We start from the raw sequence: 71,943 nt of genomic DNA on the forward strand, positions 1-71,943 counted from the left end.
AAGATACTGATGATGACATGAGAAAGAAAATTACTATAGCGAAGAGAGCGAGTTGACTAATTAAAGATGAGTGTCGTCAACTTCGCAACTAGGATAATAGTGGTAGGTGAATAGAACATTGTCATATATGTTCATGCTAGTTTGTAAGTTGAAACACGAATGCATACATAAGTATGTAGGTACGTATGTGTACGCACGTGTGCATGTGTGTGCATGCGCGCATGATGCATTGCATTGATGCAGTATCATGTGTCACAGTTCTGCGAAATGTCCGCCTTGACATGATGCAGTGCAGTGTCTACAAAATTGAAATCGGCGACGTAGACATCTACCATAGGGTTTCACCATTACAGCTTACACTATGAACTTGCACACAGTAGTATACTTGCATCAGTGAAAAAAAATCTACATCTAAGATTTTGGAGTCCAGACCTCCAAACCACATCCCCACTACCAGGCAGAGATGGCAACATGGGCATTCAACAGTGGTAGCTCCAGGCATTAGGCAGCAACCACTAGGCACTAGCACAGTCCATAGATCAAATGATTAATGCTCCAGTTATGCTTTGTCCTTAGCCCCACCTTTTGGTACTTTGTGAACATTCTATGATTCGTTTTATTATTATTGTTTACATTAGAATACGAGATCATAAACATGAACATTTGCCCCTACTTTGCTGTCACAAGATTAATAAAAAATGATGATTTTATAAGTATATATTTTAGAATAAATATGTGTCTTAAAATGTCTAAATTTCTGACAATGCATGATGGCCAACATAAAACTTGTACTGATGGTCCTTGCTTTAGTTTTTACCATATTTACACGACATCAAGCTTCATGTGGGCAGGATTGTTATGTGAACAAAGATATTCTTAAGAGGGTGCACATGAATACCGTCAAAATTAAAGAAAAATACATTGCTCCACGTGATTTATGCCATCAAATTGTGGGCGCACTCCACATGGCTTGTATATGTCGCGTGTCTAGGATCTATTTGGATCCACCAGCTAATTGGTAGCTAGCTAATTTTAGCTATGCTGGATCCAACGAGACTAGCTAATAATGCATATCTAAATCCGTTTTGACAAGTTAAATGGCAACTATCAAATTAGCTAGTTCAACCCATCTAATTCCATCTTATCAGCTACTAATGAATTAGCTGGGTGGATCTAATAAACGGGATCCTAGCCCATTCGATGAATTTAAGATAAGTGCAGTTAAACTTGTTTATCTTGCACGTGATTGCAGCAAAGGAGTTGCCGGTTGTTCTATTATGTACGAGTACAACAGTAAAACTATATACAATTCAAGCTTTTTCCTTATAGGTTAGTTGTGTATTGTGAACAATACATTATGTCATGAATTATGTTTCTCAGGTTGGACCACGCTACCACACAGATTGCCATAAGGGTGTATCACCAACAATTCACACAGACAGGCGATCGACCTAAGAATAATAGAAGAACAGAGGTTTGTTTTTTCTGAAAAAAGAAGAGAAGAATTGTGCGCTTGCATATTAGGGCTGCACTAGGCAGAGTCATGTGAAAGATATATCGGCCCTTTTCTTGTTAGCGATGGATTCTAAGTAGAGGTTCCTTGAATTGATCTCGAGCGCGCTCTTTTTCAATCAGTGCCATTTGGCTTGGAGAAACCAATCCATATAGGCAACCAGGCCCGGACGAAGGGGCATGCCACCCGTGCGGCCGCACAGCCCCTCTCCCCCTCCCCCCCCCCCCCCCCCCCCCCCCCCCCCACAAAAAAAATATCCACAGTCTATTACGGTCAAGCTTATAGTGATGTCGTGCGTAATAATTACTAACTAGTTCCTACTCCCTCCATCCTATGAATAGTACAATTCTAATTTTTCAGACAAATTAGTGATGTCGTGAAAGTATTTCTATATATACCCTCATCTATCTGCCACACATGGGTGGAGCTGGAGTGGCGCTTCATAGTATGTGTATGATCGTGAAGCTAACATGGTGAAAATTTAGAATTTATAAGTGGTTATAAATTTTTTATGGGTGTGGCACCCGTTGCACTTTACCTAGCTCCGCCCCTGCTGCCACATGTGGTTAGTTTTAGCGTGCAAATCAAATCTGACCAATTACCTTCAAGCAGTCTTGCCAGTTGCCGGCCCAAATATTGAAGATTTTATTTCGAGGAACATGATAGGAATAAAACTATTTAAGTAAAGATTATGCAACTAAAATTAAATAGATACTATTCGACATGTTTTGTTCCTATATAATATATTATATTGTATTTAATATTGAATTATTCTATTTCGCTAGTCTATTAGATCTCACTTTATAGTTTCGCAGAGAGTCCCTATTTATTCCGGCACGGCCCTGCAGGGCAACACACACGAACGGCCTGATAGTTCGAGATGGAATCAAACTATGGCTGGCCCTAGCTAGTAGCTACCATCCTGAGCCTCCATATATTTTTTCCAGCGAACGTGCCTGCGCTTCCAATAATTACATTGCATCTCGTCGAGGAGGAGGCTTCATCAACGAGGACGCGCGTACAATCCAAGAGGGATCGATCTCGGATGAGGGAGCACTATTACAAAAACGTTGATTTGTCACGGTTGGGAAACCGCTGTTGTCCCGGTTTCCCAATCGGGAACGCCAGTCCGGGACAAAAGGGGGTGCCCTTTTGTCCCGGGTGTGGCAACCGGGACAAAAGAGGACCTTTTGTCCCGGTTGGTAACACCAACCGGGACAAAAGGTGCAGCCAGCGCCCACGTGGCTGGCGCACCCTTTTGTCTCGGTTGGTGTTACCAACCGGGACAAAAGGTCCATTTTTTTTCATGTTTTTCTTTTCTCAATTCTTTTTCTATTTCAATTATACTTTTGCATTTCAATTAAACTTATGTATTGGAATTCAGTGTGTATGATCTCCACTAATATATACATATATATATAGTTACTTATATAATATTTGTCCTAAATAGTTTTCATATATAAATTAATTCACTTATATATATATATATATGTATATACATATCTATACATGTGAATTCCTTTACATATGAAAATGTCTAGGACCAATATTATATAAATATATATATATACACATATATATATATTATTGGAGTGCTTATATATATAATACATACATACTACATCATATTTGCATAGGTATATTCGTTCTTAATTACATAGTAGAATTCGCCTTTTGGAAATTTAATACATACATACATACTCATAAATAGAAATTTAATACATAGACACACATATATATTTACATAGATATATTCGTTCTTAATTACATATATACGCATATATTGTCATATTTGCTGTGATTGTCAATATTAGATATTCCATCATAGTAGAATTCGCCTTTTGGATCGAGGACTTGCTCAACAATAAATCCGGAGAATTGTTCTTGAATCGCCATAATCTTTTCCTCCGGTATGAGTTTATCGCGCATCTCCCCGACCTATGGAAAAAGGGGATAATTAATTTCGACTAATTAAAATATGAGTTCAAATATTAACAAGTTTTTTTACTTACTTCCTCCTCCCAATCTGTCCAGCCCTTTGGAGGACCTACCAGACCATAGATGTTCTCGCATACATAGTATGCGCACAATACAGTGCCTGGTTTCTGCCCCATACACTTTAAGAGAGAAGAAATTATCAGGTATTTACATGAATATATAATAAAACTAATGAATCGTGCAACGAATCATCCAAGCGCGTACCGGAAAATCTGTCTTGATCTTCAATTCCTTGTCAAATTTGCATGGATGATTTTTAGCGAATTCTTTCCAAACCCTGTGCATGATTAGAACAATTATAGTCAAGTAACAAAGTGATTCAAATTATCGGTCATGGACGGAGTAGTGGTAGAATTACTTTTTCATCATGTTAAGAAGATTTTCGTATTGTTCTGGAGGTCTCCTCAATGAGTCCATAACCACGAGTAGGCTCTTCTCGGGAATTATGACAATTAGGACCCAGTGTTCACTGCAAGATTATACGGAGGCAGTTCTTGGTAGTTATGGTTTAAACAATTCGATTACAGAATAGAAAGAGTTAGACGGAAGGAATCACTCACACAAAGTTGTAAGGAAACAATATCATTTGCTTGTTGTGATGAACGCTTATGTACTTGAACAAGTTTTGGAATATCTCATCGGAATTGTCACGTAGAAGCCTCCAATTACAAGTAATTGGGTCGATGAAGCCGAGGTGAGAGTACCCCTTTCTTCTGCAAGTATGTATCTCCATTCTACATGATACCGAATAAATCAAGAGATCAGTATGTTGAGATCATGCAAAACAATACGTAAGGAGAGTAAAATACTTACAGAACCCACAAGCCGACCATAGAGATGTCGAGGGCCTCCTGATGGAATAGTTGGTAAATTTCTTCCCAGTTTATCCATATAATGGCCTCCCCCCGTAAGAAATCATCATCTTTAATCTTTGCGCCCTGCATGAAGATGCAATCGGCCATCGCACGCATGTAGTGCTGGTGCAGCTTATACATTTGCGTTGGAAGCACAGACACTACTTCGGGGGGTACAAGAGTTTTGCCGATCTCAAAAGTCCATTTGACGACCACATCGGCCTTTGGAATATCTTCTCCCCCTGCAATCTGAGCGGCCGTCAGGTTTGATTCTTTCAGAAATGTAACAAAGTCTTGTTCTTGCGTCGTCTGTCCCACTACGAGAGGCTCTATTGATTGTTTCTTTTGGGCTCCGAGCTGTGGAACGTCGGACGACGATGAATTTGATTGTCTCTTCTTTTTCTCAATAGTTTTGATAATTGTGCGTTCGTAGTCTGAAAGGGGGGTCTCTCGGAATGAATTTTCTCTTATTTGCTTCGCACATTCCCTTAAAAAATTTCAAATCTATCGGATTTATCACTTTCTCGGGCTCCGGCTTCGGCTTCGGCTTGAAGTGCTCTTTAACTCTTTCTTGAGTTATCCGATCGCATTCTTCAAGGCTCATGTCCCAGGGTTTAATAGGAGCCTCCTTGGTTTTCTTCTCCTTTTCCTTCTTCTTCTTTGGAGGCTCCTTAGCCGGTGCAGCTACCTTCTTTGCCGGCGGCCGTTTCTGCTTCTTTGCCGGCGGCGGAGGGGGTGACCATGGAGGCGACGGTGACGCTTGAGTGTTCATCGGCGCATGAGATGATGGTTATGGAGAATGTGCCGGTGAACCTTGCCGAGACAGTGCTGCCCTTGGGGAGTTTTGCGGAGATGCCGGTCTTGGAGAGGCATGCTGAGATGCCGGTCTTGGTGTTTGATCATCCGACTTTAGGACAATGTAGCGCTTATCCCATAGGATGTAGCCATGAATGGCTTCTGCTAGTGTCCTCTCCCCATCGCCTCCAGGAATATCAAGCTCGAGCGTCTCCCAACCCTGGCACACCTGCTCCACGCCAACTCTTGTGTATCTAGGCGGAATTTGTTGGCCGTGGTACACGTCGCCTGGTTCGGTTGGCATGGTGGTACCGTACGCAACAGTGAACATTAAGTTCTTAACGGCAGTCTGCAGGTCACAAGGTGTCCGGTGGGTGATCTCATCCACTGGAAATCGCTGCGGGGCCGACGCTTCAACTGCGGCCTGGATCCCCGTGGGCTCGGCGATGGCGACGTCTGTGGAAGCGCAGATGCTTTTCCGCTGAGACAGGTGATCGGCTGCGACACTAGGCTCTGGAGGCACCGTTTGCGCTTGCTGTTGCTGGCTCATTGCTACGGCCACTTGGCGTTGAACCTCTTCCTCCAGTCTTTGATCGTGTGACATGAGCCGTTCCTCTAGCCTTCGCAAGTGCTCCCGCTCATCAATCTTTCTTCTTTGCCGGCTTCTATATGAATCAATGTAATCCCTGAACCCATACTTCCACGGAACCACGCCTTTGCCTCTTGTGCGGCCCGGATGCTCTGGATTCCCAAGGGCGTACGTCAGCTCGTCCCTCTCTCTATCCGGCTGGAATGTTCCCTCGGCCGCTGCTTGTATGGCCTCCTGTAGTCTCTGGGTTGCTCACTGGATGTTTGGCCCATAGATGCAGTCACCAGTCATTGGGTCCAAGCTTCCCCCGTGACCATAAAACCAGGTCCTTGACCTTTCAGGCCAGTTCATGGTCGCAGGTTGGATGCCTCTGTCAAGCAGATCCTGCTCCATCTTCTCCCATTTGGGTACTGCAAGCATGTAGCCTCCTTGGCCTAGAGTGTGATGGTACACTTTCTTCGAGGCATTGTCTTTGGCCTTCTGCACCTTCTGAAGCCCAAGCTCTGAAGACTTGTATTCCACAAATGCATCCCAGTGACCCCTGAGCTTTTCGAGCTCGCCGGTAAATACGGGTGTGGTCCCGGTCTTGATATATTTCTTCGTCAAAATTTTCTTGAATGATCGCAGCTGTTCGGCCATCTTACTCAGGGTCCAGCGCTTGCATATCTCTTTGGATTCAGCTGGAACCGTGAAGTTTTTCTTAAGCTCCCGCCAGCACCATTCTTTTTCTCTTTCGGGTACCGCATCCCGTTCCTCGCTTGGATTGGAAGCTTTCCAGAGCCTGAAGCTGATCGGGATGTGGTCCCTGACAATACATCCGGATTGTCTTATGAATTTTTTGGCGGCAGCTTCTGGAGCGATCGGTTCGCCATCTGGACCAACTTCCGTTATAATGAACCGCCCTTCCAGTTTTTTTGTTGGGCCTCGCTTCGTCTTTTTCTGTTGCAACGATGATCCAGACGGCTATAAAAAAACATTCATAGTATTCATATAGATTCAGATGAAAATATGATTGTCACTACAAATAAGTATAGTTGTGATATGTACATTAGCACTTTGTTCAGCAGCAGCGTCATCCTGAATAGATGGTGCCTCAATTCCATCACCGGACATATTCAAATATATGTCGGTATTGCTACCATCATCAGCTTGTTCAGCGACATCTCCTTGACCTTCGCCAATCATATTCAACAGGAACTTTTCGTCTTCCGCGTCTGTGTGTCGCGGGCCCATTGTAACTAAAATATGAATACAAATAAAACCCTTAAAAAAATTATCTAAATAATCCACATATTTAGATCGGTAACGATCGGAAACTATCGGAAACGATTCGGTCGGGATCGGTAACGATCGGAAACTATCGGAAACGATTCGATCGGGATCGGTAACGAAATACATGATGAATTGAACTCTTTGAATGACATAAAAAATAATAAATACATGATGCATTAAAGTCTTTGAATGACATAATTAAATAATGAATATATCATAATAGAAATTCTCTCTAATTCTATATTTCCTTCTCTATTTCTCTCGAAATTCTCTCTAATAATATATCCATAATTTGTTGCTAATAATATATCCAAAATTGAATTCTAATAATATATCCAAAATTGAATTCTAATAATATTTCCTTAATTAAATTCTAATAATATTTCCAAAATTGAATTCTAATAATATATCCAAAATTGAATTCTAATAATATTTCCATAATTAAATTCTAATAATATTTCCAAAATTGAATTCTAATAATATTTCCATAATTGAATTCTACTAATATATCCATAATTGAATTCTAATAATATATCCAAAATTGAATTCTAATAACATTTGCACAAAATTTGCACCTAATTCTAATAATTGAATTCTACTTAATATATAATAAATTAAATTAACACTACTCATACATGATAATTGAATTCTAATAATTGAATTCTACATAAACATAAAATTTGAAAAGAAAAAAGAAAATGCGGCCGGCCACACTACTCACACAGGGCGGCGGGGAAACCTAGCTAGCTAGGGGCGCGGCACGGCCCTGGACGACGAGGCAGGGAGCTGGCGGCGCAGTGGCGCGCAGCGGAGAGGGTGGCGGCGCGGCGGCGTGCAGTGGAGGCCGCCGGGGGCGGCGAAGACGAGGGCGTGCGCGCGGAGTGGAGGCTGGGGGCGGCGAAGACGAGGGCGGCGGACGTCAACGGCGGCGGCGCTCGCAGGGATGACGGCGCTCAGTGACGTGGGCTCGCGCGGCGGGGCTCTGGGCGGCGACGTCGACGGCGGCGGTGCTCGGGGAGCTCGAGCGGTGGGGGGAGCAGGGGAACGGATGGCGGGAGGGAGGAAGGGCGAAGGAGGGAGGAAGGAAATATAGGGGGGGCCTTTTGTCCCGGGTGAAGCCACTGGCGATGCTTCCTTCTGGACGAGCTCTATTACGAACACATTTCTTGAGTACCCCCATGAACCTTTCGAATGGGAACATGTTGTGTAGAAATACTGGTCCGAGGATATCAATCTCTTTGACAAGGTGCACTAGAAGATGTGTCATGATGTTGAAGAAAGATGGTGGAAATATCAGCTCAAAGCCAACAAGACATTGCACCACAACGTTTTGCAGCTTTATCAAATTCTTCGGGTCAATTATCTTCTGAGAAACTGCGTTGAGGAAGGCACATATCTTCACGATGGTTAACCGGATGTTATCAGGCAGAATCCCCCGCAGCACAACCGGAAGAAGTTCGGTCATAAGCACATGGCAGTCATGGGACTTGAGATTTGTAAATTTCTTCTCTGCCAAATTTAAGATTCCTTTTATATTGGATGAGTATCCAGATGGAACCTTTATACTGCTCAAGCAGTCAAACATGGTTTCTTTCTCTTCCTTGCTAAGAGTATAGCTGGCAGGACTTAAGTATTGTCATCCATTATCTCGCTGTTGTGGATGTAAGGCATCTCGTTCTTCCATACGTTGCAATTCTTGACGTGCTTCTACTGTATCTTTTGTCTTTCCGTACACTCCCAAGAATGCTATCAGGTTGACGCAAAAATTCTTCGTGAGGTGCATCACATCAATTGCATGACGAACATCTAAGACTTCCCAATATGGTAGCTCCCAAAATATAGATTTCTTCTTCCACATGGGCGCCATTCCGTTTTCGTTCGGAACAGGTTGGCTACCAGACCCCTTTCCAAAAATAACTTCTAGATCTTTTACCATGTTGAAGACGTCTTTACCACTACGGTGCATCGGTTTTGTTCGGTGGTCCGCTTGGCCTTTGAAATGCTTGCCCTTCTTTCATACCGCATGCCTGATGGGAAGAAACCGACGATGACCCATGTATACAACCTTCTTACAGTGAGTCAACCATATATTATCGGTATCATCTAAACAGTGTGTGCATGCTTTGTATCCCTTATTCGAATGTGCTGACAAGTTACTAAGAGCAGGCCAGTCATTGATCGTTACGAACAGCAATGCTCGTAGGTTGAAGTTTTCCTGTTTGTATTCATCCCACATCCGTACACCTTCATCGCCCCAGAGCAATAAGAGTTCTTCGACCAATGGTCTTAGGTACACATCAATGTCATTTCCGGGCTGCTTTGGACCCGGGATAAGCACTAGCATCATGATGAACTTTCGTTTCATGCAGAGCCATGGTGGAAGATTGTACAGACAAAGAGTCACAGGCCAAGTGCTATGACCACTGCTCATCTCACCAAAAGGATTCATGCCATCCGTACTCAAACCGAACCTTATGTTTCTCGCATCCAAATCAAATTTAGGGTACGTTCTATCTATTTTTCTCCACTGCGACCCATCAGCGGGGTGTCTCAACATCGAGTCTTTCTTGCGTTCCTCTTTGTGCCATCGCATCAACTTAGCATTATCTTTATTTCTAAACAGACGCTTCAAACGTGGTATTATAGGCGAATACCACATGACCTTCGCAGGAACTCTCTTCCGGGGAGGCTCCCCCTCGACATCTCCAGGATCATCTTTTCTAATCTTGTAACGCAATGCACTGCATACGGGACATGCATCCAAATTCTTGTACTCGCCTCGGTAGAGGATGCAGTCGTTGGGGCATGTATGTATCTTTTGCACTTCCAGTCCCAAAGGGCAAACAAGTTGTTTGGCTTCATACGTTGTGGCAGGCAATTCATTGTCCTTAGGAAGCATTTTTTTTAACAAGTTTGAGTAATTCACCAAATCCCTTGTCGGATACACCATTTGTCGCCTTCCATTGCAGCAACTCAAAGGTGGTGCCAAGTTTTTAAATCCATTTTGACAATCTGGGTACAACAACTTATGGTGGTCCTCTAACAACTTCTGGAACTTCAACCTCTCTGTTTCACTCTCACAGTCTGCCTGCACATTGTGCAATGCCTGCCCCAGATCGTCGCTGGGATCATTTTCTGCTACATCTACTTCGGGCTCTTCCATGGGAATATCGTCATCGAATGCACCGATTCCAGCATTCCCGGGAATGTGGTCGTCAAAATCTTCTTCTTCATTGTCTTCCATGGTAACCCCCTGTTCTCCGTGCTTCGTCCAACAAACATACTTCTTCATGAAACCATTTGCGAAAATGTGGCTGTGTAGGATTCTTGAAGATGAGTAATCCTTGTTATTGTTGCAATGAACACACGGGCAGCACATAAAACCATTCTGCTAGTTTGCCTCAGCCACAGACAAAAAATAATGCAGGCCATCAATGAATTCTTTCGAACGTCGGTCGGCATTGTACATCCATTGCCGGTCCATCTGCATTTTAAATAAATCGATTTGAATTCTTTACACGTGTGACATCCCAGAGTTTTAAAATGCTAAGTGAGAAATATCAAATATGATATCATGCATAATCAACCAAGAAAATGGAATCGAATATATTTATGTGTGCATGCATGTGTATGTGTATAGATGCATAGGTCAGAAACCGTAAATAGCTTTTAAACTAATGTAAGTATACATATGAAAACGAATAGGCGTCTCTCTAAAATCATGTTAAATCAAAGTCTAGTTGAAGTCAAAGTGAGAAAGTGAAGTTTCGCACATGAAATGACGAATCATTTGAATCAAGGTTTTAAAGGTTTAAATTGTATTCTTTTCAAGTTTTAAACAAATATTCTTAGAGAATAATTTCAAAAACATAGCTCAAACAAAATTTTGCCTAAAACCAAAGTTGTAGCATTTTTGATGTGAAACAACTTTTGTGTGCAAATAATTTTGAGTTTCGATACAAAAGTTGAAGAAAATTTGAATTTCAAATTCGAACCGACGATTAGCGTACATTCGTCGGGATGTCAAATTAACTTTTGAACGAACTCTCAAACGAACTAGTGCCTGAAACAAAAAGTGTAGCATTTGAAATTCTTTACAACTTTCATATTTAAAGTTTTTCATGTTTCAACAGAAATGTTTGAGAAAAATTCAAATTTGAATCAATTCCATCCCTTTCTCTCTACTCTCTCTCTCTCTTCTCTCCCTTCCCTCCCCTGTTCCTGCCCGGCCGACCAGAGGTTGCCGGCCGCGCGCCGCCCGCCCGGCCAGGCCGCCTCCCCACCCCAGGTTCACCCAAACCAACCCCGGTTCCGCTCCGAAGCTGCTCGGCCTCACCACGCGTCGCAATCCACGGCGCGCTCGCCGAGGATGGCCGTCGACGCACCACGGCGACGCCGTGACGACTCGGCCGACCGCCCCTCGCCTCGTCTCGCGCCCTTGACCGCCCAGACCCTTCTCGCGAGCCCTGAGGCGTCCTCATCCTTCCTCCCTCCACTCTGAGCCGAGAGCCGAGTCCCGTGCGCCCCTTTTCACCTAGACGGACGGCCGCCGTCCACCATGACCGCCGCCGCCCCCTAGCTCGCCGCCGAGCCCCCTCCTCCGCCCTTCCTTGTGCCCAACAACCCCCGCAGCCACCTTCCTCGCCCTCCACTGGTACTCCCCGACCTGCTCGACGCCGCCCCGGGCCACCGGACCGCCGCCGCCGCCGCCAACCGCCGCCGCCGCCGCCACTGTTCCGCGGAGGAGCCTCCTCATGCTGCCCCGCGCCCAACCAAGGCCACCAATAGGTTCCTCTCGCCGCCCTTTTGCTTTTCCCCATGTTCCCCCTCGCCGCCGGCCGCCCCAGGCACCGAAATCTGGCCGCCCGCCACTCCCCTGCTTCAACTCCGACCAGGGGTGTTTCTGCGAGAAGAAAACTTCTTCCAGGGGCCTCTGCGCAAAAAGTTCTTTCTTTTTTCTTTTGTTTCCCAAAACAGCAAACTTTGAAAATTCCTAGAAATTTGTAGAAAAATCAGAAAAATGCAAATCCAAATGTTTTGGAATCCTTGTAACAAGATCTACAACTTTCTTTACATGCACATGTTTATTTTCTGTCTGTATTTTAATCTACGAAAAAGATTAGATTTCAAAGACTATAATTGTTCTAGGAGTTCTACTTAGAATCTATAGTTGATTTTTGGCTGGTAGGTAGTGCATACCATGCTTAGTGTTGTGTAAAAGTTTGAGCACCAGTTGACCTTTGTAACTAGATGAAACCCTAGTCTTGGCTAGATCTAGTAAAATATTTTGCTTTTTATTTCTGGATGTTATGACTTAGATATATGTATGAAAATTTTTTCTGTATATTTCCAATGCTAAATGAGCACCACTGTACAATTTTCAATATTTTTAGATTTGTGTAGCTATTTCTTTGTTTTAATGCTTGTTTAGTAGATATTAATTATGATAAATAGTTTATGTTGATGATAAATCATGAAAATATTTTTGAGTGTTCTTTTTGCATAGTTTAGCTTGTCCAGGGAGTTTGAGCCCCAGTTCATGATTAGAACAGGATCTAAAAATTAATCTTGATGAGCTGATGTATGTTTTGTTTATTTTCTCCTATTTTATTATGTTGATAATAAATCCTTAAAAATTCACAGTAGCTAATTTATCCCTTTGTAGACCTACTGTTAAATTTTTAGATTGTTTTATACTCTTGTGTAACCTGTATAATTCAATCTTGTTCTAGGAATTGTCTGACTACATGAATTGTTTTGGATAATTGGCTACAAGATTCAGGATGAGTTTTGCAGGATAGCTAGTCCTGTTTACCTTCTATTTGAAGTAATTTTTGTGGAGTTTACTATTGTATGTGTGCTGAGTTACTGATTTATTATCTAACCATGATTTAATTACTATATGAAACTAATCCCACTTGTTTAGGAAGTTAGTATAGCTTTCTTGTGCTGTTAATCATGATGTCTTGTGTAGTTCGATATGTTGAGTTACTACTCTATAAACGATTGCCCAGTAAAATATGAATGGACGTGTTTCACTCTTTAACTTCGGGTTTTGTTTGAATTACAACTTTATAGTAAAGCAAGTTATAAGTTGTTATCATCATACACTCATGCATGTGCATTTCATATAGACACGACTACTCTCGCCGACGGTACGTACGAGCTGGTGCCTGAAGCGGAAGAAGGTCCCGGAGAAGCTCAAGTGAACTTCGCCGACGCCGTTGAGAATCCGATCCCGACTCCAGCAGCCTCTAACTAACACTGACCTATTGTTATTCTCAGGCAAGCCCCGGAGCATGTCCTACTATTTTAAATTTATGCAACTTATTATTGTTCCTATCTATTTGCGCATTTAAGTTTACAGGAGTTGCTTGGAACCGTACCTGCATGATCATAGGCACCTATGCTTGAACACTAGTATGTGTAGTTCGCTAGTTGGCTAGGCTAATGGTTCGGTAGAAGTCGAGTGATTTCCTGTCACTCGCGAGAACCATAGGAGTTGAATGTCTACTACATACTGCAACTATAAGGCTCACGGGCGGGGTTGTGGTACTTGTGATGCCCCGTCTGTTTAGTGAAATTTGATAAGGCCGTGGTGTGTGGTAGTGGTGGTTAAGCGTTTGAACGTACTAGACACATGCCGAGAATATGGTAATCGGTAAGCTTAAGTACCTGATTGGACCGGCGAGTAGACTTCTCCCTCACCTTCTTTGAACGTCGTTTCTCATGCGCGCACATGCGGGTGCAGAGTCGTCGTACTCTGTAGTCGAGGACGGTGACCCTGATCCACAACCCGGAAAGAAAGGGGAAATGTTGCACGTGTAACTCTATGAGTAACCACGTGACGTGTGTTTAGGTCTGCCTGGGCAGGTTAACAAATTCGATTCGAATCGTCTGCTTCTCACGGTTTGGGACTGCTTAACCCTTTTGCCACATAGAGTAAGAAGTGAAAGATAATGATGATAAATATGGTTGGTTGGATGATGAAAGATAATTATTTCCCACCATGTATGCTATTGGATAGATGCTCACATAGAATGGTTAATTGAACTAGAATTTGGAAGCTAAAACCTGAAATTAAGGATCTACTCTTTATTGCTTTTCGGCAAACAAACTCCTCAAGCCAAAAGCCTTGCATGTCTAGATAAAGGGCTTAGTATACCCTTAGTCGGTTAAGTCTTGCTGAGTATTAGTATACTCAGCCTTGCTTGTGGCTTTATTTTTTTTCAGGTGGTACATCTGAGGATGTGGCTGACGTCATGTACGGGCTTCATCATGATGTCTGGTTTCGACGCTAGATTATCGTTCGTTTTTCGTCACTCTTGAACTCTGTTGTCTTTTATAAATTCAACCTTGGTTTGTAATATTAATTCAATTTCATACTCTGTGCTGTAAAATTGTGGAATGTTGCATTCTCTGGGCTGCTTTGTCGATCCTGTTTCAAGTGGTTTAATCGGGATTTTACCCGACAGCACTGCCGGATTACTCCGTTTTAAGTGCGTGTTAACCCTAGTTACTGTTTCGGTGATGGTTAGCGCACTTAAGCCGGATTAATTTAGGCGGGGTTGCCACAACACGTATCGAATAAATAAAATATATCAAACCTAAATTAAACTAAATGTAACATAACATGCATAATTAAAAGATATGCAATATCCATCATACATCTTGATTAATTAAAAGGAGTACTTAATCCATTACAGAACTTAACAAAGGAGTACTATACATGAAATTTAAAAATTCGGTCAACAACACATAGGTTTTCAACCGTCCTTGCGTTGGAACGCAGAATGCTCTAACGGATTTCTTGCTGGCGCAGAAGAAGATGGCGGAGCTGAAACCTCCGAGTTTGGTGGTGACGAACCGTAACGCCGCAATAAATCCTCAAGATCAAACGGAGGTTCCTTGCCCCTTGCCATGCATTCTCTATATTCTTTTTCCAAATAACGGAGCGCTGCCCTATGAAAAGCATTCTCTATATTCTTTTTCCAAATTATTTACTATTACAATTACAATGATCAGATTAATAACTCTTGTAAATAACAATGAAATCATATAAAAAAGACGAAATGTATCATTAATCCTCAAGAAATCTCTAATTAATTGAAAGAATTCTCTATAACTTCTAATTACTTTGACACCCTTCAGTTCCAGGAGTACACTCTTTTCAATATCCAGAAATCCTCTAGAAGAAAAATAAACCTTTATTTCTGAAAATGTATATGTCACTAACCTCAACCCTGCGGTGATGACACAGCCTTTCGGGGGGACATGGTGCGGTACAAGGATGTCACCAATCGGCCAGTCGCAGCACCAACATTTACAATTAATAGGCACAACACTTGGCATAGGCAGCAGCTTGTTGATATGCTCTCAGTACAACAACGGTCATGCTGACTGCGTCAAATGCTGTCTTCTTATCAATCGGAAGTGCTGGTGATGCGACCAACCGATTTGCGACGTCCTTATAGCGCATCGTGTATCCCTGAAAGGTAGTGCCATCACCGTTGGACGGAGATTAACGACGTATACTTGTTTCGAAATAAAGATTTTTTTAGCTTCTAGATGGTTTCAATGTGAGCCTGATTAAATACATCACTAGAGTGTCAAAATAATCCATTCATAATACAAAAAATTCTATAATATACTCATTTCATTAATTCATTCATGAATAAAAAAATCAACTATCCACAGTATGGTCATATATACAAGTACATCACATGAAGTGTCTACACTCATTCAAAAAATTTCTACTATCCACATACTCATCTAAATCTAAAAAAAAATCACACCTACATATGCAATCTAGCTAAATGTCCAAGAAATAAGCTAGCTACACATTTTCTCTATTTCTAAAGCATGAAATGAGCTATACAAGCCAAGGAAGAAGAGAAAAACAAGCCCCAAACCTTTAGCGCCGATGGATGGACAGGGAATCAAAGATCTTCACAAATGTGGTGAAGAAATGAGCAAGAACTCTTCCCTCCCGAGCCGAGAACAGCATGAAACAAGTGAGCTGAATGGCTCGGGTGGGGGGAGAGAGAAGGGGATAAGGGGGCCAAGGTTTTTTGTCCCGGTTGGTAGTTCCAACCGGAACAAAAGGGTACGCGGGCCTTTTGTCCCGGTTAGAACCACCAACCGGGACAAAAGACCCCCATTTTGTCCCGGTTGGTGTCTCCAACCGGGACAAAAGGCCTTGGCCCCCATGCTGACCCGGCTAGCCGTTGGACCCGGGACAAAAGCCACCTATTGTCCCGGGCCCAAAGGCTGCCGGGACAAATGGTCTGGAACGAAGGCCTATTCTGTAGTAGTGGAGACGGCGGCGGCGGCGGCGCCGGCGGGTGAGGCGAAGGCGGCGGGTGCCGCAGGAGCACGTGGACTCCATCCTCTCCTGGGACCTCTCCCGCTACGTCTGCCGCGCCCCCGACAACGTCAACAGCATGCCGTTCTCGGAGGAGTTCAAGGCGGAGTACCGCGCCGTGCAGCTCCGATCCGTCGCCCACATGCGGGAGATCCGCCGCACGAGGGCTGAGTTGCAGGGGTTCGTAAGGGCCCAGCTCGAGGAGCGCGGCTACGTCGAGGCCGATCCCGAGATGTTCGCCAAGTACAAGCGCGAGCTCCAGCCGCAGGGCTAGGCGAGATCAAAAGCTAGTGCTTAAAGATTTTTATTTTGTTTATTTAGCAGTAGTAGTGGCATGCAAGGGAAACAATAATCAGACGACTGCGCCTAAACCCGTCCTGCCTGTCGAAGTAGCTTATATATATGTGTGTATCGGCTCTAAAAAGGTGTCAACATTGGTATGCCCCACATGTGGAGATTATGGATATCACCTGATTTGTTAACACACATCTGTCCTTAAGCTAGCAATACCAGTTCGGAGAAATTTTCCACGTATTTCAGTTTGTGCTGAGCAACTTCTGATCCTTACCAAAAGGATAGTTAGTTAATTAGCTTGCGAAATTAAGACCTGCAAGTCTTGATTCAGACGCCAGTACGCCACTCAATCCGATTGCAACAACCGCCATGTCGCCAAACCAATAAGGTTCATCACGGCAAATTTAATTTTATCCAGATTAGAAGGCTCAGCACGATACTGCTTCCCCATAAATTTTTCACATATCGACACACCCGTGGATCTAGATTATTACCCTCAAATTTCAGAAAGTTCAGTAGGAAATTGAGAGGGAGAGATAAGGAAAAAGGAAAAAACATAAAGAGACAGCACTTATTGCTGCCTCACGTGGGCCGTCAGCCTTTCCGTTGGTGGGCTGTTAAGGCCTTTTTCTAGTGGGCTGTTAGGCCTGTCTCAGTGCATATTTCGTGACAATGTTATTGAAACCGAATTTGATGGGTGTTACGAGAATAAAACTTCTTTAACACTCACCCTAATATTTTCTCATAATACCCCTACTATCATATTTGCAAATTTACTGATATGATATAAAACTTAATATCCATAAATTACGAAACTTTTATTGAGATTGGACTTAGGGCTGTGAATGCAATCACCATTAGACCATGCGGTAGCCAGATTACAATGAATAAATTGAGCCCGTGTCTTTTTTCTCTTTTGTATGATTATTTTTTCTCAAAATATAGTATATACGCAGACGCTCACACCTCTTAATATATCTACAATAATCTACATCTATGAGTACTTTCGAAAGACTAAAACGCCAGATCTCAAGATTGATAAAGTTACCACAGACGCCGCTATCAATGCACACGTCGCGTGCCAATGAAAAAATAGCTCCAGTTATTAAATCCTGAAATAGATCGAGAAATATAAGCACTCGTGCTTAGTCAAGAACTCAAATTCATATAGACAAGTTCCACCATAGAAATCTTACTAGCCGATTTACGTTCAGTTCACTTTTGAAAGACCAACTGTACATGTTGTAGCAAAACAAAAAAAGAGAAAAAGAAAAAAATGCACCAACCAAACAAATGTCCTAAGGAATTTTGTTTTACGAGGACAAACGTCCTAGGAACTTTGTACTCCTTTTCAACCAAGTGATGTACCGTCGGTGCTTGGCGCACGTGTTCTTGCCGAGTTCATCAGCTCTTGCTTAAACAGTCACTACACTACCATGACAATGACATGGCGGTAGTAGGATTATCCACGAAAGAATCAGGCAATCGGCGCTCGTCTCAGCATCGTTCACGGTCAGGCGGTCAGCCTTTAACAGATCTTTTGCACGTACGGCAGCAGATCAGCTGGGTTTGGCCAACGCTCCCCAACAAACTGGACGCCGGCCGCCGGCGCGGGGAGGCGGCGGTGGCCAACCCCAACGGAAGCCCCCGCCCGCGACCTCCCAACCGACATCGTCGAGGCGGATGGTCTCCGACACCGCCCACGGAGACGCAGCCACGCGTGACGCACGACCGGGCCGGGGGGCGCACGCTCCCTGACTTGTGGGCCCACCGGCCTGAGCTTGAGAGTTTGCCTGCCTCAAGTTAAATTGATTTTACGGCGAGACAAGTTCCCATGTAAATCCTGCTGGTTTGTTTGTTTGTCAAAAAGGCTTCTTTTTTATTTTACTACGTGGAGTCGGTGGTGCGTAGTACAAATATACTAGCAATAGCTTTGTCAAGCGTTTGGTTCAATTAAAATAGTGTTAATCTCAGATTATTATTTTTTGGAACAAAATAATCTCAGATTATTTTAGTACAACAATCAAATCCCAGACAGAGTGAGATTGGTAGTTATGCAACCCCTCCAACCCCAACTGTTTTGCATCAGCACCTCCTACCTTGACTAGTCCTTCAAGCAAGCTAATAAGCCACCGTCCCCACTGCTATATAAACACTGCCCCCACAGACCCCCTGAGCTCACAAATCACAAACCCCATCCTCTCCTGTCTCTCAATCTCTCTGACACACACTCTCTCTCTAAACTGTCCTTCTCTCTCTAGAACCATCACCACCAGTCCTCTCTCTCTCCGGCCGAGCGCATCGTCGACCATGGTGAGTGACATGCATGCTTAGTTGCTCAAGCTGGTGCTTTGCTGATCAGGCATCATCTGTTGCGAGAGCATGTGTCGTGATGTGACACCATGATTTCTCACGGTGCAGGTCGTCGAGATGAAGGAGAACGGCGTGGCGGCGGCGGGCGCGAGCGAGAAGGCGGCGCAGCAGCTGAGCGTGAAGCGCGGCGAGCCGACGCTGGTGCCGCCGGCGGAGCCGACGCCGACGGGGGAGCAGTACTACCTCTCCAACCTGGACCAGAACATCGCCGTGATCGTGCAGACGGTGTACTGCTACAAGCAGCCCTCCGGCGACGGCGGCAAGGACGACGTGGCGGCGGCGCTCCGCGACGCGCTGGCGCGGGTGCTGGTGCACTACCACCCTCTGGCGGGGCGGCTGGGCATCAGCCCGGAGATGAAGCTGACGGTGGAGCTCACCGGCGAGGGCGCCGTGTTCGTGGAGGCCGACGCCTGCTGCGACCTCGCCGACGTCGGCGACCTCACCAAGCCCGACCCCGCCGCGCTCGGCCAGCTCGTCTACTCCGTCCCCGGCGCCAAGCACATTCTCGAGATGCCACCCATGACCGCGCAGGTACGCCGGGCCAATTAATTACTGCCTCCCTTGCACGCTTCCGGTTGGGCTGCCACCTTCGACGAAGCCGCGCGCCGCGTTAATGGCGGGATGGGGTTGGGAGAGAGATGGAAAAAGGTCATCACCCCGTGTTACTTCTTTTACTGGGGGCGCCGCGTGAGAGCTCAGGAATGGGTTGGGAGGTTGAGGAGATGAATTCAATGGCATGGCTAGCATAGCATAGGAAATACAGGAGCGGAAATGGGAAATTTACTGGTCCAGCCTTGGGACTTGGCCTCGTCTGCAACACGGGCAAGTTTCTCCATTTACCTAGGTGCTGAATTTACTGCGTGCCAAATTGGTGATACATCATACATGGGCACCGTACTGTGGTTTTGCGAGAAATTGGAACGGCCAGATGAGTGTTGATTCTTCTTTCACAAAAAAGAAGCATGTTTCATTGACGGTTTATTTTACGGGAAAAAAAACAACCGGTGGGTAACTGTTTCGTACTAGTGTTTTCTCCCTGTGTAATGATTTGCTTGTTTGAACAAACGGTTTTGGAAATGATTAATAGAAAACCTCTGATAAAGATTAAAGTTTGTGCCATACAGCCATGTTTAGGTTCAGGTACAGTTACATTTTGTATTTCAGTCAGTCAACCGGCACTCGCAGCAACTCATCCACTCAAACATTTTATATGTATTAGTGTTTTTCAAAGACTTTGTCAATAATTTGCTTGGTTTTATTTTCCATGATTCGGGGCGTTTAGTCTCTGTTTGGTTTCTCCCTGTTGGAATGGGACAGCTCAAGCACTTTAATGGGCTGGGCACTATTCGTTCTCCTTGCTGGAAACGTCTTTTCCCTTGACAATAGTACTACTGTACTTGTTTAGATGTATTATTAGTATTTGTTCAAATGTTTTGTCGTCCATCATCTCTTTTTTGTTTTAAAAAAAAAGTGTCCATAGTTTGTTGATTTGAAGGTGGGGGTGGTTTCAGCAGAGTATACCAACCAAACGCAGTCGTAGATGATTACAGAATCTCTGATGGTTGCATAGTACTACTAGCATCTGTTTGGTTTTCTTCCCTGTTGGAATGGGAGGGATCAAGAACTAAATGTGGATCAAGAACTAAATGTTTTCTTGGTGAAATGTTAGATCACCAACCTCTACCTACAAATCAACCAATCCATACGGACAGACCCATGTCCTGCCATTGCCCACGTCACCCATGACATGACACACCATGGCACGACCAATGTTGACCTCCGACATGTGGGGCCAGGGTGACATGAAAAATTAATCCACACATGAGTACATGACTACTTTCATCAATAACTCATGTGTCAGACTCAGATCACCACAATAGCTTGCTTCCAATCATACTTCCAATCATTTGTGCATTGTTTGATAGCAATATTCATGATCAAAGTACTAGTTGAATTGAACCATACAAACTCGTCGAAACATATCTGTTACAAATTTCAACAGATTTGTCAAATTGTCAGCAAGTGTCAAATTACTCCATGTTTGTTTTTGAACCATGCATGGGCTGACAATTGATCTGCCCGCAGGTGACGAGGTTCAGGTGCGGCGGCTTCGCGCTGGGCCTGGCCATGAACCACTGCATGTTCGACGGCATCGGCGCCATGGAGTTCGTCAACTCGTGGGCCGAGACGGCGCGCGGCGCCGCCGAGCTCACCGTGCCGCCCTTCCTCGACCGCACCGTGCTCCGGGCGCGCGACCCGCCCGCGCCCACCTTCCCGCACCACGAGTTCGCCGAGATCCCCGACGTCTCCGACACGGCGGCGCTCTACGGCTCCCAGGAGCTCCTCTACCGCTCCTTCTGCTTCGACCCGGACCGCCTGGAGCGCGTCCGGGCGCTGGCGCTCGCCGGCGGCGACCTGGGCCGCTGCACCACCTTCGAGGCGCTCTCGGGCCTCGTGTGGCGCGCGCGCACCAAGGCCCTGGGGCTCGCGCCCGAGCAGCGCACCAAGCTGCTCTTCGCCGTCGACGGACGGCGCCGGTTCGTGCCGCCGCTGCCCCGCGGCTACTTCGGCAACGGCATCGTGCTGACCAACGCGATCGCCACCGCCGGCGAGCTGCTGGCGGCGCCCGTGTCGCGCGCGGCGGGGCTGGTGCAGGACGCCGTGCGGATGGTCACCGACGAGTACATGCGGTCGGCGGTGGACTACTTCGAGGCGACGCGGGCGCGGCCGTCGCTGGCGTCCACGCTGCTCATCACCACGTGGTCCAGGCTCGAGTTCCACGGCGCCGACTTCGGGTGGGGCGAGCCCGTCATGTCCGGCCCCGTCACGCTGCCGGAGAAGGAGGTCATCCTCTTCCTCGCGCACGGCAAGGAGAGGAAGAGCATCAACGTGCTGCTCGGCCTGCCGGCCACCGCCATGGACGCCTTCCAAGAGCTCATGGACGAGATATGATGGATCTTGTGCGGCCGGCCGGTGCCCGCGCGCCGGCTGGGACAGACCTGGGTGCTATACATACATATATATAAATGCAGGGTGCTTTATGCTTAAATTGCACGGGGTTTACAGTACGGTTGTGTTAATTGTGGTGCATGCGTGTGTTAATATTCACTCTATGTTGGTGTTTAATGGATATATATGAGAATTCGTTATCAGCTGTAATGGTTTTTGTTTAAAGAAAAATAGCAGCTGTCGTTGCTTTAATTTACCAATACTTTAGTTGAATGAAAAGCAGCAGCTTAGTTTCTTAAACGACTTAATCTTTTACTTTAGCTGCAATTACGAAGTCTTTCTTGGACTGAGCCACTTAAAAATAAATGATCTAAATACTCACTACGACTGTTTATGGATCTATACGAGAATATGAGGAAAAAAATATAAAATACACAAGTGCATTTTATTCTTTCTTTTTATATGGAGAAACATTATTTGAATTATTGGGCGGTAATCCAGCTACGAGAACTTGAATGATTTTGAAAAAAATAAAAATACAACAGGCTAGACACTTAATTACTTGGGTTTGCTAGTAAATGAAGTAAAACTTATACCTTCGAAAACTCCAAGTTTCAACTCGTGATGGCAGCCAGGGGTGCTCCCCACATGTATTCATGGTATTCAGTTGAATACCTTTTTTTTTGGTAAAAAAATTATATACATAGTATATAAAATGTATATGTATCATAAAATAGAAAATGACACTACAAAACAAGCTTTCCAATTGCATTTTGCGTCTTGGGCTCAATTGTCTCACTACTCCACCTCCTCCAATCCAGTTGCGGTGGCCCAACTGCTCCCCCCTCCCCTCAGCCCTCAACCGGTCAACCCCGACTCCCTTCCGAACTCTAGTCTCCTTATTCCCCTACTGTTGATGCTCGCTACAAACCCATTTTGGACACCAAATCTATACTATAAGGATCCATGACAATTGAAACAATCCTCACCAAAGTTAGCCTTCATACCCACCTCACAAACCCCCACTTTTGGACCCACATGTAAGGCTAAAAGTTTGACAGGAGAGGATGGCAGACGGATTTTCGTCGTCCCCGCCCTTTCAATGAGGCGCTGTGCTCCCGATCGCAAGAAATTTTTTTCACCGCGCCGATGTTTACCCTTCCTCTGTACCTGCCCGCCCATTGGTCCGATTTCCTGCCATCACGCGGCGCCTAGCCTTCCCGTCAATCACGCCGCCTCCACTGACCCCCTCGCGATGCGCCTTCCCCCGATGTCGCCTCCTCCCTCGCCCACGCTCGCCTCGCGCCCTCCCCTCCATCCCCACGCCGCGGCCGCTGCTCCGTCCCTGGCCGCCTCTCCATCATGGGCCGCCAATCCTCGCCGTCCTGGCCGATCTGCGCCAAGTCTCCTACTCCTCCGTTCCGACCGCATGCTCCTCCGGCCCCGTGCGCCCCACCGCCGTGCTACTCCTCCTGCACCTCGCACCCTTGCCTCCCCCGCCACCGAGCCCCTGCTTGGGCCCTGACTGAAACCCGGCGACGGTCGGCGGATCCAGCAGCAGTGTTGGTGGAGGCCCCCTTGGCGATGACGAAGGCCTGGTGGAGGTCGTCACAAATGGCGGGGATGGTGGCGAAGATCCAGTGGATTCCCGCGAGATGGCGGCGGGGCTCTGGCAGGCGCGGCCCGCGGCATGGTCCCTCACCGGCGGGACCAAGTGGTGGGCGCCCCTGCCGCTCGTCCTCGCGGCGCCCCCTCGCCGGCGCCCCCACGCTTCAGATCTCTCCTTCCCACAGTGGCCGGCGGTGTGGATCCGCTTCCTCCCTGGCCGGCTCAGGTCCATGGCATCCATGGCCGGCGAGGCCCTCCTCCCTCACCCCTCCCTGGCCGGTGCGGCCCTATTCCCTCCCCCCTCCCTGGACGGCGTGGGTCCATGGCCGCCGTGCCCTCCTCCGGCCATGCGCACGCGGCGGCCTGAGCTCTGGCGGTGGCGTCCATGGCTGGCGCGGCTCCGTACTGCCTCTAGGCACAAGGAAAGGGTAGACTTTGTTTTTTCATCTAATTTTTTGTTCGTGCTTGTGCAAGAGGTTGGCATCCGCCTACAGGTGAATAGCCTGTGCAAGCACAAGCACCTTTCTTTCGAAGCCCATCAAGTGGTGAAGTAGCTCATCAGGTGAAGACTGCAAACAAGAATATATATTGTTGCTAACGATAGCATTTTCTGGTTAGCTTCTTCCTAATTACCCCTTCTTGTTTGCAGCGTAGTGTTCGGAACTTGGAAAAAATTGAAGGGTATTTAGTAGTGGACTGATTGGGATTTGTCTGATGAATCTGATGATAATGGCTGCACCTTCATGATGCATATCAACAACGTCAGGTACCGTGCATCCAAAATCATCATTTTGACTATATGTAATGTTTATTGCACAACATGCTCAAATTGATATCTTGTTTGTGGCACCTTTTGCTTTATGAATCATCTTGCATAACCTTTTGGAATCCAAGGTTTATCTGAAGCCAAAGTTGATATGATTAGTGAGGCAGCTTAAAAACATCTGCTCTGATCATTTAAATTGTTTTTTACCTAAAAATTTCCGTGCAATAAGTTTGGGAGCAATTCCTTTTGATCCATCAACAAGGCAACAATATGCCTTGTTTCTTTCAACCTAGAAACTATATGACATATTTTATTCGTGGTCAGTCAGGTTGCCTATGCAAGAATTGATTGTATAAACTGGGCTGGCCTTTCAACTGATGGTGATCTTTCGACACTTCGTTATGGATATTTTCCTAATTAATATGCTGTCAAAAACTTTTCATACATTTTTTTTGGTGATTCAGAAGCATGCATATGAAGATTCATTCCATTATATTTTGTGTTCTTGTTCTCTTGTGTTTAAGGTTAGCATAAATAATTGAAAATTAAGTATTACATGCATAGTAAGGTGACTTTTCCATAATTGTCACTCTTTTCACACAATGATCGTACAAAGCCTTAGCCCTACAAGCCAGCCTGGAGCCGAGACCCAGTTTCTTGGGGTAGCAGTGACCCATATTAATTTTGACATCTATCGTTCCATTCAGAGTAACGTTGCACTTAAAGTGGAAGTTCTTATGCTTAGGTTAACACTTGGCGACGTTTCTTGGAGTCTTGGTGAACTCTGACATGACCATCTATTGTTGGTTGGTTTTCTAAGGTCCACAGAATCAAATTCACATACTGCTTGTAGTAGTGTCATCTAAGTGCCTCAACTGATTCATTCAATCTTTCCTGTATTGTGTCAGATTGGAGGACCTTACCTGGCCATATATCTCTGGGGTTTTATGTTTGTATTAGCTCTCCTAATGATGACAATATACCCCATCGTGATAGCTCCTCTGTTCAACAAGTTCACACCTAAATCAATGCCTATTCATATTGTGAAGACATTAATTAGTAATACGTTCATTTAGCATAGAGTTGTCTTCTAATTAGACTGATGGTTTAATCAGTGTTTTTTTCTGTGTTTAGGTTGATAAGCACATTGAGAACAGCATGAATATTTGGGTGGGATTTAGCATACGTTTGACCCTGTTGATACTGCAATTAGTGTGTGCAATGATCTACAGGTAGATAGATCTTGTCCATTCTCTTTTTTTTTGTTGAAAAGCTGTACATTCTCTTTTCTAAGATGCCACAAGGAGTATTCATTCAATTGTGTTACAATTTTCGAAATGGTTATGTCTGTACTCTATTTATTTACGTACACTGAAATTGATTTATCCACTACGCCACATTTGGATATGTAGTCGTGCCTGCTTCCAAGTTCCAATGCCTTGTTATTGTGGTCGACTCCACAAGCAGATCAAGGTGTAGACTCTAAAAGTTTCGGAGAATTACTTGGTAAAATTCTTTAATATTTTTTCCCACTACTCTTTTTGACATTTTAAGAAATTTTAAAGTCGATTCCCTGGTGTTTTCTATTCTTTTCTGAAAGTGGACTATTTAAGTTTCTTTGAATTTGTTACAAATAGATTGTTGGATTTCATATAGTCCTATTTTTCTTTTTGAGGATGAAGTTGTGTTGACATGAATAAAAAATTGATCTTTGATCCACAATAAGATTCAGAGCTATTTCTGACTGTATGACTGCTATATGTAGCTATGTATGAACTTCTTATCTGCAAACTATTAGTATAAGTAGAACCAATATGTTTGCTAGAACATATAGTCAGGATAGTGAATAAAACATTGAGGATACTGCTCTTATCATTTTTAGAAATTAACATTTTAAAAACTCTTGATTCAGCTCTCCATCAATTATGTTGATACTGCTCTTGGCATCAATATGTTTATTCTTAGGTTGCATTTATGGGCTTTGTTTATATAATGTGATGGGCCTAATAATTTAAAACTAGAGTTACTAATGTGAAACTAATTGTCCAAATTGAAAGGAGCCCGAATTTAGGTTTTATTTTTTTTTCAAATGCAGAGCACTAGGTCTTTAGCCTAACTTACTGGTTCAAGAATTATTACCTGATTACTGACAGAATTCTAGGTACAGGCCTCACCGGCTCAGGTGCATGTAATCTATATTGGCTCAGGATGCACTGGGTCTTTTAAGGCAAGTTTAAAGATTTTCATCGCAGAGAATGCAAAGCTGTTAGACTAAACTTCCTAAATAAGAAATTCCTTTTCCATGATAGGCAGCAAATCCAGGATGTGTCCTGGAAGATTTTGTTAGATGGCACTCTCCACTTGATTGGTCTGAAGACTGTGCTGCAAACAGTACCACTGTAGGGGAAGGCTCATCTAGACGTGGGCGGTTAAGTGATAGATGCAAACAAAAGGTGATAACTGATAAAACTATCTCCGTCTCTCACCTGTGCTATAACCATGTTTCCTAAATGTTTTATTTTGAGGTGGCTTTGTTATCCAGAGGGAAACTTGTGGGAGGCTGCAAAACCTATACCTGCCGTTGAACAGACTCCAATATATGATGAAGATTTAGCAATGTGAGCAGAAAATACATTGACAAGTTGTTGTGTTGAATCTTGATATCACTTGTAAATAATTATGGAGCAATTTAATCTTGTAGGGAGAGCATCTTTGATTCCTTGGAAGTTATTGAGCCATCTAAATTGTTTTAGCTGCTACTTGCTGTCATTGTAAGTTCGATGATCGCCCTTTTTCTTTTTGTCTTGTTTTTGCAGCTAGCTGCTAACTCTCGATCTTATTTATCTTGGGACAAACTCTAATGTCTTACTGACTGCTATTTGCGAATAGCAGCTTTCTGTAAGTTTTGTGGCAGCAGATAGCAGCCTGTTAAAATTATTCTAGGATTGCAGGGACTACATAGCTGACACATAGCTTCCAGGATGTAGTCACCTTGCATCAATCCAAATGCTGTGCTGAATTTGCTCCTTGTGATATCCTCCTCGACATTGTGCTGACCTCTGGCCCTTCATCAATAGATTTTATTTAGAGAACAAGAGTTCCAGCCAAGTGTTTTTTTTTGGCTTCTACTGCTTTGTAGACAGTGGACAGTGGTGAGGCTGCACAAGCATGGTTTCTAGGACAAAGTGATTGTGCTTCATGTGGTCAAGACAGAGACAGTGGAACACTTATTCTGCATTGCCCATTCAGCAAAGAAGTCTGGTTCAGACTTCTCAGGATGGCACGTTAGTAGATCCTAACACTTGCAACTGAAATATGAAACCTCATTCACTAAGTGGTCGATAGCATCAGGGAGGCGCTGATAAGAATAACAGTAATGCTTTCCAATTGCAGCTTTAAGTACTACCAACAAATCCCAGCAAGTCTAATCAACTCAGAAAGAAATACGGTATGCCTTGTGCCATTTGGTAGCCATGACTTGAAAAATGTGTTTTCTACTCTGTATATATTTTTTTTGTATTGGAAGTCATTATTTAAACTATTCTTTTATATGCAGAAAGATACCTGGTTACAAGTTAAGCCTTACTAAATTTCTTTAAACCATTTGGATGTTCATTTATTTTATGTCAATAGTTTGTTGTCATGAAGAAGAATATTCCTCATATATTAGAAGCTGAGCCTCGTATATGTATGATTGGAATATTATGGTCAGATTTGAGCATCCTCCTCCTTTTCTGTATATAGAAGCAAGAGCTTTGCTCCAATGTGTTGAAGTGAGAAATATTCATATTGTGTCATCCGTGGAGGCATGTGGGGCCATGGCGGCAGGTATGGCAGCTCTGATGCTGTTGCAATTGGGACTTGGGAGGGCAAAATAAGATAGTAATATTTTTTAATAAAAGAGAGATATGAATTTATGTGTGAATAAATATTTTTTTAGTCTCACCTTGCTTTGTTATATTTTTCCTTTTCTTTATGGATAGGATATTTGAATTCAGGATACATGAAGCTTTTTTGTATTTTCTATTGATCTACTAATATAAGCAGCAGAGAAGCATGCTTGGTCGGGCCTGCTAGCTTGCCCTGTAGGAAGAATCTAGATATATTCTTGTGTTTGAAATATTGATGATCGAGCAAACATGTTTTCTTTATATACTTGCATTGTACGTGTATGGTTCTTTCCATACTAAGATATGGTTCTTCGGTTGATCCATCAATTTGTATTTCATAAATGGTGGCTAATTGCATAAAAACAAACTGTAAGTTTCCAGACTTGATTTTTGGTTATTTAAGTTTCCAAACAATTTATATGGCCCATTCTGATTTTGGTTCGTTTCTATCTTAACTTGGTGTTTGCATTATGGGTGCAGACTAAGCTCATCAAGGAGTGGGAAAACTACCGGTTGTTGGATCCTGCACGTTATGGCTTTTCTGGAACAATGGTCTTTCTGAAGCATAGGTGAGTAATGGTTACTTACTATTGTAGGACCATTGTTGCTTCATGAATTTGACAATTGTGTCATATCTGTTGAAACTCTGTCTATATATTGACTGACTTTTCTGTTCCTGGATATGTATTGATGTCTTATATCCCGCTGGCCTAATGATACATAGGTCACCCTTTCTGGTTAGTTCACATCACATGATGTTTGGAGTTGCAAACATGGACTTGGTGACAATGAAATATTTAAAAACTTCTATTAGAAGATGCAATTACTTTCTCCATCCGATCTGAATTTATGCAATTACTTCTATTAGAATGTAAGTCCAGAAAGTTATGCATCCACCACATACTGTAGACATTCATATTGTGGCTAAGAATCGATCTGTCGCCTTCAAGATTGTATTGCTTGAACCTGTGCCAGGGGATAATTGGTTTTGGCCCTTGTGCGTACACGATATAGTTATTTGTCAGAAAGAAGTGCATGAAACTAATTTGATCTAATTGATTATAGCCCGATTCAAATTTCGTAGCACTAGCTTTTCAGAGAAATCTGGGACCATGGTATGAATAAACTACATGGAAAAACTAGCTTACATGAACTTATCTGAATATATTTTAACTTCAAAATTGATTATATAGAACGATTCTTTACTATAGATATAGTATATTACTCTACCTACAAGTTACAAGATCCTATTTATTTGCAGGATAATAATCGAATGGGAGGGACCCAAAGGAGGCTGATGCTACTGCATTATGGGAGGGTGTTTGTCTGGACCAATATTGGCACATATCCTTAGTGCCCCCTGGAGGAAAGGCGACAGCTAGAGCATGAGTTAGAGTTTGCCCTTTTTTTTTCTTCTATCTTCCATAGTGCTTGAAGACTCCTATCAGTAATTATATTTTCTTAACATTAATAATTATCTATTCTGCAAAAAAGTTTGTTCATTGAAATATAAAGTTTGTTTTTTAGGTTTAAAAATTTATTGTAAATGCAGTGTCAGTTGATATTGGGGTTGCAAAGTTAAGCTTTCTATTGCCGCAGGTTGGAGAATAGACAATGGCATGGATGCATCACAAGACAAATTAGACAAGTCAGGGTGTAGTTTCTAATGATAATGCTGACAACAATTTTTTGTAGGATGACCCATCATATGTATGAAGGTTCACGTTTGTTCATTAAAAATGTCTGCAAAATTCTAAAATGTTTGGATCGGTTGCTGGGGAATTTTGGAATAAAATATTAATAAAGACCAACATACTTTTGTGGGGAACCGGTAAAAACTTCTGCCACAAAGAATGCTTGTGATAAGAACCCTCGATTTTTCGCGCTCTTGCTACAATTAAACGATCCTCTATCTTATGTCAAAACAGAGTAGATCACTTAAAAAAACCTGAACCCCTTTTATCTTTTCTGTATCGTGGATCGTGAAAATAGGTACGGCCATACATAACATAGAAATCAGACGTTGAAAGGGGTGGGCAATTAGCTAGAGCAGGCCATACATAACATAGAAATCAGACGTTGAAAGGGGTGGGCAATTAGCTAGAGCAGCATGAAAGATTCATTGGTTTTTTCCTTTTACTCGTATGGATATGAAAAATATAGGATTTCCGATCCTAGCGGGAAAAGGAGTGAAACGGATACTCAATTTAAAGTGAGTAAAAGTAAAAATTTAGTGTGATTGTTTTTTCGCAACATTATTCTTTAAACACGTGCGTGTCACACATACATCCTACTAGTCTTGCATAAAAACTGATGCCAGGCGAGGCAAGCGAGCAGGCCGGCTAGCAGCAAGCTGCCAGGCTTGCGCCTCAGGTGGATGCAAGAGCTGGTCAAGCAAGGAAATCAAGGCTCGGTTTGCATTTTCTTTTGCCCTTGCTATTTATTTCCCGATCACTTGATTAGCTAGTGTATTAGCATTTGTTGCCACTAATACCTCAAGTTATTTTGCTGCATGCTTAGTAAAGTATTTGTTCTTGCTTGTTTTTGCTAGTCTTTGCATGCTTAATTAAAGAGAGCTTTAGTTCTTCTTATTTTGATTAGTCCTAATCTTTTTGGTGAGACTCTTGATTGGTTTTCCGCTTGATTTTGAGCTTTGCTAATTATTGTTGATTTGTTGCATGCTTAGTGAAATAAGCTCTTTTGCAAGTCTTTTTGGAAAAGCTTTTTCGGCAATTTGGTAAATCATTGATTCCGCTTTTGTGTGTGCCTGGGGTGAGCTCATTAGGAGTTGGCTTGTGTCACCTTGGCGGTTGGAAGAGAGCCGTGTCGGGTTAAATTCAGAATATAGGTCTTGTTCTCATTGAGGAAATTTTTTTTAAGGCTCCCATTCACTCCCCTATGGTTGCCTGTTCCGGTCCTTCAACTTGTCTATCCAAGTTATTGATTCGTCTCATGAGTTCCTCTTTATTATCTCCTCCGGTGTGCTCACAAATTATGTTGTCAATAGACAAGAAGTAACAAAGCTGATTAATACACTATTAGTTAGTGTATTAGCATTTGTTGCCACTAATAGACCTTCTCGTTGGTACTAAAAGTTGGTACTAAAAGAAATTGGCAGAGGGTAGCGGGACTGATGGAGTGTCATATAATGATATGAAAACGTACGTAATCCAACAAAATGCTACTAAGCCAAGCACTTGCACACTCTTTGCATTACAGGACAGAACAAGTGCTATCTGCTATCCTCTGTGACCTCGGTAGTGAAGTCGTAGCTGCTGACTCCATGGTAGATCCCGTCGTCAAACTTGTTTACAACTCTATGCCCGTCGGTTAAAATGTCCTCCTGGTAGTACGAGAAAGGGACATCGCAGGAGCCCTGCTTTCCCATCATGCGTAGTGTCACCTTGGTGTACGCAGGCACAGGAAGATCATACTGAACCGACTTCTCGTCCATTTGGGAGACGGATTGTCCCCAGGTGTAGGATTCAGAAAACTCTTCTTGGATCTTAACCGATGACATCGCAACTTCCGGGACTCCGGCCTGAATGGTAGTTGCGACGCCCAGCTTCAGCGAGACGCTTGAATCCCATGTCCTTCGCCTGGTCACGCTTGTAAGAATCGTGGCCCAAGAAGGGGTTGAATTGGGACTTTTTCAAATTTCTATTTAGTCCTTAACCTAGACTAGTATTGTCCAATCTACAAATTTGAAACCTAGTCACTAGAGCACGCTAGCAAAAGGTCCTTAGGTAGGTAAACACATTCTCATGATCATTTTGTCTAGATGGTTGCACACTAGCAAGATCAAAACCTAAGCAAGAGTTCACACTACCATGCAAGTTGTCCTAGTCAATCTATAAGCAATCAAAAGCAAGAATAACAACAAATGGATTTAATTGCTTGAAATAAAAGTAAGAGACACGAGACAACCGGATTTTTTCCCGTGGTATCGAGGAGTTGACGCTCCCCCCTAATCCACGTTGGAGCACCCACACAAGGGTATAGCTCCCTTACTTCACCAAGGAGCAAGTGATCATTAAGAATACTCCTTCTACATCTCCGGAATGGCGAGCTTCACACCGTGTATAATCTTCTTGTCTTGGGGCTCCCACAAACTCCAAGAGCTCACCAAGAACCTCCCGATCACCGAGACCGGCTAGGTGCCGTCAAACACCAAGAGTAACAAGCTTCTAAGCCTTCACTTGACCTACACTCAGTTGGCCCTAGCTCAAGCACACTTGCTACACTTGCAAATGTTGAATTCTTCAAGGTTGAAGCACAATCAATGTACTAGATCTTCACTCTTTTGCTCAAATCACTTTCTCTTCTTCTCAAGGGTGGCCTCAGGTATTTAAGGTGTCAAAGGCACTTCAAATGAGTCAGGGGGTGCCCTTATATAGAGTGGAGAGGGTCACATAGCCGTTGGAAGTCTACTGCAGAAAAACCGTGACCATCGGAAGAACCGACGGGTGACAAATTTGAGGCGTCGGTTCAACCGGTCTCTCTGTGTCCAATTAGTAGCCGTTGGGGTTTCTGACACAGTATACAGGCTTGCGTCATTGCACCGGTGCATGCTCCGTAGAGGCGTCGGTTCAACCGGTGCTGAAGAGGTTCACTGATCAACTCAAACAAGCTCTCTGGAACATAATACATCCAATGCACCGGTGGTTGATTCTGAAGCATCGGTTCAACCGGTACTGAAGACGAGTTGAGGTCCACCAAAACATGCTCTCTGGAACATAGTACATCTAATGCACCAGTGCTTTGCTTGGGACCATCGGTTCAACCGGTGCTATAGAGATTGTTGATTTTATTTCTGCTTGCATCTAGAGAGATAGACCGACAGGGGCGTCGGAACTTCCGCCAAGCGTCGGATGCACCGATACCGAGGCATCGATTAAACCGGTGTGCTGTTTTTCTTCGTTTTCAACTGAATTGACTTGGATTTGAAAGTAACTTCGATTGTTTCTTCTTCCAAGCGTTGTGTTAACTTCTATTGACCATCTTGGGCTGTTTTTGAGCGAGTGTGCAAGATTTCTAAGTCCAACTCAATTTTGGACAAGCTACTAACTCATGAACCCCTCTTAATAGTATGGTCAAGAACTAAGAACTATAAACCCTAGCTAAATCAAGTGTCCTTCATCTCCTTGTGACACTTGAGACTAGAAAGGTCCTTAATCTTTAAAATTGAGTCCTTGGCACGCATGGTTGTTCCGAATTGAGGGGTCTCCTTTCACATTTCATGAGACTAGACTAATCACAAATTTTTCCTTCAAAACACATGTTAGTCGCATACGGTTGTCATTAATCACCGAAACTTACCATTAGCATCTTTCGGCCTAGATGGGCTTCAATCTCCCCCTTTTTGGTGATTGATGACAACACAAAGTAGAGATACACAAGATATGAAATTGAAAGCGATAAACAGGCATGCATTACTAGAAATAAAGCACATGTAGGGACATGTTAACATAGAGCATACACAATATCCAAAATACATATCCATACACAAAATCCATGAAGATCCAAACACGCCACAAACCACCAAGCTCCCCCTATCTCTACTCCCCCTAGCTATCTCCCCCTTTGGCAACAAAGCACAAAAAAGGAAGGCAATCTAGTCCTGAGCTGGAGAAGGCGGGGTCTTCAGGCTCGGTCCGGTGGAGAACTGAGCGGCGGAGTCATCGGCGTCGTCGTCCGTCCAGTCTTCGTCGACCGAAGAGGACTTCTGCTCGACCGGAGTCGTCGGAGCAACAGAAGTAGCTGGAGTAGCGGTAGCAACTGGCTCGGTGACGACCGTGGAGTCCGTCGGAGGAGCAGATGTGACGGGAATCAGGTTTGGCTGACTAGGGCGAACAACGGACGGACGGAGCACCTCAGGCTGTGAGGGTGACTCGAACGTGAGGGACTGAACTGAGGGGTGCTGTAGCTGATGCAGAACCTGCTGCTGCCTGAGGAACTCTGTACGCTGCTCGGCAGTCCAGACACTAGACTGTGGAGCAAGAGCCGGAGTAGTAGTGGAAGTAGGAGCAGGGCTGGTAAACAACCCGGTCTGAAGAAGAGGTAACATCGGGAACGACGCCAAGTGTGTCTGCACAAAACCGCCAACAGGTGGAGCATGAGCAGTGGGGTCGAACTGGAGCTGCTGGGGTGTAGGGAGCTAAGGCTCAGGCAGTCCAGTGTGACGGTATAGCTGACTGAAGCATCCCGAGAAGAATGTGAACATCTGCTGCTGAATCTGGGGCTGCTGCTGAAGCTGTAACCTCATGGCCTCCTGCTGCTGCCGGATCCCCTCAAGTACTAGTGTCTGGGCCTCCTGCTGGCGAGCCTGCTCGGCTTGCATGCTTAGCTGAGCTGCAGCAAATCTGTCCTGCTGGTCTGAGAGCCTCTCAAAAATAGCAGCGAGTGAATCAGGCTGAGTGACCTGAGCAGTAGTAACTAGAGGAGCAGGGGTGCGGACTGCACCAGAGGATCCTGCCTCGTCATCCTCCGAGTCCTCTGAGTCTGTGTCCAGGTAGTGTGGGAGCTGGGCCTCTGCCGCTGCGAGTGAAGCGTCCTCAGCTGCAGTGGGATCATCCACAACTCTACCCTCAGCCAAAACACGCTCATCCAGAATCCGCTGTGCCCTACGCTGGCCTCTCGGGCCACGATGACCGTCTCGAGGAGTAGTATGTGAGTAAAAACTGAAGTGCGTCCTCGACTACTCCAGCTCGTCCATATGAGCATTCTGACTGAGTTGAGCGAGTATCCAGCAGATCCAATGAGCAAAAGGATGATGACGGTGAACTGTCATCCCATCCAGGATCACGTCCTCTAGCAGGGTAGCCAAACGTGCTCGAGTCAACCTATAATGCCTCTGCTGGAACATGAAGTCAATGAACTGCCGTTCCTACTCAACAAATAGGGTGGCGTAGAAAACACGAACCCACTCTCTGATGTACCGAGACCTCTCATTAAGCAGAGCTGGTAGACCCTCATATCTCTCAACCAAAGGGAGTATAGGAATGCCTCCTGCTGCCATGCACATAGCCACCCAGTGAAGCATTTTGTGCTCACTGATCTTGATGTCCATTTGGCAATAAGCGTGGTAGAAAGATTCCTGGAGCAGAGTGTGAAAGCGATGGTCAACTCCAACGTCCCTCTGCTCGGGAAACCACTACTCCAGGGTGACATATCTCAATCTCTTGACCCTAGGTCCTGGAATGCCCCGAAGCTCAAGCAACTCAACCTGTGGAGGCTCCTCCTCCGCATCACTGTCCTGACCAGCTGCCTCTCTCTCTCACTGTCACGGCCTGCTGCCCTATGAGTACCACCACCTCGAGTCCGTGGACGAGAGCGGGACTCAGGTGTGGTCTAAGCTGTCTCTAGCTGACGAGTACGTCCCGAGCGACGTAACTGCTGCTGTGGCTCCCCCTGAGCCTGAGGATCCCTGATCCTGAGCGAACCCTGCCTGTCTGCTACATCTGCAACTGCCTCTGCTCGCTCTCGGTCCTCACGAGTGCGCTTCTTCTTCTGCACAACCTGCTTGCCCTTGCCCTTCTTGTCTCCTGCCATCTGTCATAGAGAATCGATATAAGATAATGGAATTAAGACATGGAATTATGCATATATGAGATATCCACTAAAGGAAAGAATGTCCTTAAGCAAAGCATGGAATGATATGAGCCTATCATGGTGAGATCTAGTGGATAACAACTCACTAACACCCTAGAAGGACTATTGAAGTAACGAGATTTGATGTGAGTGAGTAAGGCAAGGATATATGTAAACATGTGTGTAACGGATAAGAAAACGAAGATACATCACATGCTAGGAGGGGCAGCACCATACCCTTGCAAATCCGAGAATCGGTCGAGAAGAAATCGAAGAAAAAGCCTAAGAGGCAATTCCGCGAAGACCTTGCGTGCACTCGAACCAAAGGATGAGGAGGACGTAATGAGTCCTGGAGTGCCTCTGAAGGAAGGGAGCTGTGCACAGGTGGAGAGGAGAAGGCGTGCCGGCGGCGACGGTGAGCGGCGGCGCAGAGGATGAGAGGCGACGCGTGGGTGGAGCGGGTGTGGCGCGGGCGCGGCGGTGCTGCGCGCGGGCACGAGCAGGGTGCAGCACGGCGGCGTGGCGGCGGAGCAGAGGTTCTGCGGCGGCAGCGGCGTGCGGGCGACGGTGGAGCGGCGCACGAGCGGCGGCGGAGTGGCGCGCGAGTGGCAGGACTGCGGTTCGATTTGGAGCGGACGAAGACGATTGTGACGCTGACGTGTGGGGCCCGCGAGAAAAACAAGAGAAAAGGTGCGTGCGGGCCCGCAAACCCTAGGCATCGGAAAGACCGATGGTGCTGAAGATATAAGCATCGGTGTATTCATCGGTGTAAAGTTGACCAGATCTAGATGAGTTTGAACGCGGTCAACTAAGGGCATCGGAAGAACCACTACTGAGCCATCGGAGCATCCGACGGGCGTCGGTGCAACTGCAAGAGGAAGGTCCAGAGACACTGCAAGGGCCAAAACTCCACGCAGTAGCACCGGAAGAACCGATGCTGTGGCGTCGGTTCATCCGCCAACCATCGGATGCACCGGTGGCCGTCGGTGTAACAGTCGGAGGTTGTTCCAGAGACGATGCAGAAACTGAGCCACGAAGACTTAAGCACTGGTTGAACCAATGCAGGGAAAAACAAGGCGTTGGTGTAACCGGTGGTTAAGGAAATTTCTGCTGAACTACAAACTCTACTTCTGATCCAAATTTTCAAAACCAAAACCATAAACACTCAATTTGGACCATTTTCGAGAGACAACCTCACCCCTCAAACACTCATACTTATAGTGCTCGCAAGCTTTTACATAAACATAGTCAAATTAAGATCCAAGCGAGGTTTTAAACACAAAAAACAAATGTATGAGCCACTTTGCCTATGAACTTAGAGATTGAAACTTTAAGTTCGATAGGACGTGACTCAATAGGCATGAAAGCGCAATATTGATCTTATCACTCTTGTAGAGATGATATATCATATTTAGCATGAATATCTTTCTCGAAGTGTGATTTGCTCCCTTGTGATGCTACTAACGTGATGTAATGCCAATGCAAAGCTAGAAATTAAACATGGATGCATTCTATATGACAAGCACATGCATTGCAAAAATTTAAATCTATCTTGTCAAGTTTGATCTCTTGGCAAGCTTCTTCATGATGAACCATTCTTCATGCCATGAGCGAAACCAAGACCACCGGCTCATGCTAGACCCATGTTCATCACTATCTTGACAAGGTTAGATAAACCCCTAGCATTTGTACATATGAAATGCATCTATATGACAATGCAATTACATGACGTTAGAAGCATCTAGAACATTAAGCTCACTTCGCAACCTACAAAAGGTGCTCTCATCTAGAGGTTTTGTGAAGATATCCGCCAATTGATCTTCGGAACGAACACCACAAAGTAGTATTTCATTCCTTGCCACATGATCTCTTAGAAAGTGATGGCGAATATCTATGTGTTAGGTGCGAGAGTGTTGAACCGGGTTATTTGCAATTTTAACGGCACTCTCATTATCACAAAGGAGCGGGATCCTATCTAATACTACACCATAGTCCAAGAGGCTTTGCTTCATGTAGAGGATTTGAGCACAACAAGCCTCGGCGGCAATATATTCTGCCTCCGCGGTTGACAAGGCCATGTAATTTTGTTTCTTTGACGACCAAGAGACTAAGGAACACCCTAGCAAGTGGCACCCACCCGATGTACTCTTGCAATCCACACGACATCCGGCAAAGTCCGAATCCGAGTATCCCAAGAGGGTAAAACTAGCTCCTTTGGGGTACCACAAGCCTATGCTAGGCGTATGCTTGAGATATCTAAGGATCCTCTTAACGGCACTAATGTGTGATTCCTTAGGATTAGCTTGAAAGCGGGCACACATGCATACGCTAAACATGATATCGGGCCTAGATGCGGTTAGGTAAAGAAGCGACCCAATCATGGAACGATAGAGAGTTTGGTCAACCGATTTACCTCCCTCATCCAAGTCAAGATGTCCATTAGTTGGCATTGGAGTCTTGATCGGATTGCAATCATCCATCTTGAATTTCTTGGGAATGTCCTTTGTATACTTTTCTTGATGGATGAAAGTCCATTCCTTCAATTGCTTGATTTGAAACCCAAGGAAGAAATTGAGCTCACCGACCATGGATATCTCGAATTCCCTAGCCATCATTTCTCCAAATTCTTTGCAAAGAATGGGGTTAGTTGAACCAAAAATGATATCATCAACATAGATTTGACATACGAATAGCTCTTCATTGATGATTCTTGTGAATAGAGTTGTATCCACCCTCCCGATCTTGAAGCCCTTGTTGAGAAGGAAGTCACGAAGGCGTTCATACCAAACCCTTGGTGCTTGCTTGAGCTCGTAGAGCGCCTTGTGCAACCTATGAACATGATTAGGATATCTAGGGTCCTCAAACCCGGGAGGTTGTTCAACAAACACTAACTCATTAATAAAGCCATTTAAGAATGCACCCTTCACATCCATTTGAAAGAGTTTCATGTTGTGATGTGAAGCGTACACTAAAAGGATACGGATGGCTTCAAGTCTTACAACGGGGGCAAATGTTTCACCAAAATCCAACCCTTCAACTTGTGCAAAGCCCTTTGCCACAAGTCTTGCCTTGTTGCGAACCACTACACCATGCTCATCTTGTTTGTTGCGGAAGACCCATTTAGTACCAATGATATTCTTGTTTTGAGGACGTTCTTCAAGAACCCAAACTTCATTGCGGGTGAAGTTGTTGAGCTCTTCTTGCATGGCCATCACCCAATCCGGGTCCTCAAGAGCTTCATATATATTTGTGGGTTCTAAGCAAGAAACAAACGAGTAATGTTCACAAAAGGAGGCATATTGACGTCTACGAGTTTTTACTCCACCGGAGGGGTCACCCATTACCAAGTCAATGGGATGGTTTCTTGAAGTTCTTGTAAGCCTCTCTTGTGCTTGAGACGTTGATTCTTTTAGTGGTTCGCCATCTTGATCTTGAGCTTGGGCTTGTTCACTTGTGATGTGCGTGTCATCAAATGGAAGTTGTTCTTCAACCACTTGTTCACCTTGGGCATCATGGAAAGGAGGTGAGACATCATCTTCTTCATCGGATGACTCATCATGGTGATGTGGTGGTGTAAACTTGTCTTCATCCTTTGAGTCATCCTTGAAAGTGACTTCAACTTGAGTGGATGAGACTTGTAGCTCTTCTACCTCCTCCTTTGGCTTGACTTGCCCGATAGTAATGTTCTTCATGACTTCTCGAAGTGGTTCATCACCTACATCATCACAAGAGAAAACTTCCCCTTGGGAGCCATTAGTCTCATCAAACTCCACATCACAAGTTTCTTCAATATTGCTAGTAGCACTATTGAATACTCGATATGCTTTGGAGTTTGATGAATAATCAACAAGAAAACCAACATCACATCTACTTTCAAACTTGCCTAGGTGCTTCCTTTTCTTAAATATGTTGCATTTGCAACCAAACACCCGGAAGTAGGAGATGTTGGGCTTCCTCCAAATGAGAAGCTCATAGGGTGTCTTTCCCAAGAAGCGGTGGAGATAAACTCGGTTGGATGCATGTCATGCGGTGTTGATGGCTTCCACCCAAAATCTTTGCGAGATGCCATAGTCATCCAACATTGCTCTTGCAAGAGTGATTAATGTCTTGTTCTTCCTCTCCACCACTCTATTTTGTTGGGGTGTGTATGTTGATGAAAACTCATGCTTGATCCCTATGTCGTTGCAAAGCTCTTCTACTTGAGTGTTCGTAAACTCCGTGCCATTGTCACTCCGGACCTTCACAACACTTGACTCAAATTCATTTTGAGCTTGCTTGACAAAAATCTTGAAGATCCCCATAGTCTTGCTCTTGTCCTCTAAAAAAAGTCCAAGTATATCTAGAGTAATCATCAACAATTACAAGACAATAGAGATTACCGCCAAGACTTTTATAGGTGGTTGGCCCAAAGAGATCCATGTGTAGTAGCACCAAGCTTCTTGATGTTGACAAATAAGCCTTCATGGGATGTGATGATGCAAATTGCTTCCCGGCTTGACAAGCACTACACAATTTGTTTTTGTCAAAAGTAACATCTTTGACGCCAACCATCATACCTCGTTTGAAGGCCTTCTTGAGTTGGCTCATGCCAATATGAACAATGCGGCGATGCCAAAGCCAACCCATGGAGTTTTTGGAGAAGAGACATATCGCCAAGCTTGCATCATTAGATGAGAAATCAACAAGGTAAATGTTATCATGTCGAAATCCTTTGAATATTAAGCTCTTGTCCTCCTTGCTTGTCACTACAACCTCACTATCACTAAAAGTGCATATTAGTCCTAAATCACAAAGTTGAGCAATAGATAAAAAATTGAAACTAACCGACTCAACAAGCAACACATTAGAGATAGAAAGATCCTTGGTAATGGCTACCTTACCCAAACCTACCACTTTTCCTTTTGAGTTATCACCAAAGGTGACATGTTCATAATCGCCCACATCTTCATCTAGTGAGGTGAACATCATTACATAGCCGGTCATGTGTTGTGTACATCCACTATCAAGCAAGTTTGGGTCATTTGACATGAGTTACTAAAGCTTTAGGAACCCATAGTTGGCGTGGTAGCTTTCCCTTCATGTGAGTGCCAATGAACTTTGCCTCAACCTAGCCACTTTTAATCTTGCTTAGCAAGAAATGATGTTCATTGAATTGAGACTTGTAATTAGGAGGCAAGGTAGGAGGTGGACGAGTAGGAATTGGACACTCCCTTGTGTGATGCCCGGTGATTTGACAATGTTGACAATATGAGCCAACTTCCTTGTTGAAGCATGTCTTGAGCTCCGGCGACTTGGGACAATTTTCCGGAGGACTTGGAAAATGATCCAAGTCCATTTGTCCCAAAGTGCCTTGCATTGTTAAAGAGGATTTCCTTGTGCAAGTATTCTCCCCTTGTCACATTGAACATGCATTTGGTCATGCTTTCAAGTTCCTCCTCAAGTTGTTTCTCCCTGTCATGGTTGGTCTTTGAACAAGAAGGAGAAGTATGATGACAAGTAGTAGGGTGACGCAACTCCACAAGATCATCACAAGAAGTAGCTATATTGACTTTGATGACATTCTTTTGAGTTTTTTTAGTTCTTCATCCAAGGCATCAAAGGCAAGGTCAAGTTCTTGATATTTCATATTTAAGTTAGCATAATCAAGCTTGAGCTTCTTGTTGCATGAAGTAAGTGACTTGTTAAGCACAACTACTTCGTCATATTTAACATTCAATTCATCATGCTTAACAAGTAGCTTGTCATGCTCCTCTCTAAGTTGCTTGCTAGGAACAATGCATGTATCATGAGTTTCTATTACCTCATTGTGCCTAACAATCAACTCATCATTTGAGGTCTTAAGCTTGGCATATTCAATTTCAAGAACTTTACATTTTGATTTGTACTTCTTGATCACTTTTTGGTACTCATCTAGAATGTTTTGCACTTCATTAGGAGGTAAGCAATGTTCACTTTCATCATTAGAGGAGTTGTCATCATCACTCACCTTGGAGTTACCTCTTGCCATGAAGCACATGGGTGGTGGAGGTAGAGGTGTCTCATCACCATCATCTTCATCATCATGCATGGCAATCCCCACAATCTTTTTTTGGATTCTTCATCACTTGAGTCATTACTTGAGGATTCACCATCCGTGATCCATTCTCCAAGGAAAGACTTGACCTTCTCTTTTCTTGTGAAAGACATTTTCTTCTTGTGGTCCTTCTTCTCATGACTTTTCTTTGACTGTCTTGTGTTGATTGTCATCATCTTCTTGTTTCTTGTTGAGCTTTGAAGGCTCCGGACAATTATATGAGAGGTGGCCATATTTGCCACAATTGTAACAAATTTTCTTGAAATTGTCCTTACTTTTCCGGGTAAGAAACTTGTTTTTCTTGGGGTCATAGTTGTACCCTCTCTTGTTCAACCTTAACATCATCTAGAGGTTTTGTGAAGATATCCGCCAATTGATCTTCGGAACGAACACCACAAAGTAGTATTTCATTCCTTGCCACATGATCTCTTAGAAAGTGATGGCGAATATCTATGTGTTAGGTGCGAGAGTGTTGAACCGGGTTATTTGCAATTTTAACGGCACTCTCGTTATCACAAAGGAGCGGGATCCTATCTAATACTACACCATAGTCCAAGAGGCTTTGCTTCATGTAGAGGATTTGAGCACAACAAGCCTCGGCGGCAATATATTCTGCCTCCGCGGTTGACAAGGCCATGTAATTTTGTTTCTTTGACGACCAAGAGACTAAGGAACACCCTAGCAAGTGGCACCCACCCGATGTACTCTTGCGATCCACACGACATCCGGCAAAGTCCGAATCCGAGTATCCCAAGAGGGTAAAACTAGCTCCTTTGGGGTACCACAAGCCTATGCTAGGCGTATGCTTGAGATATCTAAGGATCCTCTTAACGGCACTAATGTGTGATTCCTTAGGATTAGCTTGAAAGCGGGCACACATGCATACGCTAAACATGATATCGGGCCTAGATGCGGTTAGGTAAAGAAGCGACCCAATCATGGAACGATAGAGAGTTTGGTCAACCGATTTACCTCCCTCATCCAAGTCAAGATGTCCATTAGTTGGCATTGGAGTCTTGATCGGATTGCAATCATCCATCTTGAATTTCTTGGGAATGTCCTTTGTATACTTTTCTTGATGGATGAAAGTCCATTCCTTCAATTGCTTGATTTGAAACCCAAGGAAGAAATTGAGCTCACCGACCATGGATATCTCGAATTCCCTAGCCATCATTTCTCCAAATTCTTTGCAAAGAATGGGGTTAGTTGAACCAAAAATGATATCATCAACATAGATTTGACATACGAATAGCTCTTCATTGATGATTCTTGTGAATAGAGTTGTATCCACCCTCCCGATCTTGAAGCCCTTGTTGAGAAGGAAGTCACGAAGGCGTTCATACCAAACCCTTGGTGCTTGCTTGAGCTCGTAGAGCGCCTTGTGCAACCTATGAACATGATTAGGATATCTAGGGTCCTCAAACCCGGGAGGTTGTTCAACAAACACTAACTCATTAATAAAGCCATTTAAGAATGCACCCTTCACATCCATTTGAAAGAGTTTCATGTTGTGATGTGAAGCGTACACTAAAAGGATACGGATGGCTTCAAGTCTTACAACGGGGGCAAATGTTTCACCAAAATCCAACCCTTCAACTTGTGCAAAGCCCTTTGCCACAAGTCTTGCCTTGTTGCGAACCACTACACCATGCTCATCTTGTTTGTTGCGGAAGACCCATTTAGTACCAATGATATTCTTGTTTTGAGGACGTTCTTCAAGAACCCAAACTTCATTGCGGGTGAAGTTGTTGAGCTCTTCTTGCATGGCCATCACCCAATCCGGGTCCTCAAGAGCTTCATATATATTTGTGGGTTCTAAGCAAGAAACAAACGAGTAATGTTCACAAAAGGAGGCATATTGACGTCTACGAGTTTTTACTCCACCGGAGGGGTCACCCATTACCAAGTCAATGGGATGGTTTCTTGAAGTTCTTGTAAGCCTCTCTTGTGCTTGAGACGTTGATTCTTTTAGTGGTTCGCCATCTTGATCTTGAGCTTGGGCTTGTTCACTTGTGATGTGCGTGTCATCAAATGGAAGTTGTTCTTCAACCACTTGTTCACCTTGGGCATCATGGAAAGGAGGTGAGACATCATCTTCTTCATCGGATGACTCATCATGGTGATGTGGTGGTGTAAACTTGTCTTCATCCTTTGAGTCATCCTTGAAAGTGACTTCAACTTGAGTGGATGAGACTTGTAGCTCTTCTACCTCCTCCTTTGGCTTGACTTGCCCGATAGTAATGTTCTTCATGACTTCTCGAAGTGGTTCATCACCTACATCATCACAAGAGAAAACTTCCCCTTGGGAGCCATTAGTCTCATCAAACTCCACATCACAAGTTTCTTCAATATTGCTAGTAGCACTATTGAATACTCGATATGCTTTGGAGTTTGATGAATAATCAACAAGAAAACCAACATCACATCTACTTTCAAACTTGCCTAGGTGCTTCCTTTTCTTAAATATGTTGCATTTGCAACCAAACACCCGGAAGTAGGAGATGTTGGGCTTCCTCCAAATGAGAAGCTCATAGGGTGTCTTTCCCAAGAAGCGGTGGAGATAAACTCGGTTGGATGCATGTCATGCGGTGTTGATGGCTTCCACCCAAAATCTTTGCGAGATGCCATAGTCATCCAACATTGCTCTTGCAAGAGTGATTAATGTCTTGTTCTTCCTCTCCACCACTCTATTTTGTTGGGGTGTGTATGTTGATGAAAACTCATGCTTGATCCCTATGTCGTTGCAAAGCTCTTCTACTTGAGTGTTCGTAAACTCCGTGCCATTGTCACTCCGGACCTTCACAACACTTGACTCAAATTCATTTTGAGCTTGCTTGACAAAAATCTTGAAGATCCCCATAGTCTTGCTCTTGTCCTCTAAAAAAAGTCCAAGTATATCTAGAGTAATCATCAACAATTACAAGACAATAGAGATTACCGCCAAGACTTTTATAGGTGGTTGGCCCAAAGAGATCCATGTGTAGTAGCTCCAAGCTTCTTGATGTTGACAAATAAGCCTTCATGGGATGTGATGATGCAAATTGCTTCCCGGCTTGACAAGCACTACACAATTTGTTTTTGTCAAAAGTAACATCTTTGACACCAACCATCATACCTCGTTTGAAGGCCTTCTTGAGTTGGCTCATGCCAATATGAACAATGCGGCGATGCCAAAGCCAACCCATGGAGTTTTTGGAGAAGAGACATATCGCCAAGCTTGCATCATTAGATGAGAAATCAACAAGGTAAATGTTATCATGTCGAAATCCTTTGAATATTAAGCTCTTGTCCTCCTTGCTTGTCACTACAACCTCACTATCACTAAAAGTGCATATTAGTCCTAAATCACAAAGTTGAGCAATAGATAAAAAATTGAAACTAACCGACTCAACAAGCAACACATTAGAGATAGAAAGATCCTTGGTAATGGCTACCTTACCCAAACCTACCACTTTTCCTTTTGAGTTATCACCAAAGGTGACATGTTCATAATCGCCCACATCTTCATCTAGTGAGGTGAACATCATTACATAGCCGGTCATGTGTTGTGTACATCCACTATCAAGCAAGTTTGGGTCATTTGACATGAGTTACTAAAGCTTTAGGAACCCATAGTTGGCGTGGTAGCTTTCCCTTCATGTGAGTGCCAATGAACTTTGCCTCAACCTAGCCACTTTTAATCTTGCTTAGCAAGAAATGATGTTCATTGAATTGAGACTTGTAATTAGGAGGCAAGGTAGGAGGTGGACGAGTAGGAATTGGACACTCCCTTGTGTGATGCCCGGTGATTTGACAATGTTGACAATATGAGCCAACTTCCTTGTTGAAGCATGTCTTGAGCTCCGGCGACTTGGGACAATTTTCCGGAGGCTTGGAAAATGATCCAAGTCCATTTGTCCCAAAATGCCTTGCATTGTTAAAGAGGATTTCCTTGTGCAAGTATTCTCCCCTTGTCACATTGAACATGCATTTGGTCATGCTTTCAAGTTCCTCCTCAAGTTGTTTCTTCCCTGTCATGGTTGGTCTTTGAACAAGAAGGAGAAGTATGATGACAAGTAGTAGGGTGACGCAACTCCACAAGATCATCACAAGAAGTAGCTATATTGACTCTGATGACATTCTTTTGAGTTTTTTTAGTTCTTCATCCAAGGCATCAAATGCAAGGTCAAGTTCTTAATATTTCATATTTAAGTTAGCATAATCAAACTTGAGCTTCTTGTTGCATGAAGTAAGTGACTTGTTAAGCACAACTACTTCGTCATATTTAACATTCAATTCATCATGCTTAACAAGTAGCTTGTCATGCTCCTCTCTAAGTTGCTTGCTAGGAACAATGCATGTATCATGAGTTTCTATTACCTCATTGTGCCTAACAATCAACTCATCATTTGAGGTCTTAAGCTTGGCATATTCAATTTCAAGAACTTTACATTTTGATTTGTACTTCTTGATCACTTTTTGGTACTCATCTAGAATGTTTTGCACTTCATTAGGAGGTAAGCAATGTTCACTTTCATCATTAGAGGAGTTGTCATCATCACTCACCTTGGAGTTACCTCTTGCCATGAAGCACATGGGTGGTGGAGGTAGAGGTGTCTCATCACCATCATCTTCATCATCATGCATGGCAATCCCCACAATCTTTTTTGGATTCTTCATCACTTGAGTCATTACTTGAGGATTCACCATCCGTGATCCATTCTCCAAGGAAAGACTTGACCTTCTCTTTTCTTGTGAAAGACATTTTCTTCTTGTGGTCCTTCTTCTCATGACTTTTCTTTGATGTCTTGTGTTGATTGTCATCATCTTCTTGTTTCTTGTTGAGCTTTGAAGGCTCCGGACAATTATATGAGAGGTGGCCATATTTGCCACAATTGTAACAAATTTTCTTGAAATTGTCCTTACTTTTCCGGGTAAGAAACTTGTTTTTCTTGGGGTCATAGTTGTACCCTCTCTTGTTCAACCTTAACATCATCTTGGAAGTCTTCCTCATGAGAAGTGCTAGCTCAACATCACCATCTTGATCACTTGAATCTTCGTTAGCTTCATCTTCGCTTGAGCTTGGTGATGGAACTTTGCACTTGTTCTTTTTTTTGGACTTATGATCACTCTTAGCTTTGAGTGCAAGATCTCTCTAGTCCTGCGATGGATCAACTTCTCCCAAGAGGAACATCTCATGAGACCGAATCTTCCCAACAACATCACTCACTTCAAGTGTTTCAAGATCCTTCTCATAGACCAATGAGGTGACGATGTTGTACTTGGGCTTGTGTAGACAATGAAGGATCTTCTGGATGATGTCACTAGTAGACAAAGGAGAAATTTCAAGAGCATTAATGTCCTCAATAAGCATATTCAATCGAGCATACATTTGTTCAACCAACTCATTTGGAAGCATTTTGAATTCATTAAGTTTTTCCTTAAGCACTTGATATTTTTCTCCACGAACTTTTTTAGAACCAACATAGATAGCTTCAAGTGCTTCCCAAATTTCATGAGAGGTCTTTTTGCTGTGAACACGAGCAAAAATCTCCTCACTAAGAGCATCAAACAAAGCATTCTTCGCTCTAGCACCATATTTGACTTGATCTTCATTCCAAGGACCAACGATAGGTTTTTCTGTGACCACCCAAGCGATGGGATTAATAGCCTCAAGGTAACCCGCCATGCGAGCTTTCCAATAAGCATAGTTTCTTCCATCGAGCTTGGGTGGACCGCCACTCCCCCCGGCCATTCTTTAGGATTTTAAGCCTAAAAAGAGAGCCCAAGAAGGGGTGGTTGAATTGAGACTTTTTCAAATTTCTACCTAGTCCTTAACCTAGACTAGTATTGCCCAATCTACAAATTTGAAACCTAGTCACTAGAGCACGCTAGCAAAAGGTCCTTAGGTAGGTAAACACACTATCATGATCATTTTATCTAGATGGTTGCACACTAGTAAGATCAAAACCTAAGCAAGAGTTCACACTACCATGCAAGTTGTCCTAGTCAATCTATAAGCAATCAAAAGCAAGAATAACAACAAATAGATTTAATTGCTTGAAATAAATGTAAGAGATACGAGACAACCTGATTTTTTCCCGTGGTATCGAGGAGTTGACGCTCCCCCTAATCCACGTTGGAGCACCCACACAAGGGTATAGCTCCCTTGTTTCACCAAGGAGCAAGTGATCACTAAGAATGCTCCTTCTCCATCTCCGGAACGGCGAGCTTCACATCGTGTACAATCTTCTTGACTTGGGGCTCCCACAAACTCCAAGAGCTCACCAAGAACCTCCCGATCACCGAGACCAACTAGGTGCCATCAAACACCAAGAGTAACAAGCTCCTAAGCCTTCACTTGACCTACACTCAGTTGGCCCTAGCTCAAGCACACTTGCTACACTTGCAAAGGTTGAATTCTTCAAGATTGAAGCACAATCAATGTACTAGATCTTCACTCTTTTGCTCAAAGCAATTTCTCCTCTTCTCAAGGGTGGCCTCAGGTATTTAAGGTGTCAAAGGCACTTCAAATGTGCCAGGGGGTGCCCTTATATAGAGTGGAGAGGGTCATATAGCCGTTGGAAGTGTACTGCAGAAAAACCGTGACCATCGGAAGAACCGACGGGTGACAAATTTGAGGCGTCGGTTCAACCGGTCTCTCTGTGTCCAATTAGTGGCCGTTGGGGTTTCTGACACAGTATACAGGCTTGCGTCAGTGTACCGGTGCATGCTCCGTAGAGGCGTTGGTTCAACCGCTGCTGAAGAGGTTCACTGATCAACTCAAACAAGCTATCTGGAACATAATACATCCAATGCACCGATGGTTGATTCTGAAGCGTCGGTTCAACCGGTGCTGAAGACGAGTTGAGGTCCACCAAAACATGCTCTCTGGAACATAGTACATCTAATGCACCGGTGCTTTGCTTGGGACCATCGATTCAACTGGTGCTATAGAGGTTGTTGATTTTATTTCTGCTTGCATCCAGAGAGATAGACCGACAGGGGCGTCGGAACTTCCGCCAAGCGTCGGATGCACCGATGCTGAGGGATCGATTAAACCGGTGCTGTTGTTTTTCTTCGTTTTCAACTGAATTGACTTGGATTTGAAAGTAACTTCGATTGTTTCTTCTTCCAAGCGTTGTGTTAACTTCTATTGACCATCTTGGGCTGTTTTTGAGCGAGTGTGCAAGATTTCTAAGGCCAACTCAATTTTGGTCAAGCTACTAACTCATGAACCCCTCTTGATAGTACGGTCAAGAACTAAAAACTATAAACCCTAGCTAAATCAAGTGTCCTTCATCTCCTTGTGACACTTGAGACTAGAAAGGTTCTTAATCTTTAAAATTGAGTCCTTGGCACGCATGGTTGTTCCGAATTGAGGGGTCTCCTTTCACATTTCATGAGACTAGACTAATCACAAATTTTTCCTTCAAAACACATGTTAGTCGCATACAGTTGTCATTAATCACCGAAACTTACCATTAGCATCTATCGGTCTAGATGGGCTTCAACGCTGTACTTCAAAGTCAGCTTCGCCGCGCTGGCTGTACCCGTCCGGTTGACAGCAGTTTCAGTGGCCACAGTCTGGACCTTCTGGCCATGGATTCTAGCGTCCATGACGCGGTTCACGACGTTGTAGATCCTGCGAGAAAGAACTGCCATGCCTCTTCCAGCTGTAGGTGTGCCCACTTGTTGATGCTTGGGACAGAGGCGTTGAGGCAGCTCTTCTTGCCTTCGGTGGTCAGCCTCGTGCAGTACCAGCCGTTGCCGAGGCTGGAGCGCAAACTCGTCGCCGAACTTGACTGCTCGGAATACGGTGTCGAGGTTGTCGTCGGTGGTGTCGTCGGAGTCCGCCCAGATCCAGTTCGGGCTGCGCCTCCAGAACTTGCCGAAGTGGTCGGACTTCATGCGGATCGTCCCGTCGTCTCTGTTGGTGTGGATGGTGTGCCTCACGGTTGGATCGCCCATGTCGCTGGATGAGAACTGCAGGTAGTTGTAGCCCTGAATGACCCGTGCGCTGAGGTACAACCCATTGTCGCCCTTGAAGCAAACATGCTTAGGCAATTCCATTCGTTGAAACAAGTAGTTGTGCCCTTGTGCTCCTTAATTTCTTCCGGTGTAATTGTTAATCTATGTTTCCCACAAACAAGCAGGCAACTCAGAATGTTTGGAGCCTGGAGTGCGTTAAGCTGTTATAGAATAGCCATGACATCATTTAATTTCTGCTCAAAATTTTCAAATCATGCTCTGATAATAAGAAACAAATAGTGAAATTTCAAAATACTGTGCACACAAATCTTAGGCAGATTACATGAACACGGTTAACTCTGCATAGCTAACATATTAATCCTCTTGTTACCTTTATGCAGTGTATGTAGGGGCCGCAGTTCGTGGCCGACGCGGATGGGTGGAGGCAGCGGCGGCTCGGTCTGGCCGCAAACTCCCATCCCACACGCACCCCTCCTCGGATTTTGAAGGTTGTTGTCCTTATGATGCTTGAAATCGAATTTTATATGCTGGTTTCGCTGTCTAAGGAATGGAGTCTGAAACTTTCAGGTCTAGTGTAATTTTATGAATTTTTAATCCTCTTAACTTTGGAGGCATTGAGAAGTATTGGAAGGCGTTACGGCACATATGGACCCACCGACTATTAACACATTAAATGCCTTCCAACGCCTTTTCATTGACGTCTCTCAATGCCTTCCCTCATATTGGGCCTATGAATTATAGACACATTAAACGCCTCACAACGCCTCCCTAAACATCGTAGAATTTCTCTCGGCTGTAAATAAAAAGATTTAACAGAGTACGGATTAGTACAAAAAACACTATGGCAGCTGTTCTGTAAGCATCACTATGCTAGAAGCATGTTCTGTGTACCTTTGAATTTAGAGGATCTATGAAATAATTACGAATGGTCATTGAAATCTGAACGGAAGGGATACTTCAGAGTGTAGCTTTGAATCAGACTTGGGTTACTTGTTGCCTCAAAATACTCTTGCATATATATCTCTTTTCTTCTACTCCAATCAATCTAATCTGATCAAAATTGCAATTAATATATATCAATGAGACAGCAGAAGAGAGGAATCAAGGCAATGTAGGGATACGACATACTGTTACCTCAATTGGCCTCTATCATTTCCCATTTCTCTGGTGCATTTCACCAAACAAATGGCATGCACAAGACAAGGATGAATGTTCAGAATTGTAAAAGTAATCAACTTGCGATGGATTTTGTAGCAAATAGGCAAAACGGATAGAGGAGATGATGCAGATCTCACTTGTGATCCTCGGATGTCGTGAGGATGAGCATCGTCGATGTCCTAATGGCTTGGTCTCGTGCTCTGGGAGGGGTGTCCAGTCCTTCTCGCGAGCGGAGCGCTGTGTGCCACTCTGGACTCGGCAGAGACGACGGCGGTGTGGTGATCTGCGAGGATGGGGGCGCCGATCCGAGATGGCAGCGAGGATGGAGGCAGCGGACGCGGTGAGGACGGCGGCGGGGATGGAGGACGTCGCTCTGGACTCGTCGGAGACACGCCCAGGGCTCATCGGCGACGGCCATGGGCCCTATCTGCAGTTCCTCTCTACCATCGCGAGGGTGTCCTCATGGGTGAACGGGTCCAGATCGCCGGTGCCCCTCGCAAAGTTCCATGGTGAGGGTACCTAGCCGCGACATTGGGGTAGCACTCGGGCACGGCGGTGACGAGGACGGATGACAGGTACGGATGCGGCGGTGTGTGAGCCGCACGGAGGCAAGCGGCCGTAGGGGAGGGGGCGGGCTGCGGCGGTGGTGGCAGTGGGGGTTGAGGGAAGGAGTGGGCGTGCGGGGGTGGCAGTGGAAGCGCATGCGAGGAGGAGGCAGTGACAGGAGAGCGGGGGAGGGGGAGATTTTTTTTCCCATGAGGTCGAGAAGGTTCCGACGAATCGAGAGGTGACACTGCACTGTGGAGTGTAGGTTAGATTTTAAAGGAATACAAGGGTCTAATTATAAAATGTGGATAGCTGGTTACAGACGTCGGATCACGATTGAACGGTCGAAATTAATTGGCCACATGGATGGGCTAGCCGTGAGCCAAATCCAGCTGCCTTAATATATAGAAATTGATGCGGTGCGATTTTTTTACAACTAATTTTGTTACAATAGGTATAACTTGATGTTGCTGTGGAAAAACCTAATGAGGGATGTTGCATAGTGAACTTCTTACATAATTTTTTGTTGCGATATGCGTACAATGATGTTTGAGCAAGAGTTTAACAAAAAGTTCGGGCGAACCTTCCCAACTACATCTGCCCGTATGATCGCACCGATCAGAAAAACAAAAATGTACCACCTTATTACAATCTCGTGAACAACTGAAGTGATTTTATTTGAAGTTCCCAACTTGACAAAACTTTTAGCTCGCTCACAAGGTTTTTAGACGCTACGTGGCAATTTTCTGTCCAATCTTGCGGGAACCGAACTGTTACCTACCACATTTATACAGTTTCTCGTGCTTACATGCGTGAAGAAATAATTTAAATTTGTTTAAAATTTAACGTTGGTTAGATGCAAATTGTCTGCTCGATCGGCTTCATAAGTTAATAGTGTTAACACACGAGCTATATATATATATATATATATATATATATATATATATATATATATATATATATATATATATATATATATATATATATATACTGCCAGCAGCTGATGACGCGTCATAAATTCGTAATTTTTTGTATACTATCCTAATAAGAACCAAACGTGACCTACTAATTGATCTTCTTCGCAAGAAAGACAATGAAACGGAGCGAGGTGCCGTCAGGAGCCGCCGTCGCCGTCGCAGGTGGCTGCGAGCAGGGTCATGTCGTATCTCACGTAGCTGGTGTAGTTGAAGGAGACGGTGGCCCCGGACGCGACGGAGCCGCCGCCGACGAGGAGGCAGTCGCCGTGGCCGACCTCGGAGATGACGTCGGGGTTGACGGGCCAGACGGTGCGGAAGCTGTACCCGCACATGGGGTGGATCCCCGACACGGCGCCGCCGCCCCGGTTCGCCACCTCCACGGCGAACTTCTTGGCGCGGTTCGACTGGCGGTGGCCCGCGCTCTGGGTGAGCGCCACGTCCCGCATCGCGTCGCACTGCTGGACGGGGAGCGCGGCGGAGGCCGCCGCTGGCGCTGGCGGCGCGAGCAGGATCATTGCGGCTGCCACCAAGACCGCTGTGGCCATGGTTGCTGTCGCAGGAGCCATGATGAGCTGATTGCTTCTGATGATCGCCGTCGGGCGTGCGGTGGGAGGGGTCGGAGAGGTGAAACAACTACGTCGACGACGGTGGTGGCCGGTGGCCCGTGTCCCCCTCCCGCCGTATATATATGGGCGCAGGTGGCGGAGGAGGAAGGCGGTGGAGGTGATTTGGAAGGTGTGGTCGGCGGTATGGAGTCCGTGGTCGGGTATGGCAGCCCGGCGTCGCGCCTGCTCTGTTTCCATACAAAGGACAAGATGTGCGTGACCTGTTCAAGGAACTCTTTTTTTTTCTTTTGAAAAATGATGGAACTCTGTTCTATTTTCAGAATGGATATTGCAAGTATACGGCAACTTCTGGTAATAAACAATCTAGTTTGGCTTGGTGCACAATTCAATAATTATGATGGGAATTACCCTCTCCATCCATTTTTATAAGACATAGTTAACATGACATGGTCTTTCAAATAACACTTTGATCATTCATTTATTTTTGAGAAAAGTCCAAATTACTCTCCTCAACTATAGCCACAGTCTGAATTAACCCCCAAGACTATCGTTTGGTTCATTTTATAATTTATCCCATAATATAATTTGTCTTTCTTATTTCTCCATGAATATAGGTGGAGATTTAAGTTGAAATTCTACGAGATGATAGTACATATTATAAATATTTTAGAAAAATACAACATAATTTTTTATTATTATTTTGATAGGTTAGGGTAATTGATAATAAATTTATCATTGTAGTTCAAAATTATATGAAAAATAACAATAAAAAATCTAACAATTTTTTTAAATATTCACTATATATCCACTACTATCCTACAAAATTTGAAATTAAAATTCAACTTGTGTATAAAGAAACAAAAAAGACAAATTGTATTATGGGGTAAAATAAACTAAATGCATAGTTTAGGAGGTAAACTGAACCAAGTTATAGTTTAGGGGGTTATCCAGACTTTGGCTATAGTTGAGGGGAGTAATTTAGACTTTTTCTATTGTTATATACTGTATCACTAATAGTTATCATGGTAAAGTATATTTGATTACGAATCCAATCATATAAAATTTACATTATAAAAATTAAAAGATTAACGGTTAAATTGTTGGTTAAAGATTGCAAAGTTTAATCTTAATATGTGTGTGGCTTATATAAAAGTAGATGGAGGGAGTACTGGATTGATACATGGTTGAAAAAGGATATGATTTCCTTTCTAAATAATCATATCGTGGAACATAATGGGACTACAAAAGTGTATACTCTTCCACAATTATTATGTTAAAAAATGGGACACAAAATTTGTACACTGTACCAAAACTTTGCTGGTATTTACTATTTCATTGACATCAAACTTCATTTGAATAATTTGATAGGTACCATCACATTGCCAAACACACTTTAACCACTGGAATAGAATTTTCTGTCATTTCACTGAGAGAAGATTCCGTAAACGACACACGAAGCCTTGCAATTCAAAATGGAGGGAACAGAAGCTGAAGCGACTAAAAATATATGGGATTCATAATTTGAGACGCTTACAATGCTCTTATAGACATGCAACTAAATGACAACATTTGGAAGCTATGGTCTTTTTTCTCGAAAGTGCAGGAGAACTACGCTTTATTATATTAAGAAGAAGAAAGGGGAACCGCCTAAAAGGGTTACAGAAATGGAGGGACGTAACACTCCCTAAGTACGGGAAATTCTTTCTACTATACTAAAAACCACAACGGAATCAAAGCTAGACCGGACCCCCCCCCCCCCAAAAATTAGGAGGTCGTAGGAGCTAGGGCGAGGAGGAAGGAAACTCCTCTAGCCCCAGCAAAAGACCACTGATGCAGATCTTCCCTAGTTGCCGACAATAGACTGTTTAAATTCGGAACAACCCCATCAAATACACACCGATTTCGGTGATTCCACAAATTCCACGCCCCCAAGATAACTAGAGAATTAACTCCTTTTTGGACTTGACCGGACAACTTGTTGCTTAAATTTTCCCACCAGTCGTCAAACACCTTATCATCTAAACCCGGGGCAAGTGCCTGCAGTCCAAGACCATGTAGCAAATTGAACCACATCTGCCGGGAGAAGACGCAGGAGATCAGTAGGTGGTCCAATGTTTCCTCAGCCTGGTCGCAGAGAGGACAGACTGCCTGGTGTGGAAGTCCTTTTCTTGCAAGGCGATCAGCTGTCTAACATTTTTTGTGTGCCACCGTCCACATGAAGAATTTGCACTTGCCAGGTGCCCAACTTTTCCAAATTCGCTTCCTAGGTTTGAATTGGACAGCTCCAGTAAAAAGAGCTTCATAAGCAGTCTTTGCGGAATAATGGCCTGATGCCGAAAACTGCCAAAAATGGGTGTCATCTACCTCAGCCTGCAGCTCGAAACCTGAGAGTTTTTTTCCCATAAGCGAAGATATTCAATCAGGACATTTATTGTGAGAGCGCCCCTTATATTAGAAATCCATCTGTTCTCAACAAGTGCATCATGTACTGTTCTTTTCTTTGCTCTCGCTGCCACTGCCCCAAACAGGTGAGGGAATGTCTGATCCAGTCTTCGCCCAAGCAGCCATCTATCTGTCCAAAATAAGGTATTCTTTCCATTTCCCACCACTGAGGTAATGGATACAGCAAAAAAAGCTTTTACTTGTGAAGGAGCCTGAACCCGGGAGGAAGGCCCAAGGTTTGTCAGGTTCAGTTTTTTGGAGCCATAGCCACCTTAACTTTAGAGCCCAGCCTAGAAACTGTAGATGGGAGATGCCCAGACCACCTAATTCAGGGGGCCTTGTAACCTTAGGCCAAGCAATTAAACAGTGTCCTCCCTTGACATCTTTTCTTCCTTTCCAAAGAAAACCCCTTCTGATTTTATCAATTGCTTCCAATGCCTTGGCAGGAAGGTCTTGGGCCAGCAGCAGATAAATGACCATGGAAGTAAGCACATATTGGACCAAAACACACCTACCAGCCTTTGTGAGTAGATTAGCCTTCCACCTAGGAAGTCTATCAGCAATTGTTTCAATAATTGGCTGAACCTGAGTTTTGGTTAGCTTGTAAGGTGAGAGAGGCACTCCAAGATATGTGCAAGGGAACTCAGATATCTGGCAGGGAAGGTGTGCTTGTAAGGTTGTTAAATGTTCAGCCATGCAGTGGATAGGAAGGACAGTGCACTTCTGCACATTTGTTTTCAGGCCAGAAGCTTCACCAAAGAGTTGCAAAATGTCCAAAGTGAGACTGATGTCATTGACCGAAGGTTGGAGGAAGAGGACCACATCATCTGCATAAAGGGAAATGCGGTGTTTTAGAGTTCTCCTGGGCAGCGGCTGCAAGAGTGCTTCATCAGCAGCCTTTTTAACCAAATAACAGAGCACATCCATGACCAGAATAAATAACATTGGGGACAATGGGTCCCCTTGCCTCAGTCCTCTCCTATGCTCAATTGTGTCACCTGGGGAGTCATTGAGTAGTATCTGAGTAGAGGAGGTAGCTAGGAGACCGCTAATGATATCATGCCATACTTGTCCAAAGCCCAATATTTGCAGTACCTCCAAAAGGAAGGGCCAAGATATCGAGTCAAACGCTTTGGTGATATCAAGTTTTAGGAGAATACGTGCCTGCTTTTGTTGGTGCAGGAACTTCGTCGTGTGCTGTACCAACATGAAATTGTCCAAGATGAAGCGCCCTTTGATGAAGGCGCTCTGATTTGGTGTGATCATTTTGTCCAGGGTCTAGCTATCTAAGTTTAAATTCTATCTAAACTAAAAGGCAAAATAGTCTATGTCACACCCAATTTTAAGGACAAAACCGAATGCATAACTATATGTATGCTAGGATCAAGTTTCATACATATAGTGACATTCTAAGTGAATAATCAGCAATAGTATCACGAAAAAGAGAGAATACAGCAAATAAAAGACTATCAGAGTTATACAGCTTATTCTGGAAACAAAGACTCCAAACTTCACAGGCAATCGACTGGGGGATTGCGTACGCCTAGAACTCAGCAACACCTTCATAAGACTTCATAACCTTCTCCTTCTGAGCACCAGTAAGCAAGGGTGAGTACACTTATGGTTGGTACTCAGCAAGGCCACAAGAAATAACCAGAAAATGATTTGAATCCATCTTTAAGTTAAATTAATCATGTGAGGGTTCAAGCCGCTCTTGACCGTGAGCACGGCTGATATATCAGTTTTACACTCTGCAGAGATTGTACACTTTCACCACAATTCGCGTAAAAGTTCCGAAGAACTTTGAACCCAATCACGAATGTGCTAGCTAGGCACAATATCACACTTCCGAGGTGTGATTGCATAGGGACACTACGAGGCCTTTACAAAGATTCCCTAACCCGTGACAATCTGCTAAGGTTTCAAGCCAAAGCGGTCATAACCCTCCCCTAATGAGGTGGTACCTTATCAAAGGACATAAACAATATCAATTGCCCCAAGAGGACCGAGCTATACCCCGTCGATGCATCCCCTCTTGCCCTTTCGGTAAGATTGTCACAAGCTAGAGTTTCTAATTAATCAGCTAAGACCAGAGCCGTATAGTATTGTGGTTGTAGAATTTTCTTGGGTGGTTCTCCATGTTCCAATTAATTCACAATACTCTTATAAATAAGCATAGATAGAAATATGGTTAGGGTCACTTGCCTTTCTCCAATGAAAAGCTACTCTTACTACTCTTCAACTTTTGCTCACTTGGAATTCTTGATCTTCAAACTTCGAACGGCGATTCTTCTACTCAGAGCAATCAACGAGCAACCATACAAAGCAAACAACAAAATACATCTAAAAACAATACACCAAAATAAAATAAAGGCTTTAAAAGAGCGTACAAAAGGATAGGGCTCCCTACGATGGTTACGAGAGCGCAAGAAACGCGGAAAACAGAGCTAGGGTTGAAAAGAAACGGCCATCAGAAGATTTATATGATTATTGAACAAAAGAACTATAAACTTCATTTATTTTAATTAGAAACCACATGTATAGGATATTTAAAAGAAATACCCTTAATTACAACTAACTCATATTATATTTTTATTTTCAAAGGCGAAGTAGAACTTAGTCCAATTTTATTTAATTATCTATGGACAAATTACTAATTAAACAATTAATTTGAAATAAACATGTGAAATCATCTAAACACATAACTTTATATGATTCTTGTAAATTGAAAGCACATTTGAGTAGAAATTAATCAAGTTAACATTAATTATGAAAACCGGAGGTAAGCATCTAATTAGCTTTTAGTCGAAAAGACAAGATGAGAGGACACTAATCAAATTAAATCCACATTTAATTTTAAAACAAGAACTACGAAACAACAACATCACTCGATGGTAGCTTACGCTAAAACGAGACTAACGCAACAAGAACGGGTCGAAATGGATATAAAACGATGATTCTACAAGCTAAACGGTGCTGCAGGGACCTATGCGCGAGAAAACATATATTCTAGGGACCAATCAGTAAATTTGCGAGCTCCACCATGGCTGGCGGACAGAACCTTGTTGGAGTCCAAATTCCCGGCAATCTAGGCCACGAGAGAGAGCGAGGAGTGGGGGAATTGAAAGGGGACGACGAGAGGGTTTCGTTTTATACCTTACTTGCACCGGGGACGCACCGTGGCGGTGGGAATCAAAGCCGGAAGTAGAGCCGGTAGTTCTGTTCATGGCTGGTTCGTGCCTAGCGGCGGTGCACTGCTCGACCATGGGATTCCTGGCAGCGGCGCACGAACGTGAGGAGGGGACGCGCGCAGGATTGGAGGCGCCGTCAACAGAGGCCAACGGCGGCGCTGGGCTTGGCACCTCCACGTGCAACAGCAAGGGATGTCGCGGGGAGGCTCAGCCTCGTGTCCAGGCGAGCGGTGGCGCTACCGCGTGGTGGTGGCGCATGGCATGGAGAGGCCCGCCAGGCAGGAGGGGACGCGGTGAGGCCTAGGGCCGGCGATGCAGAGGAGGTCGCAGGGGCTTGGGCATCGCAATTTATAGGCACGGGCGAGTGAAAGGTAGCGCATGCACGCCTAGGACGTGCAGCACCTGGACTCCATGAGGTCGGCTGCTAAAGGGCCAAGACGTTGCAGGTAGGACTGGGCTAGACCGAAGGGATTTGAGCTAAGCGGAAATGGGTTCGTTCATGGGCCGAAGAAGGTTAAGTCTGCTAGCGACACATTTTTAAAGGACACAGACGGTCGGGCTTGCGTGACGCGCATGCTGTGGACTGTAACAAGGGCCATCCAATTTCGAGACAAAGCCCAAAATAGGCATGGAGCAAACAGCTGGCTCGCATGTGAGGTATGACCAAGTCAAGCATACATGGTCGTACCGAACTCGCTGAACGAGTCCTGATGCACACGCACAGGAAGACAGGGTGGCTACTATACCGAGGAAGAGAGCGGGGAAAACCATGGCATCTTACGGTGTTGAAGAGGATAGAGGCAAAAAGAGTGGATGGTGATAAAATGCTTGATTCAACTATAATGAAATATCCGAGAGTGGAGAATGATATAAAGAAAGAGAAACAGACTCGAAAGTTTTCTCATCTCACGGAGAAACTACGGAGTAACCCCAACTTGGTGAAGGAAAATGATCGGCGATGATTGTTAGTCAGCTCGCTTCGATGACCTATTAAGCTTCAAAAGGGAAAGGTAAAAAAAAACGAGAACAAGGGTGTTTGTTTTCGGTACATCAACGAGAAGCATTGAACGGAAACGCAAAAAAAAACAACGAGATCAAGCCGATGGCCAAGATGATGCTTGCACGCATCACGATTTCAGGATTTAGGGCGGACTAGAGTCAAAACGAGTTAAATCCAACATGAGATGAAAAGAAAAAGAAAGAATTTCTTTTGTCGAGAATATATTTTCATCCTTAAAATAAATCTAGAAAAGTCTAGATAAATATTTTAAACAATGAAAAGTATATCTTGACGATCCGAAAATTCATGAAAGTTTATTGAAGGTAGTTCGGGACACGAGAGTCCAAATAAAATACTTGGAACTCATGAAAAAGATTTTATAGCTTTCTAATAAATGGATTTAGCTCTAGAGAAATCGAGAATAAAATTTCCCAAAAAATTTCAGGAAATTTCTCAGAAAACCTTAAAGATGGATGAAGACATTCTAAAAGATATTCACATCCTAAAATTAAATATTTTAGGGTGTGACAAGATTACCCCTTAAACAGAATCTCGTCCCGAGATTCGCAAGAGCTAGTAACAAAATGGAGAGATCGGGTGGAGAGATTCCATAAGGAGACAACAAGATAAAAAGATGGTTAAAGAGAAAAGGGGAGATTTTGAGTGTGGGTCTTCTTCACCTGCTTTCGATTCGATCGAATAGATAGCGCTGATGAGAGATTCACAAAGTCTAGCGATGGAAAGAAGAGATAAGACAAAGAGCTTCTAATCTGACAAGAAGAAAAGCATGGTGACAAGATGGGCATCTAGGAAAAAAAAAGAGTGCTTAGATATGAGTCCGCTACACTGGCTTTTCCGTTGGAGCAAGAAGACGATGTTAATGAGAAAACCATGGGATGAATGATGTTATTGCAGGCAAGTCCCGCAAAACACCAACAAGAAAGACAAGGCGTCTAAGCAAACAAGGACAAAACAACAAGCATTACAGAACACTAAAACAAACACTCAAACAAAGCGGGTCTATTGATATACAACTGAGAAGGGAGACCTCCTAAGTATGGGTCATACCCTAAAGCTTCAGCATTCTTGATGTAGGCATCTCTCAGCTTGTCCATGAGGCTGGCACAAAAACAACTTCTTGATTGTAATGACTTGGAGTCCAGCATAATCTTCAGTTGCATAGGCTTGACTACTTGTAGTAGATCATTACTTCCATTCTTCGTGTAGGGCACAAGGCCGGACAATCTGACGCTTGTAGCAAGAAGAGGGAAGACAAAAAAACACTTTGTAAAAGAAGACAAAGGAATTTCCCAAGTGACCGTACTTGAAATCAAGGAGAAGATGAAATGAAACCAATGGATGTAGGCTAATCAATGTCAAATAGGACACAAGCGGACAAGAAAAAAATTGAGGGGGGTAAAAGCAATCAAAATGAGGGGATAAATAGGTCAGGATAAAGGGATTCGAGAAATGCAGCATCAAGATTTGTTAAATGAAGAAGGAATAAGGATAGACATCAAGAAAATCAAGGATATGGTTGTTGGGGGCGCCACTTTCGGCCATCAACCGAAGACCCGCGGCCCATTCGTTTCCAACGACAAGGTCTCCAACCGGCAACGAAGACACATCCATCGAAGACGCAGAAGGGCAACAAGAAGTCGACCTGCTGGACCTCGGCATCTCCGCTGAAGACATCACATCAATGCAAAGAGTTGATGCTCGCCTCGAAGAGGCGCGAAGAACCAAGAGACAAGCTCTTCAGAAAGAAACTACGGAGCCACAAATCATCACGAGGGAGAAGGGAAGGAGATAATGTTGACCGAAGCAGAAAAGCAAGAGCAGTACAACAATCTACAAGAAGAAGAGCTTCGCTGCAAAGCGTTACAAGAGAAGATCAGAGCACAAAGGCTGTTGCTCAAGAAAATGCAGGCACCACAACCGGCACCGCCACTACCGAAGAACACGAGCGCAACCAACCCACCAAGACATGCACCAAGGGTCCGAACAAGGACCATACTAATCGAAGAGATTTTTGATCAGTCTGAGCCAGAGGAGGAAGAGTATTATCGAAGGGGTCAATCGCGAAGAGCACCATTGTCCGAGGAATTGGAGGAGATACAATGGCCACATCGTCTCAACCCAGCAGTACTGCCCCAGTTTGATGGTGAGTCCGACCCCGAAGAGTTTCTCCTAAAGTACGAAGCCACCATAGAAGCAGCAGGAGGAGGCACAGTGTGCAAGGCGAAGGCACTTGTCCTCGTGCTGCGTGGCCTCGCTCAGCGATGGTATGCAAACATACCTTCTGGAAGCATTCTATCATGGAACTAGCTCCGCTCTCAGTCGCATTCAAGCTTTCGAGCCGTCAGGCCTGACGAAGTCACATCCTGCGACTTCCACAACTTGAAGCAAGGAAGCATGACTTAACAGGAGTACCTTTAGAGTCTGATAAAGCTTCGCGCAAGAGGGCCAGATGTCACTGATCAGAGCATTATTGACTCAGTGGTCAAAGGGATCTGTCTAGGCCCGTGCAGGGAGTACTTAACCCGACAAAGGCCAAAGACAATCACCAATTTGTTTGAGATAATACAAGAATATTGCATATCTGACCGAGCAAAGAGGCAGAAACTCGAAGAAATGAATGAGCAGAGGAAGTCATGGAACAGTGAGAGGTCGCACTAGAAGCCATGGCATTCCGACCAGTCGAAGCAGCACAAAACTGTCAATAGTGTCTCCGAAGAGGAGTCACGAGAAAGCAGGCACCACAAGAACAAGAGTGGCAGAGATCATCGCGAAGATAGACCTAGCTGTGAAGACAAATTTACCCGCAAAGACAGAACTAGCCGTGATGATAGGTCAAGCCGCGAAGACAGGTACAATCACGAAACCGTTACTAGAAACGCCGAAGAGAAAAGGGGGGCCGAAGAGAAAAAAAAGCCATTTTGCTATTTCCATGGCAAAGATCAAGGTCATTGGACCAATGAATGCCCAATTGCAATTGAAACGAAGGTAGAGCTCGACCGCAAAAATGCCCAGTCAGCAAAACCAGTCAATTACACCTCACAACCACCGCAACAAGTTTCCCTTCCACCCACTACCTAGACGCCAATACCAAATTGGCCAGTATCTTACCCAGTCTACAACTACAACCTGTCATACACACCTCCAATGTCATTACCATCGCATCAATCCATGCCACCACCTTTGCACCAGTCGATGCCAATGCTACCCGCTCCACAGTACGCCAACACATGGTCAAGGAGCTCCACACCTTTGCCACCACCACCAAAGCTTGAGCCAGGACAGATCCCAGAAAGAGAAACAGATGCCACCTCCGGCAGTATGGTCAACATCATCAATGCCATCTCCGGAGGGTCCAATGAACCAGTGCACGAGACGAAGAGACAACGCAAAGAGTATTTCAGAATAGTGTCTCATGTGAGCAAAGGCAAGTATTTCCGAACTCCGTGGTCGCATGTCTCGATATCTTTCACGCAGGCGATCTTCGACTGCACCATTATCCACATAATGACCCCTCGTCATCAGGGCTAACATTGGCAAGAACTCGGTGCACTTCGCTGGGAACGATATTGGAAGAATCTTAGTAGACAATGGCAGCTCTGCAGACATTCTAGTATGGCAGTGCTTCGTCAAGATGGGATTCATAGAGCAAGCTTTGTAGAAATCTTAGTACCCGCTCATTGGCTTCGGAGGCAAGAGAATCGAAGCCCTCAGCAAAATAGAGCTCAATGTCACATTCGGCGAAGGGGCTACTCAAAGAACAGAAGCAATAACCTTCGATGTGGTAGATATCAATTACCCCTACAACGCCATCTTCGGCCGCAACACACTAGTGAAGTTTGTAGCTGTAATCCATCAGCCGTATCTGTGTATGAAGATACCTTCGGCAGGGGGAGTCGTGTCTGTCTACGACAATCAAGAAGAAGCACGTATGTGCGAAGATAACGCATACAGTACCAACAAGACTGTGCACGTCATTGAAGCGTCCGAAGAGGACACCGAAGCATTTGTTACCGAAGACACGCAAAGAAACCAGAAAAGCAAAGGGGTGTCACCAGCAGAACACACGAAGAAGGTACCGCTATGCGAAGATGTACCTGATCGCATGGTGATCATCTGCAAGGAGCTCGGGGAGCACGAAGAGGCAAGGCTCATACAATTTCTAAGGAACAATCAAGACGTCTTTGCGTGGTCCTCGTCGGACTTGCGAGGAGTCAGTCGAGAAGTCATTGAGCACACACTTACAGTTAACCCAAAGGCAAAACTAGTAAAGCTGGGACAGAGGTCAATGTCCGAAGAAAGGAAGAAAGCAGCGCAGGGCGAGGTGCAGAAGTTGCTATATGCAGGCGTCATTCGCGAGGTGCAGTACCCTGAGTGGTTGGCAAATGTTGTTATGGTACCGAAGAAGAATGGGAAATGGAGAATGTGCATCGATTTCACCAACCTTAACAAGGCATGTCCGAAGGCTGAATATCCTTTGCCTCGCATCGACACACTGGTTGACGCGGCGGCAGGCTCAGAAATGCTGAGCATGTTGGACTGTTTCTCCGGATACCATCAAATTTTCATGAACAAGGCAGATGAAGAGAAAACAAGCTTCACCACCCCCTTCGGGACATACTGTTATGTCAGAATGCCAGAGGGTCTTCGCAATGCGGGTTGTACATTTAACAGAATGATCAAGAAGGTGCTCGGGGATCAACTGGATAGAAACATCTCCGCATATGTGGACGATGTGGTCGTTCGAAGTAGGAAGAGGGAAGATCACATACAAGATCTTCGTGAAACATTTGCAAACCTTTGCTGGCACGGGCTGAAGCTGAACCCGGAGAAATGTGTCTTCGGCATTCGAAGAGGCAAGCTATTGGGTTGCATGATCAACAAAAAGGGCATAGAGGCAAATCCTGAGATGATTGAGGCAATCAGGCGGATGAAGCTGCCAACTACAAAGAAAGGGGTCCAAAAGTTGACAGGCAGGTTGGCTTCGGTGAACAGATTCATTTCCAGGTCGGCGGAGAAATGCCTTCCATTCTTCAAGGCATTGAAAGGAACTGGCAACATGTAGTGGGGTGAAGAACAAGCGAAGTATTTCGAAGCACTGAAAGCATACATAGAAAATCTGGCAATTATGTCCAGCCCTTCAGAGAAGGCATAGCTCTTATTGTACATTGCCACTTCGGGTGTGGCGGTCAGCGCATCCCTCGTCGAAGAGCGTTCAATCAAAGGCGAACTTAAGCAAGTTCTCATTTATTTTGTCTCCGAAGCCCTGAGTGGCTCGAAATTGTTGTATTCTGAGATGGAGAAAATGGCTTACGCAGTTGTCATGACTTCGCGGAAGCTTCGCTATTATTTCCAGAGTCACAAGATAAAAGTCCCAACTTCGTTCCCTCTTCGGGACATGTTTGAAAACAAGGAGGCCTCTGGCAGAATAGGCAAATGGGCCACAAAGCTAGCGGAGCAGACAATTAACTTCGTCCCTAGAACAGCAATCAAGTCCCAGGTCCTGGCAGGATTCATTGCGGACTGGACTCCAGCAATGCCTTCGCAAGAACCACCAAAGTTAGAATCAATATGGTAGCTTGAATGTGACGGGGCATACCAGAGAGATGGGGCAGGGGCTTCGGCAATACTCACGGCCCCTTTGGGCACACAATTGAAATATGGAGCAAGGCTCGACTTCAAAGGCTGTACAAACAATGTTGCAGAATACGAAGGCCTGCTCTTAGGTCTTCGCAAAGCAAGAGCGCTGGGGCGCGAAGGCTATCCATCAGGTCCGATTCGGAGCTGATCGCAGGACAAATCAACAAGTCAAACAGAGCCCTGAAGCTAGAGCTGTCGAAGTACTTAGCAGCTATGCGAAGCATGGAAAAGTTTTTTCTCGGTTTCAGCATACGAAGTTTCCCCAGAACACAGAACAAGCAAGCCGATATTTTGGCGAAGGCCACAGCTCAGTACGATCCATTGCCACCCGATGTGTTCTTCGAAACATTGAAGCAGAGTTCCGTCAATTGTGCCAAAGAGCCTGCAAAATTTATCAACGCCATAACCAGCGAAGACTGGAGGGCCACTATAATGGCATATCTTTGCGGACACTTCGTTCCGGAAGATGACAAGGAAGAAAAGAGAATGGCGCTTCGCGCCCGTAATTACAAAATCATAAATGGGGAATTATACCGAGGGGGGGTCTGCGCTCCCCTCCTAAAGTGCATCTCTCGCGAAGAAGGTAGACAATTGCTCAAAGAGATTCATGCAGGCATGTGCTCTTCGCATATTGCAACAAGGGCACTTGTAGGTAAAGCATTTCGCGAAGGTTTCTGCTGGCCTTCGGTGGCAGCAGACGCGCACGAGGTGGTTCGCACATGCCCAAATTGCCAAAGGCACGCTCCATACAGCAAGTTCCCACTAGATGAAGTGTAATTATTGCCTCCGGTGTGGCCCCTCGCACGCTGGGGTATCAACATCGTAGGGCCTCTGCCCACGGCGCCAGGAAACTACAAGTATGCTGCAGTTGCAGTGGAGTATTTCTCGAAGTGGGTCGAAGCTAAGGCACTCAGAGATATCACAGCCGGAGCCTTGCAGAAGTTTTTCTGGCAAAATATTGTATGCCGCTTCGGCGTACCAAAGGAGGTCACCATAGACAACGGCAAGCAATTTGACTGCGCCACATTCAGAGACTTCACTACTCAGTTGGGGACGAAGCTATGCTTCGCTTCGATCTATCACCCGCAATCAAATGGTGCGGTTGAGAGGGCCAACGGCATCATCTTTGCGGGCATAAAGAAAAATATCACCGAGTTGCCGAAGGGAAAATAGATCGTTGAGCTGCCAAGGGTAATTTGGTCCCACAACACGACGGAATCAAGGACCACAAAATTTACTCCATTCAAACTGCTGTATGGCGAAGAGGCTATCACGCCAGAAGAAATTAGACTCAAATCGTGGAGGACGTCCGAAGAGGCAGGAGCAGCAGAAGAAGACATAAAGCCTTCGATTGACACGATCGAGGCAAGCAAGATACAAGCTGCAATCAACCTGGGCAGATACTAGGAAGAAACCCGAAGGTGGAAGAACAAAAAGGTGAAGCCCAGAGAGATTCAAGAAGGAGATCTTGTGCTTCGCAGAATCCCAAAGGCCAAGCAGAAGGGTAAAATGTACAACAAATGGGAAGGACCTTTTATTGTAGCTTCTATGGTGAGACCAGAAGCCTGCAGACTTCGCACGATGGAAGGCGTCGAAGGCCCGTACTCATGGAACAAAGACATGCTGCAAAAGTACTATGTCTAGGAACAATGTAAGAGCCCGTGGAGAAAAATAACTAAAGGGGCTCAGTAGCTTAATCTTTATTTACGCAATTTTTATTTTTTGTTTGCGAAAGATTCGCACAATGTACTGAAGGGACCGTACTCTTTTCCTCACAGGGGAAGCCTTCGCACATTTCAATTTGAGTGTCGAAGGTGTGAGGTTTTTAACGAGGCGGAACCCTGTGTAACCCCTTGTGAAATATAAACAAGGCCCCCAAAAAAGAGTGTCTTCAATAGCAGGTATATTCCAAGGGCGCTGAAGCATTAATCCCTCTTCGCCAAGCGAAGAGGGGAGTCATTGGCGCATAAAGCAAGGGATGACGTTTGAAAGAAGTAAGCACAGGGCGCAATCCCGAATAAGGGCTTCGCTCCCCTTAGCTTCACTTCTGACTAAATTAATAACAATGTCCTTCGGCGCGAAAAACGAAGGCATAAAAGTCCTTATGTGCGAAGAGCCTGAGGTAGAAAAGCCCTTCGCCGCGAAAAGCCGAAGACAGAAAAGTCCTTCGGCGCGAAAAGCCGAAGGCAGAAAATTCCTTACGTGCGAAGAGCCTAAGGCAGAAAATCCCTTCGGCACGAAAAGCCGAAGGCAGAAAAGTCCTTCGGCGCGAAAAGCTGAAGGCAGAAAAGTGCTTACGTGCGAAGAGACTAAGGCAGAAAAGTCCTTCAGCGCGAAAAGCCGAAGGCAAAAAAGTCCTTCGGCGCATAAAGTCGAAGGCAGAAAAGACCTTACACGACCTAAAGCTACATCAAAGGCACGTAAATTTTCATCGCCCCCGCAAGCTGAGCGAAGGGGGGGTGGCGCTTCAAAGAACCAGAGTACGCTCGATTGCGGCGTCAGTGAACCAGTCAAACACGTTCAGCCTCCCGTTTGAGCAAAAGGGGGGTGGCGCTTCGCAACACATGAAATTTTGCACAATCGAAGGGTAAACAAGGACGCTGGAATGCATTCATTGCACATACAAGTCATAGTTTGTATTACAACGAAGACATACGCTTCACGCAAAGACGAAGAGAAAACAAATGTACAGTTCACGCGCAGGCGAAAAACACTAAAAAAATCTATCAAACTACGAGGTTACACCTGAAGTTTCTTCCTCAAAGATAATGCGGTGCAAATCAGATATGACTTCGCAGACAGCGATGTCTATTATTCCCTTGCGACGATACATGAATTCATGCGGTTTCACCACTTCATCCACGGGCTCCGGCTTCGGCTCTAGAAGACCCATGGGTGCACTATAAGGCCTATCGGTGTCCAAAAGACGTTTTATTTCACGCCGATGCCGGCGCTCGAACAAAATCTTCGCGTGCCTTTTAGGATCACGTTGAAATTCGGCAAAAAAACGCTTCGTATCGGTGTTTCGATATTCGTATATACATTTTCGATTAGACCAGAAGTCTTCGAATGAAAGCCAGGGACGGCGAGCCCGGACTTTTTCTCAAGTTAAACCAGAAACATAAAAATTCCCGCGGTTTATACGCCAGGGAACGGTACCTTCGGTAATCCTCGCAGGGGCCAGCGCAGGGGTCTGCGCAGACACCGAAGCCATTAGATACAATAACATTTTTTCTTGTTTAAATACAATAGTCTAAGATAGCAAAATGTCTTTGGCCTTCGCCCCTCAGACCTTGCCTGTCTTCGGAGCGCTGTCCTCTTGACCTCCAGCAGCTTTGCCTTCGCCTTGCTCGGGGACCTTGCCTTCGTCATGGCCAGGGGCTTCACCTTCGCCGCTGGCAGAAGCACCGCTGTGCAAGGTGCCTGCTTCAGCCTCGCCAAGGAGGCCTCGAGTGAAGAGTTCAGCTTTTTCTTGGATCTAGGAGAAAGCAAGCATGTCAATAAGCGAAGAAGCTAATAAAAAGTGAACTTCGGGAAACGGCAAAGTGTTACCTGATCTTTCATGCGCACCAGCTTCAAATCGGCGAGTCCCCGCCCCTTTTCATGAAAGTACTTCACGAAGTTCTTGGCGATATTCTTCGGCAAAGTAGGAAGGGACTCAGGGTGCATGGAGTCCAGCGAAGGCCACTCAAAGAACGCGTCCCGAAGAAGTCGCAGTTGAGCCTTCACGATGCCCGATGAAGAGCCGCTGCTCTCTGCCGGAAGCAAATGGCAGACGGCAGCGCTAAGCGTACACGCCGCAGCCGTAGCTGACAGCTCGCATTTGAAGTCCGCTCTAGATCTGGCCATCGCCAATGAGGTGCGGATCCAGCAGAAGAGCTCCGCCACTTTGACGTTTTCTTCTTGCGATATCTCCGAGGGGTCAATAGCAAACTTCCCGAGCAGGCCGTCCATGTCAGCCTGCACCAAATCCGCGAAGGAGCTAATAGCGGTGCGCCATCACTGGATGACATATTTCCCGTGGGCTCGCTGATCTTCGGCCACTTTCCTGACCTCTTCGGCTTCGGTTTTAGCTTTTTCAGCATTGGCCTTGGCCTTCTCCGCAGCAAGTGCGTCCCGGCGAGCAGCTTCGGCTACCTCGGCATGGCTCTTCGCCTCAGCACGTGCAGCGACGAGGGCCTCTTCGAGAGCAGTTTTCTCCTTTTCCAAGGCGGCCAAATGCTCCTCCACTCCCGCCAACTGCGAAGTTCATTCGTTGTCAATCCTTAATTGGCGGGAGGCGCAGCGCGAAGCGACGAAGGCCTTTAAGGAGATGTCTTCGATGTCTTGTAGCATCTGGCTTACTCCGGAGGCCATTAGGCGTTTCTCCATAAGTGGAAAGCCGAAGGAGGAGCCGGCCTCGGTGAGAAATCTCCTCTCCCGATCGCTGCTCAAAAATCGAAGGCTGCCGACGATGTTGCCCCCGATCAGCTTCGCATCCAGCATCCCGAGAGTGACAGCCACCTCAACAGGGTTGGAGGTGCTTACGTGGTAGCTGCTGCTCTCTGTTGAGGTGGACGTCGCAGGCCTTCGAAAAGAGGACCCGACGGGAGGAAGCTGGCTACCCTCGCCGACACTGCCAGTTGGGCCCGTCTCAGGGGCGGCGGCATGCTTCTGGGGACCAGGGCCGAACCCTCCACGTCCTCGCCGATGGACGACGACAACGAACCCGATGACATTGATGTCAATTTCGGAGACGAAGGGGCCGCGGGCGAGGTGGTCACTGGGCCTTCGGGGGCCGCTAAAGCGGACTGGATCTCAAGCGCCAGCTCGTCATCGCTGTCTGGCTCCATGGCGCTGTACTCCAGTGCCAACGAGGGCTTCGGCGGTGGAGCAGCGACCGTAATAGGACGAACGGCAATAGGAGGCCAAGCGGCAGCGACGGGGCTCCCCTTGCCCTTGTCGTCCTCAGATTCCCCATCACTGCGAAGGGGCGACGAAGTCAGAAATTCGAGAAGCTTCGAGCGCTTCGCTCCGGGAGGACTAGAACCACCTCTCTTCCTCTTCTTTTTCTCAAGCGCAGCAGTGGTGCCGCCCGTGCCTCCGGCTGTGGTCGCCGCTTTCTGAATGGCAATCTGGGCTTCGCAAAGCGTTGCGGAGCTTCGATCTCAAAGAACGAGAAAACTTGGTTGCCCCGTGTACCACCGAGCTTTGTCTGCAGCAGATCATACTCAGACCCAGACACGGGTCCAAGGATGTCATCGGCATGAGCCTCCACCTCTGCGGCATCAATTTCTACATGCCGAAGAGAAAAGTTAGAAAGCTAAAAAAAACTCACGTTCTTTCTGAAGTCCGAAGACTTCGCTGAAGTTGGGCATCGGAAGCCCGTAAACTTCCTTCTCCGACGGAGCCCAGGATGACACGGTCCAGTTTTCCCACACGGGAAACAACCGCACGTGATGAACTCCTCCGTGATGTCCCGCATGCTTAGCACCTTAGACATCTCGCGAAGGATGCCCAGGTTCGCTTCGTTGGCAGGGTGTCACCCAAGTTACCAAGCTTCTGGACAACCAGAGGGTGGCGCTTCGTCTCCGGGTCGAGGGGAACCTTGTGGTAGAACCAGAACAAGTGAAGGAGCTGGAAGCGGTCTGCTGGAATGCGAAGGTGTAGCACCCGTACTGGGGCTCCATCTTCGTCGACTTCCCGTCGGATCCTCGGACAGAGATAGTTTTTGGTTGATAGTGTACTCGCATCACCCGAGCGAAGTTATCAGCAGTGGGAGCGAGACGGCACGTCTTCGACAACCACATAAAGAGACTAATCCGAGTGAAGGAGTTCGGCGTCATTTCATGTAGAAAAATGCCGTACCGAACAAAGATGTCGACGACAGCGGGGTCGAGGTGGAAGCGAAACCCACCCAGGAAGAAGTCCTTGAAGACGACCACCTCATCTTCCCGGGGCTTTGTATAGACGTCAGTCTTCGGTGGAACCTGACCGAGGCCAGGATCGGGAACCCCCCCTCTTCTCCATGTCTTCAAGCTTGGGCAGTGTCATCTTCGTCGGCCTGAAGAAGGTGGTAGGCGGGGCTTTGCTCTTTTTTGGAGCCATGACAGGGTCAAGCGGGTTCGCCGTGGTGCTAGCGAAGAAAAAGGAGCTAAAACTATGCTAGTTCGCGACGAAGAGGCTCAAAGGCAGAAGGAAGTTCGAAACAGGGAGGCGATGTGAGCATACCCTCCCCCGCCCCGGCACCCTCACTTATATAGGAGGGGGGATGTAAAAAAGTCCATTTTACCCCTCCGGAATTTTCGCAGAGTGAGCGCGCGTGGAAGGGCAACGTCAGAATTTTGCACCGAACGCCTCGATCGATGCATCGAAGGAAAAAATCAAATTCATTTAAGCAATTTATTAATACATTTATAACACCTCGATGTCTGGTTCGTTGCTTAACAGGTGAATCGAGAAGACTTAGGCCTCGACGGACCGCAAAGCGATCGGTCGAAGCCCGAAGGGTGGCGCTTTGGGAGAGG

At 45.0% G+C, this 71,943-nt stretch overlaps 3 protein-coding genes and 1 long non-coding RNA gene across 29 annotated transcripts; 2 read left to right on the top strand and 2 right to left on the bottom strand.

Moving 5' to 3' along the window:
* The first annotated feature begins 18,860 nt into the window (after positions 1–18,860).
* On the top strand, positions 18,861–22,280 carry LOC120644407 (omega-hydroxypalmitate O-feruloyl transferase-like). Its single transcript, XM_039921031.1, has 3 exons — positions 18,861–18,992; positions 19,101–19,583; positions 21,138–22,280. Exons 1-3 carry the CDS (start codon positions 18,990–18,992, stop codon positions 22,002–22,004), a joined length of 1,353 nt encoding a protein of 450 aa, XP_039776965.1. The 5' UTR covers positions 18,861–18,989; the 3' UTR covers positions 22,005–22,280.
* Positions 22,281–22,957: 677 nt separating this feature from the next.
* Positions 22,958–30,093, top strand: LOC120644408. Of its 26 annotated transcripts, none has more exons than XR_005663711.1 (12): positions 22,958–24,171; positions 24,259–24,375; positions 24,700–24,755; positions 25,121–25,195; positions 25,284–25,434; positions 25,510–25,607; positions 25,788–25,881; positions 26,685–26,828; positions 26,918–26,993; positions 27,077–27,659; positions 27,769–28,834; positions 29,527–29,857. It is a non-coding gene; the product is annotated as an uncharacterized LOC120644408 (long non-coding RNA). The 26 variants fall into 26 exon arrangements; XR_005663716.1 differs by having other exon boundaries at positions 25,121–25,181; XR_005663712.1 differs by having other exon boundaries at positions 24,704–24,755.
* A 1,404-nt stretch (positions 30,094–31,497) lies between these two features.
* LOC120645627 (natterin-4-like) lies at positions 31,498–51,783 on the bottom strand. The gene is made up of 5 exons (XM_039922397.1): positions 51,034–51,783; positions 50,791–50,949; positions 50,270–50,692; positions 49,426–50,040; positions 31,498–31,875 (listed from the first exon to the last, which is right to left on the bottom strand). The coding sequence occupies exons 4-5, from the start codon at positions 49,978–49,980 to the stop codon at positions 31,498–31,500; spliced, it is 933 nt and encodes a 310-aa protein (XP_039778331.1). The 5' UTR covers positions 49,981–50,040; positions 50,270–50,692; positions 50,791–50,949; positions 51,034–51,783.
* Positions 51,784–52,717: 934 nt separating this feature from the next.
* LOC120645628 (TPD1 protein homolog 1A-like) lies at positions 52,718–53,095 on the bottom strand. Its single transcript, XM_039922398.1, has one exon. The coding sequence runs from the start codon at positions 53,093–53,095 to the stop codon at positions 52,718–52,720; it is 378 nt and encodes a 125-aa protein (XP_039778332.1).
* Between the last annotated feature and the right edge of the window lie 18,848 nt (positions 53,096–71,943).

Source organism: Panicum virgatum, chromosome 8K (genome assembly GCF_016808335.1).
Source record: "Panicum virgatum strain AP13 chromosome 8K, P.virgatum_v5, whole genome shotgun sequence".
In the NCBI taxonomy this organism is placed as follows: domain Eukaryota; kingdom Viridiplantae; phylum Streptophyta; class Magnoliopsida; order Poales; family Poaceae; genus Panicum; species Panicum virgatum.

Excerpts from the sequence above, each read along its gene's own strand:
- LOC120644407 (XM_039921031.1), top strand. Across the intron at positions 19,584-21,137 it reads TGCCACCCATGACCGCGCAG|GTGACGAGGTTCAGGTGCGG; the intron begins GTACGCCGGGCC and ends ATCTGCCCGCAG.
- LOC120645627 (XM_039922397.1), bottom strand. The coding sequence starts at position 49,980 with ATGGAATTGCCTAAGCATGTTTGCTTCAAGGGCGACAATGGGTTGTAC. Across the intron at positions 31,876-49,425 it reads CGAAGCTGACTTTGAAGTAC|AGCGTGACCAGGCGAAGGAC; the intron begins AGCGTTGAAGCC and ends ACGATTCTTACA.
- LOC120645628 (XM_039922398.1), bottom strand. The coding sequence starts at position 53,095 with ATGATCCTGCTCGCGCCGCCAGCGCCAGCGGCGGCCTCCGCCGCGCTC.